The 72,089-nt window shown below is 43.3% G+C and overlaps 1 protein-coding gene across 1 annotated transcript; it reads right to left on the bottom strand.

Moving 5' to 3' along the window:
* Positions 1-24,555: 24,555 nt before the first annotated feature.
* Positions 24,556-50,869, bottom strand: LOC311132678 (actin-binding protein WASF3; the record flags this gene model as incomplete). The annotated part of the gene is made up of 10 exons (XM_084165947.1): positions 24,556-24,716; positions 26,283-26,336; positions 26,529-26,917; positions 27,162-27,461; positions 32,265-32,443; positions 32,990-33,067; positions 33,785-33,902; positions 34,559-34,712; positions 49,493-49,627; positions 50,737-50,869. The coding sequence occupies 10 exons, from the start codon at positions 50,867-50,869 to the stop codon at positions 24,556-24,558; spliced, it is 1,701 nt and encodes a 566-aa protein (XP_084022073.1).
* Between the last annotated feature and the right edge of the window lie 21,220 nt (positions 50,870-72,089).

The raw sequence follows: 72,089 nt of genomic DNA, 5'->3' as shown, positions 1-72,089 counted from the left end.
AAATCAATGCCTTTTGTGGCCAGTGGCCATTGTGCCCTTGGGCTGAATATAAAAATGATAATTCCCTTCTCCCCGCTGCGTGCCGAAGCACCTCTCACTCTCATGGCTCTCAGTCACGTGATCGGGTCTTTCTCACAGGCTACAAGTGAAGAGACACATCTGGGACGCAACTGCGCATGTCCTTATCCAATTCTGAGGCACATATTGAAGATGTTAGAAGAACTGACCACATTTACTTTTCGTCAGCCAACAAGATGAGTAGGCCTGACGAACAGCAAAAGCACTAGCCTATGTCAATTTACTATCCCCCATAGTAGGAAGTTGACCTATTCTATTCTGTGTGAGAAATAAATATTCCAAACATAGTCCGGGACAGTTGTGGGATGCGATAGATCCCATTAATACATCCACTAGCATCAAAAAAAGGTGCATTTCTATGGTGAAAATGATCTTGCCCAAACTTGAAACTCACGCGCTGCGTATGTATGCCAGTTAGGCTCTACACCCATTGTAAAGCGGATTAATGTGCTTCATTTTAAGAAGTTATTTGGCCACTTTAGTTGTGATACAAACCTTATCAAAACATACAGGCCAATTGTCTAGGCTACATGAGGTGTGCGACTTTGATTTGAAAAAACCCAAAGAAAAACATGCGCTGTTTGCCTTCAGCTGGACATCATTCACAAGTGATAATATATAATTCACAAGTGATAGGCTAATATTGTCACCCATCACACTATTCTTGATTTAATCTTGTCTTTACATATATTAAATAATATATGTCATCTATGCACTTAAATAGCGAATAGAGGACGCTTTTCCCGTGGTTCATTTTCATGCCAGCCAGGTAGGCTATACTCCTGTTGTAAAGAGAAGCAATGTGCTTAATATTAGGAAGGTTGAGAAATAAATATAGTAAGCTTGAAAATGGCTGCCTAGCAATGATCAACAACCAACTTGACAGAGCATGAAGAATTTTAAAATGAATAATGTGCTAATATTGTACAATCCAGGTGTGCAAAGCTCTTAGACGCTTACCCAGAAAGAGGGGATTCTAACATGTATTGACTCAGGGGTGTGAATACTTATGTAAATGAGATATTTATGTATTTCATTTTCAATAAATGTGCAAACCTTTCTAAAAACATGTTTTCATTTTGTCATTATGGGATATTGTGTTTAGATGGGTGAGATTTTGGGGGGATTTAATCCATTTTGAATTCAGGCTGTAACACAACAAAATGTGGAAGAAGTCAAGGGGTACTTTCTGAAGGCCCTGTAAATAAATGTGTGTGTGATCGTACGTGCATGTCTATATGTAAGCATGTCCTACGTGTGATTTCAGTTTGTGTGTGTGTGTGTGTGTGTCAGTCTGTGTAAAGGAAATGTATTGAGCATTAAAAGGGCTGGTGATAAATTATAGCAAAACTCTCACTGGTTACGTCCCAAATGGCACCCCACACCCCCCTTGGCATTTTTCCTATTTTGTTGCCTTACAACCTGGAATTAAAATGGATTTTTGGGGGGTTTGTATCATTTGATTTACATAACATGCCTACCACTTGGAAGATGTAAAATATTTTGTTTTGTGAAACAAACAAGAAATAAGACAAAAAAATGGAAAACTTGAGCGCGCAATGTAAATACTTTGTAGAGCCACCTTTTACAGCAATTACAGCTGCAAGTCTCTTGGGGTATGTCTCTATAAGCTTGGCACATCTAGCCACTGGGATTTTTGCCCATTCTTCAAGGCGAAACTGCTCCAGCTCCTTCAAGTTGGATGGGTTCCGCTGGTGTACAGCAATCTTTAAGTCATACCACAGATTCTCAATTGGATTGAGGTCTGGGCTTTGACTAGGCCATTCCAAGACATTTAAATGTTTCCCCTTAAACCACTTGAGTGTTGCTTTAGCAGTATGCTTAGGGTCATTGTCCTGCTGGAAGGTGAACCTCCGTCCCAATCTCAAATCTCTGGAAGACTGAAACAGGTTTCCCTCAAGAGTTTCCCAGTATTTAGCGGCATCCATCATTCCTTCAATTCTGACCATTTTCCCAGTCCCTGACGATGAAAAACATCCCCACAGCATGATGCTGCCACCACCATGCTTCACTGTGGGGATGGTGTTCTTGGGGTGATGAGAGGTGTTGGGTTTGCGCCAGACATAGCGTTTTCCTTGATGGCCAAAAAGCTCAATTTTAGTCTAATCTGACCAGAGTACCTTCTTCCATATGTTTGGGGAGTCTCCCACATGCCTTTTGGCAAACACCAAATGTGTTTGATTATTTTTTTCTTAAAGCAATGGCTTATTTCTGGCCACTCTTCCGTGAAGCCCAGCTCTGTGGTGTGTATGGCTTAAAGTGGTCCTATGGACAGATACTCCAATCTCCGCTGTGGAGCTTTGCAGCTCCTTCAGGGTTATCTTTGGTCTCTTTGTTGCCTCTCTGATTAATGCCCTCCTTGCCTGGTCTGTGAGTTTTTGTGGGCGGCCCTCTCTTGGCAGGTTTGTTGTGGTGCCATATTCTTTCAATTTTTTTATAATGGATTTAATGGGGCTCTGTGGGATGTTCAAAGTTTCGTATATATTTTTTAAATAACCCAACCCTGATCTGTACTTCTCCACAAATTTGTCCCTGACCTGTTTGGAGAGCTCCTTGGTCTTCATGGTGCCGCTTGCTTGGTGGTGCCCCTTGCTTAGCGGTGTTGCAGACTCTGGGGCCTTTCAGAACAGGTGTACATATACTGAGATCATGTGACAGATCATGTGACACTTAGATTGCACACAGGTGGACTTTATTTAACTAATTATGTGACTTCTGAAGGTAATTGGTTGCACCAGATCTTATTTAGGGACTTCATAGCAAAGGGGGTGAATACATATGCACGCACCACTTTTCTGTTATTTATTTTTTAGAATTTCTTGAAACAAGTTCTTTTTTTTATTTCACTTCACCAATTTGGACTATTTTGTGTATGTCCATTACATGAAATCCAAATAAAAATCCATTTAAATTACAGGTTGTAATGCAGCAAAATAGGAAAAGGGGGATGAATACTTTTGCAAGGCACTGTATAGGGTACCTATATATGTTCCTTGTTTTACTATCATTGTGGGGACTTTGGGAATTTCCGGTACCCACGCCACGAGGATAGTAATACAAGCACACATACACACACGTTTGGTTTACTATCCTTGTGGGGACCAAACAATTGATTCCCATTCAAAATCCTGTTTTACCTAACCCTTAACCCTAACCCTAACTATAACCCTAACCCAAAAACACCTATGCCTAAAATTGCCTTTTTCCTTGTGGGGACCGGCGAAATGACTTCTGGTCCCCACAACGATAGTAAAACCAAAAACACACACACACACACTAAATAAGAGATTTGATAGCTAGCTACAGAGTGGTGCAGCTCTGTCTCACCATAAGTTGTGACGCAGTAGTGACGCAGAAGGTTGGGGGAGAGGACAGAGAGACCACTGTCGGCACAAACACCTAAACAAACACGCACGTATGCACACACACACACACACACACACACACACACACACACACACACCTCTACCTAGGCTAGGAGTGAGGCGGAGAGAGAGGAGGGCATGGGGAGATAATTCCTATGCTAGCCAGACTCCTTGACTCACATCTGCAGAGGTCTCCTACAGAGAGAAGCAGGTCCCCACTGTGGCCAGATGAAGGAAGTGCAGGTACAGGCACGAGGACACTGTAGAGCTGGGAAATACTCAGGCAGGCAGGCCCATCCACCCACAGACATTGGCTAAATCCCAAATCACCCCCTTCCCCTCGCCCCTCTGCCCTCCATTTGCATGTTCACTCGCGCCTCCACCATATGCACAAGTGTCCCAAAACTGAGGGAGTGAAAATGATCGAGGGTGTAGGGGCTAATTAGTCTCACTGCAGAATTAGACAATTAATCCACGTTAACAAAGCGTAAGATTGAGAAGTTGCTCCAAACTTCCAGTGTTGTGTATTCATGGATGCCAAGGGAAGCCAGGATTCCCCATTTTTTTTTACAAAAATATAAAATAAAAACAAATACTAATTTATCTTTCGTCTTTCTGTGTATCATAATTTCCCTTCAATTCGCAAGCGGCTGAATTTATCTCACAGGAGATAGCATCCGAGCGAGCGAAATAGCACCCCTCTGTCTCTCTACGTGTAGGCCATCTATCTGCTGCTGTCTGGTCCAAATGAGTATGACATTGTTGCCACCTGTAGCATTCAAGGCAAGGGAAGCCAGCGAGCATTTGGCCTCCCTTGTCAAAAAAAGTATAACAAATTTGCCAATCAGCGTTGAGCTAAACTGAGTGAGCTCAACTGTGAATGGTCCTGGTGCACCAAAAAAAAGGTGTCAAGGGAAGCCAGTTTTGATTTGGCGTCACTCCTATCAAATCCCATTGAGAGCATACGTCATTGACAGAAAAACTTGAATTGTTGCATTTCGTTGTGTTGCTAGACAGCTGGCAAAAATTGTCCCTTTCCTAAATTAGCCATGGATGGAGATAGGGATTTGGACTTGTGGTTTTACTTAATTCTCCGGTAATTCTAACGGCGATTCTGATCCAACCATTAATTCATACATTGTTGTGCCCCTGGCCTGACAAGATGGAAGTTCAATATGTAGCTAAATGTAGAAGGCTAATGTTAACTAGTTAATGTTGCCCATGAATGGAAGTTAGGCTAGCGAGCAAGCATTTTAGCCAGGTAGCCTAGGACAACAAAAAATAAAAGTGTGTACTGTATGACAGACTGATAGTCAGTTTCATCAACATGAACGAGAGGAGGATGGCATTGGCGTTTCTCTACAAGTAGGGTGAGTCAACATGTTTTTCTATTTGCACGAACGCGCACACACACGCACGCAGAAATCAGAACCATGGACAGCCACATCCTATTTAGCTTACGTTGATTGGACTAAATAGTTTTTTGCATCTTTTAGTTGTCACTGTCTTAGACTAAGCAGAGGTGATTTGCTAAAGTTGAAATGGTGCTGGCTTGGCTTCCCCAGTGAATTTACCCACGCACCGCTATTGCAAATTTCAAAGTGTTTTTGTTGTTCCTGCTGCTCTGTATCATTCCATTTCTCCAAACATCAAATTTCTAAATTAAGGGTTAAGTTTAGGCACTTATTCCGAATGGTTAAGGTAAGGGTTAAGGTTTGAGATAGCGTTAAAAAGTGTTCAGAGGTTTATGGGTTTATTGATCCCCTCACCACTCTCTGGAAGTCACCCTCTGAGTTTTTAGCAACATGTGACAATGGCTAATCTCTTGTGGACAGATTACATAAACATAAATGGTACCGTAGATCTGTCATGATACAATGGGATGCGTGAGATAACGAGCAGCATTAGTTCCGGTGCTTTGGACAAATCACAATTTAGCAGTTGTTAGCATCTTTCGAGTTTCTGAAGGGGAGGGGACATTTGGTCCATAGACTTGCCTGTAACTTGCAAAGAGAGAGGGTAAAGCTCTTCGTTCTGGCTCAGATCCTCATTCTATCTCTTCTTCTAACACATATGGACCCAGAATTTAATGGAGCATCTGACCAATTACACAAAACTTTAGTTCTGGGTTAACCGAGATTATTCACAGACTAACTCTACCTCTATTTCTCTCTGTCTGTCCCTCTCTTTCCCCCTCTCTTATATTTACGTCTCTACCTCTCCCTCCCTATCATTCTCTACCCCCCTGTGGTCATATGAGGGAAGTGCAGATACAGGCAGGGAGATGCCAGAGACCTGGGAAATACGCACATTCACCGCCCACACAATCTCCAAACCCCTCCACCCCCACACACTAGCTCTACCTCTATCCCTCTTTTTCTCACTCTCTGACAAACCCAATACACGTTGGTATTCATTTCCTATTTTTCTCTCTTGCAGTCGTCGCCCACACCACCAACACTCTTTCTTTCTTTCTTTCTTTCTTTCTTTCCCACTCTTTCACAGCAGATACCCCATTCTCTTTCCCTCCTCTTTCCCCCTTTTCTTTCTCTCACTCTACTTTCTCGATTGAGTCAGAGAACTAACTCCTCCGTCTGTAGCAGGGTGCTGTGTGTGTTTGAGTGTGTGTGCATGTGTGTGTGTGTGGAGCGCCTCCGTGTGTTAGATAGCACAGGAGGTGATTATATCACTACCTCTGTACCACTGAGTCACGGGCCACACACACACACACACACCTTATGACCCTTCTGTGATCAACTCAATAACCCTGGAAATGAATAATCAGTGACCCCCCTCCTTATCCCTAATCTTAGTATGGACCTGGGTACTTCCAGGAATTTAACCAGAACGAACCACCGTGACACAGACAGGGTTAACACAATGATGCAGACTATTATGACATGACACTAGAGTTAATACAGTGACATCCGAAGAGGGCCCATAGGGTCTGGTCTAAAGTAGTGCACTACGTAGAGAATAGGGTGCCATTTCGGACATATCCAGTGTCATATTTCTATCTCTTCGTGACAAACATTATGAGGAGACTATAAAATATAGTGACTCATTGTTAAAGATGATGTGGCCATTTTGGATGATGAAGCCACTGAACCCTGTTTTAATGATGGAAGGACATGCCTGCCAAATACCATTCATCAAATACTAGAGTAAGTTCAGGAGAGCTATTTTCTGTCTTTTTTCTTTCTCTATTTTCTCTCTCAATAAAAAGGTGGGTTACTGTTTAATGACAGTGTCATATTTCTCACTCTTTGTGATGATGAAGATGTGGCCATGTTTGATGATGAAGCCACTGAACCCTGTTGTAATGCCTGCCAAAAAACATCTATCAATAGGCAGGTTTCCATTGAACCAGGTTTATTCTACAAAAGCAATGTCGCAACAAAAAAACATTGCTACATGTGTAATCAACAACATTTCTATCTGTTCGACAGAAGTTGATTTATTATTTTGTCAAACTATCCTTATTGCGACAAATTATGATGGAAACAGTGTTTTTAAAATAAATTATGATTTTAAAATAATTTTGAAGGTAAGCAGGACATGTGATGTTATCACGTAACTATAAAGCGCCACTCCACATTTAATTCTAAATGCCTACTGCTGGCTAAATCATAAAAAAAAAACTATCAAAATAGTTTCTTTGCAGGACAAGGATTGTCCAGACTTTCAAGTCAAGAATGCCTGAATTGCTTTGCCTTGCTTTTCTGGTTGGCTGGATTCAAGTTTCACCATCAAATTATTTATTTTATAATTGAATAATAATTATTGTATTTTATTATCTACAGGACAGCAAAAAGTTAAGTTTCACCATGGCACGGAAAATTGGCTATATCGTAAAAATCCATGAAAACAAAAATGTAACTTAAGGTTAGGGTTAGGCATAAATGTTTGGAGTGTGGTCAAGGTTAGGGTTAGGGGGGCTTCCCGAGTGGCGCAGCGGTCTAAGGCACTGCATCGCAATGCTTGCTACAGACCCGGGTTCGATCCCAGGCGACCAGGAGACCCATGAAGCGGCGCACAGTTGTCCGGGTTAGGGGAGGGTTTGGCTGGCCAAGATATCGTGCTCTAGTGAGTCCTTGTGGCGGGCCGGGTGCATACACGCTGACTTCGGTCGCTAGTTGTAAGGTGTTTCCTCCGACAAATTGGTGCGGCTGGCTTCCGGGTTAAGCGAGCAGCTGGGTCGTGTTTCAGAGGATGCATGGCTCTCGACCTTCGCCTCTCCCGAGTCCGTACGGGAGCTGCAGCGATGGGACAAGACTGTAACTACCAATTGGGGAGAAAAAGGGGTAAAATAAAAATGTAATGCCAAGAGTGTGCAAAGCTGTCAACAAGGTAAAGGGTGGGTATTTGAAAAATATATTTTGATTTGTTTAACACATGATTCCATATGTGTTATTTCATAGTTTTGAGGTCTTCACTGTTATTCTAAAATGTAAAAAATTGAAAAAATAAAGAAATAGCATTGAATGAGTAGGTGTGTGAGGTGAGGTATGTCTTCTCTAGCGGGAGGTAAGCTTGGCTTCTTATATGGTGTCGAGTAAAGCTTAAACCATATATTTAGATTGTAGGTAGGTATTGTAGTTAGGTATTGTAGGTAGTTTATCTAGGTAGTTATTGTAGGTAAGTATTGTATTCGGCTGAGCCCGGTGAAGCACGAGACTAGCTAACCCACCTGGACCAATAAAGCTAGCTAGCTAGCGGGTAGCTACTGGTAACTATTAGCAACTGTGGATAGTTGTTTCCAATGTTATTTCACGCTTAAGAGTACCTGTAATTATGCCAGCTAGCTACCTACCATTCAGCTGTTTTTCTAACCTCAATATCTGAAGCGTTAACGTTAGGTAGTTAGTAGCTACTGTACTCGAAATATAGCTAGTTTGTTGCTACCTGGATAGCTAACTAAACAATAGCTGGAACGACCTACTAGCTGCAATATTTGGAGACGCTTTCTCTCCGTTGGGACAGACGCGAACTGGCTGAATCGTTTCAGTGGCTAGCTTTACACATAACTGGCTAACAGTAGCTACTAAGGGTAAGTTATAACCTACATTTATTTTTGTTTTGTTTTTACATACTGGTAACAAGAGTCGTTCGAGGGAATTCGGGACATGGGTGACTAGTTAACGTTAGCTTGGCTCTCTCTGTGTGTTTCGTGCCGTCGGAGGAGGAGTGGTTCGTTGGCAGAGAGCAATGGCTAGCTAGTATGCTAACTATTCTAGCTAACTAACTGGCTGAACAAGTTGACGACGTACTCACTCAAACTGTAAAAACTAACCCAAAACTTTACACAACGTTAGACACGGACACGAATGATCTGTTTGGCGTTTTAACACACTGGTTTGTTGTAACCGAGTATTGGTGCTAAACTGTGTTATTGGAGGCTGGCATGCTAGTTGGCTATGGCGTCATAGGATTCGGTTCCCTGGATGGTTTTCATGGAAGAATACTGTATCAAGTTAGCTAGCTGAATAAACTAAGTTAGAGTCTATTCCTAGAAAACATTGAACCGCTGTAGTTTACAACAATTATAATTTCTAGTTGGGAGAGTTATATTTGAGTGTTTCAGTGAAACGTAAGTGAGGGAGGCCCCGCTCTCTTGCTTTCCCAGATGTTTAGTTCATTTCATTCCAATCTCCTTTGCATTATTGTAGCCTTTTTCTGTAGCCTGTCAACTATGTGTCTGTCCATCCCTGTTCTCTCCTCTCTGCACAGGCCATACAAACGCTTCACACCGCATGGCTGCTGCCACTCTAATCTGGTGGTCCAGGTCTCCGGCAGCCTCTGGAACTGCCGTTCTGTGGCCAACAAGGCAGAGTTCATCTCAGCCTATGCTACCCTCCAGTCCCTCGACTTCCTGGCGCTGACAGAAACATGGATTACCACAGAAAACACTGCTACTCCTACTGCTCTTTCCTCGTCTGACCATGTGTTCTCGCATACCCCGAGAGCATCTGGTCAGCGCGGCGGTGGCACAGGAATCCTCATCTCTCCCAAGTGGACATTCTCTCTTTTTCCCCTGACCCATCTGTCTATCTCCTCATTTGAATTCCATGCTGTCACAGTCACTAGCCCATTCAAGCTTAACATCCTTGTCATTTATCGCCCTCCAGGTTCCCTTGGAGAGTTCATCAATGAGCTTGACGCCTTGATCAGTTATTTTCCTGAGGATGGCTCACCCCTCACAGTTCTGGGTGACTTTAACCTCCTTACGTCTGCCTTCGACTCATTTCTCTCTGCCTCCTTCTTTCCACTCCTTTCCTCTTTTGACCTTACCCTCTCACTGTCCCCCCTACTCACAAGGCAGGCTTGACCTCATCTTTACTAGATGCTGTTCTTCTACTAATCTCACTGCAACTCCCCTCCGACCACTAGTCTCCGACCACTACTTTGTATCCTTTTCTCTCTCGCTCTCCTCCAACACTACTCACTCTGATGGTAATGTGCCGTCGCAACCTTCGCTCTCTCTCTCCCCCGCTACTCTCTCCTCTTCCATCCTATCATCTCTTCCCTCTGCTAAATCCTTCTCCCTCCGATCTCCTGATTCTGCCTCCTCAACCCTCCTCTCCTCCCTTTCTGCATCTTTGCCGGCTCGGTCGTCCCCTCCTGCTCCGTGGCTTGACGACTCACTGCGAGCGCACAGAAGAGGGCTCCGGGCAGCCGAGCGGAAATGGAGGAAAACTAGACCTGTCATCTTTTCACTCCCTCCTCTCTACATTCTCTTCCTCTGTTTCCGCTGCTAAAGCCACTTTCTACCACTCTACATTTCAAGCCTCTGCCTCTAACCCTAGGAAGCTCTTTGCCACCTTCTCCTCCCTGCTGAATCCCCCTCCTCATCCCCCTCCCTCAATGTGGACGACTTCGTCAACCATTTTGAAAAGAAGGTTGACGACATCCGATCCTCATTTATTAAGTCAAATGACACCGCTGGTCCTGCTCACACTGCCCTACCCTATGCTTTGATTTCTTTCTCCCCTCTCTCTCCAGATGAAATCTGCGACTTGTGATGGCCGGCCGCCCAACAACCTGCCTGCTTGACCCTATCCCCTCCTCTCTTCTCCAGACCATTTCCGGAAACCTTCTCCCTTACCTCACCTCGCTCATCAACTCATCCTTAACCGCTGGCCATGTCCCTTCCGTCTTCAAGAGAGCGAGAGTTGCACCCCTCCTCAAAAACCTACACTTGATCCCTCCGATGTCAACAACTACAGACCAGTATCCCTTCTTTCTTTTCTCTCCAAAACTCTTGAGCGTGCCGTCTCTAGCCAACTCTCCTGCTCTCTCTCTCAGAATGACCTTCTTGATCCAAACCAGTCAGGTTTCAAGACTGGTCATTCAACTGAGACTGCTCTTCTCTGTGTCACGGAGGCTCTCCATACTGCTAAAGCTAACTCTCTGTCCTCTGCTCTTATCCTTCCAGACCTATCCACTGCCTTTGATACTGTGAACCATCAGATCCTCCTCTCCACCCTCTCTGAGTTGGGCATCTCCGGCGCTGCTCACTCTAGGATTGTGTCCTACCTGACAGGTCGCTCCTACCAGGTGGCGTGGCGAGAATCTGTCTCCGCACCACGTGCTCTCACCACTGGTGTCCCCTAGGGCTCAGTTCTAGGCCCTCTCCTATTCTCTCTATACACCAAGTCACTTGGCTCTGTCATATCCTCACATGGTCTCTCCTATCATTGCTAAGCAGACGACACACAATTAATTTTCTCCTTTCCCCCTTCTGATAACCAGGTGGCGAATCGCATCTCTGTATGTCTGGCAGACATATCAGTGTGGATGTCGGATCACCACCTCAAGCTGAACCTCGGCAAGATGGAGCTGCTCTTCCTCCCGGGGAAGGACTGTCCGCTCCATGATCTGCCCATCACGGTTGACAACTCCATTGTGTCATCCTCCCAGAGTGCAAAGAACCTTGGAGTGACCCTGGACAACACCCTGTCGTTCTCCGCTAACATCAAAGCGGTGACCCAATCCTGCAGGTTCCTGCTCTACAACATTCGCAGAGTACGACCCTACCTTACACAGAAAGTGGAACAGGTCCTAATCCAGGCACTTGTCATCTCCCGGCTGGATTACTGCAACTCGCTGTTGGCTGGGCTCCCTAACTGTGCCATTAAACCCCTTCAACTTATCCAGAACGCTGCAGCCCGTCTGGTGTTCAACCTTCCCAAGTTCTCTCACGTCACCCCGCTCCTCCGCACACTCCACTGGCTTCCAGTTGAGGCTCGCATCTACTACAAGACCATGGTGCTTGCCTACGGAGCTGTGAGGGGAACGGCACTTCCATACCTTCAGGCTCTGATCAGACCCTACACCCAAACGAGGGCACTACGTTCATCCACCTCTGGCCTGCTAGCTCCCCTACCTCTACGGAAGCACAGTTCCCGCTCAGCCCAGTCAAAGCTATTCACTGCTCTGGCACCGCAATGGTGGAACAAGCTCCCCCACGACGCCAGGACAGCGGAGTCACTGACCACCTTCCAGAGACACTTGAAACCCTACCTCTTTAAGGAATACCTGGAATAGTATAAAAGTAATCCTACTTCCCCCACCCCCCTTAAAAAACAAAACAAAAAAAGTGGTTGTCCCACTTGCTATCATAAGTTGAATGCACCAATTTGTAAGTCGCTCTGGATAAGAGCGTCTGCTAAATGATGTAAATGTAATACACACACACACATTTTATTGCATGACATAAGTATTTGATCACCTACAAACCAGTAAGAATTCCGTCTCTCACAGACCTGTTAGTTTTTCTTTAAGAAGCCCTCCTGTTCTCCACTCATTACCTATATCAACTGCACCTGTTTGAACTTGTTACCTGTATAAAAGACACCTGTCCACACACTCAATCAAACAGACTCCAACCTCTCCACAATGGCCAAGACCAGAGAGCTGTGTAAGGACATCAGGGATAAAATTGTAGACCTGCACGAGGCTGGGATGGGCTACAGGACAATAGGCAAGCAGCTTGGTGAGAAGGCAACAACTGTTGGCGCAATTATTAGAAAATGGAAGAAGTTCAAGATGACGGTCAATCACCATCGGTCTGGGGCTCCATGCAAGATCTCACCTCGTGGGGCATCAATGATCATGAGGAAGGTGAGGGATCAGCCCAGAACTACACGGCAGGACCTGGTCAATGACCTGAAGAGAGCTGGGACCACAGTCTCAAAGAAAACCATTAGTAACACACTACGCCGTCATGGATTAAAATCCTGCAGCGCATGCAAGGTCCCCCTTCTCAAGCCAGCGCATGTCCAGGCCCATCTGAAGTTTGCCAATGACCATCTGGATGATCCAGAGGAGGAATGGGAGAAGGTCATGTGGTCAGATGAGACAAAAATAGAGCTTTTTGGTCTAAACTCCAATCGCCGTGTTTGGAGGAAGAAGAAGGATGAGTACAACCCCAAGAACACCATCCCAACTGTGAAGCATGGAGGTGGAACCATCATTCTTTGGGGATGCTTTTCTGCAAAGGGGACAGGACGACTGCACCGTATTGAGGGGAGGATGGATGGGGCCATGTATCGCGAGATCTTGGCCAACAACCTCCTTCCCTCAGTAAGAGCATTGAAGATGGATCGTGGCTGGGTCTTCCAGCATGACAACGACCCGAAATACACAGCCAGGGCAACTAAGGAGTGGCTCCGTAAGAAGCATCTCAAGGTCCTGGAGTGGCCTAGCCAGTCTCCAGACCTGAACCCAATAGAAAATCTTTGGAGGGAGCTGAAAGTCCGTATTGCCCAGCGACAGCCCCGAAACCTGAAGGATCTGGAGAAGGTCTGTATGGAGTGGGCCAAAATCCCTGCTGCAGTGTGTGCAATCCTGGTCAAGACCTACAGGAAACGTATTATCTCTGTAATTGCAAACAAAGGTTTCTGTACCAAATATTAAGTTCTGCTTTTCTGATGTATCAAATACTTCTGTCATGCAATAAAATGCAAATTAATTACTTAAAAATCATACAATGTGTGTCAAGTTCTGCGTGATTTCTGGCTGACCACAGCTCTGCCCAAACTTGAAAACGGCTTTATCCTTGATGAACGCAAAGGACAACTCAAAACTGTTCACTTTATGATTTTTTATTGTCATAAAGATGGAACAGAATAGGTTGATAACCTTCAAAACACACAAACAAAAACCCATGGATTAGTTACAAATAACTCTCAATTCCACTTTCTCAAAAATAAGCATAAACTAATGTTACTGAATCCTCAAACCTAACCAAACAATTATTTCATCATTTAGATTAACCTAGGATCATTGCAAGTTACTAATTAAATATCAATATCATAATTAAACATTTAACAATACACATGATTATAGTAACGTTACTGTCAAGTTCTACGTTCACATAATGAAGTCTTCACTATTTAATTTAATTAATAATTGTATTGTATGTTACAACCAAACAAAAGGGCATATAGAAGCATGAATTCACAACACATTCTGTCCTACCAGTTGCGTCTTTGGATGATCAGGAGCTGTGGTCATTGGTATCTCTTCTCAGGAATGAGTGAGAGCCAAGTAAGCTTTTACCAAACATTTCGATGCCATGCACATGCACTGCTTGTGGGTGCGCAGGTTAATATGGTCCCCAGAGCACTTCCTGGTGGTTGGTTTCAACAGCTCCGGTTGCATGGTTGCCCCCTGCAGGTTGGGAGTGCTTTGAGCACCCTGGGTGGATTTAGGCTTGTAGCTTGTAGTCAGGAATTGACACAACACCTCCCACTTGACCTCCTGGTTCTTCAACCCAAGGAGGTCACACAGAACTGTGATGTGTTGGATTCAGTTACTCTATTTTTGATCCTGTTGCTGCTGCTCTTCAACTGGAAGCAAGACAACTATCCGTCTGACATCCCTGTGAAGAACTGTTGCTGGTATCTTGATTGAATGTTTTTCCATCTTTTTAGTGGGCTTCTTGAGCTAGAAGGGAGGATACCCATGACGTGCAGGGCAAGATTGGTACTGCAGTTTTTTCTTCATTAAAGATTTGGAATCTTCCTCCACAGAGCAAGAGTCCAGTGTTTTCCTCTTTGACCACAGCAAGCCTGCTGAGTGTGGTGTCTGGCCAGGTTACATCCTTTTGGGCTGCAAGGAAGAGATCCCTGAGTGCATCTTCACACTCCATGATGGTAAGTGTAGCTTTCTTGATTCTGGACTTGATCTCAAGAGCTGAAGGAATTTCCTTTTTCTTTGGCTTGCTTGTGGTGGTGGTCTTGGCTAGCATTTCTTTCCACCTTGTGGCAGCTCTCCACACCCAGGCAATGACTCTTGTCAACCTGGTTAAACTGCTGAACTTGCTGATGTTAAGGATATTCCCCACTGAATAACCAGAAGGTGGTCTTTGGACTTGGATTTGGTGCCCTCTTCCATTAGGGCTGCTTTGCAGGTCTTTACCTTTGTCAGAGGTTGGAGATATTGGTATACGTGGAGCATGTTGGATTATTTTCCCCACCTGCGCTCGGGTCAGTGCTGCTGTAAAACATTTCCTTTGGAGCTTGTTTATGCCTTCTTTGGCATCTGCAGCGACTTCTTTGGCTGACTTTGTCGGCCAATCCTCTACAGGTCGTTTCAGAAACTCTGGGCCGTTCTGCCACACAGAGTTCTCTTTGAGGTCCTCTGGGGTTGCTCCTCTTGTCACGAGGTCAGCAATGTTTTGCTCACCTGGAATCCATCTCCAGTCCTCAACTGATGTGGACTTCTGGATCTCTCCCACTCTGTTTGCAAAAAAGGTCTGGTACCCATAACTGTCCCTTTGGATTGCACCCAGCACAGTTTGACTATCTAACAGATGGATCCAACATCCTACTTGCATCCGACTGTGCTTTTCAATGTATTTCCTGAGTCTTGCAGCGAACACAGCACCACAGACTTCAGCCTTCACTGGTTCTCCCTTTTGGTCAAGTGGTGTAAGCTTGGCTTTGGACTCAACAAGTCGGACCAGGATGCCTTGCTCGGTCTCCCACCTGAAGTATGCCACTGCTCCATAACTCTGGTCGCTCCCATCTGAGAATGTTATTCCCCAGGGTTCTCCAATCCTTTTGACTGGAGTCAGGCTTCTATGGAAGGTAATTTGGTTGAGGTGTCTGTATTCCTCAAACAGGCGGATTGCTTCTCCTCTAAGTTTCTCAGACAGAGGTGTGTCCCATGTGTCTCTTGTTAGAGCTTTGCCTCCAGTTTCTTGGAATGCTTTTCTGACTAAAATAGCTCCTTTCTGTTTGGCAGGTGTTGCAAGGCCTATTGGGTCATACAAACTAGCTACTTGGCTAAGCAGTTGCCTTCTGGTCAGTGGGTTTGGAGTTTTCATTCTCACTTCCTCTCCAACGAGATCTTGACTGATCCTCATCTTCTTTTGTCTCTTTGAGAAGTTTATCGAGGTCATGAGGTACAGTTTGTCTGATTCGACTAAATAACCAACTCCAAGGGCTCTGTTGTCTCCTTCTCTCACTTGGTTGGGGAGGATGAAGACTTCATCTGATGATGTTGGATGTTCTGATGTAGATGTTTGCCTCCCACTTTGGCCTGATCGGACCCACGGCTTGAGGAAGAATCCACCTGCCTTTAGGATTTCTTCGACTTTTTTGGTGGTTCCGTCTAGCTTTTCCAGGTCATTATGGGATGTCAGGATGTCATCTACGTAGGAATCCTCTTCAAGGACCCTCCGTTCCTCTTTCAGATGTGTGAACATGGGCAACTTCGCTGTTTCTCTCATGGCTAGTTGTGCGATACACCCTGCTGGTCGATCGCCCATGTTGACCCTGGTGATGGCATATTCCTCAATGTCCCCATCATCACCGTCTCTCCAGAGGAATCTATGGAGGTGCATCTCCAGGTCTTCGAGCCACACAGAATTGTACATCTTTTTGATGTCGCCGAGAGCAGCATGGATTCCTCTCCTGAACCTTAGCAGTACCGCTCGGATAGGATTAAGTACATCAGGCCCTTTCAGAAGAAGGTCATTCATGCTGCTTCCTCTAAACCTCTGGCTGCTGTTCCATACCAGTCGGACAGGTGTAGTTATAGAGTGTGGGTTTGGTGCTATCAAGTGACTGACGTACCATACTGGACCTTTCCAGTCGGCAATGGTCTTTCTAGTGAGTTTCTTTGCTGCCTTCCTTTCCACCATCTCATGAACCTGAGTTGTGTATGCTGCACGCCAATCTGGTTCTCTCTTGAGTTGTTTCTCCGTCCTCAGAAACGTGGCTTCCACTGCGCTTCTGTTGTTGGGCAGGGAACTTGGATCTTCAATCCAAGGGTATTTTGTGTCCCAGTGAGGCTCCTGACTATGCACATCTGACTCCACGTAACTGAGACCTTGCCTGATTATCTCAAGCTCTCTTTCTTCACTAAGAGTCATGTCTTTGCCTCCTGGATGACAGTTACCACAACGACATCCTCCACACATGGGTTCACAGGCCGCACCAATGCTGTCCCACTTCCACCAGTCCAAGACCTCTTTGCCAATAACAGTGGTTTTAGTTTCAGCTCTAGATTCTTGCATCTCAGCAATTTCTTGATACTTTACTGCTGTGATTCTCATAGATCGTGCAAAATGAGTTTCAGAATTGTGCAGGGCCATGTCCACTACTTCACAGAGGTCTGGATGTGCTCCTCCAACGGTCTTTCCTAAAGGGCTCTCCCACAGGACAAGATCTCCTACTACCTTTACTCTCTGTGGAGCAAGTCTTCCTTCCCGGTGGCTTATGAGAAGCTCAACATGTTCTGGTCTGTGAAGGTCTTCCAGGTTGGTATCGGGGAAGAACTTCTTGAGGTGTTGTGCTTTGATTGCTCTGTGAACTTTTGCAATCTCATCCAACCCATAACAGATCAGCTCATGAGCTTTCTCCGTGCCTCTCGGTGTCTTGACTCTCACCTTGAGTAAGTATCTTTTGGTCTTCACCTTCATGGCCATGCCTCCAACTCCATGGACGACTAGTGTGATCCTTTCACTTCGAAGCTTCAGTCTCCTGGCGGCTGTGTGAGTGATGTAGTTGGTGTCTGATGCTAAGTCAATGAGAGTTCCAATTTTCTGCCCTGCGTTAGTAGTTACTTCGAGAAGCATAAGAATAACTGGTAATTCACGTGTGCTTGAGTCCATTACCCCAGGAAGGCTTCCTCCAGTGCAGTGTGATTTTGCCATGTTGGTGAAAGCATTCCTGAATTTTTCTGCCACGTCCGGGGTGAGCTCACGTATTAATCTCTCTTGCTCCTCTGTGAATGTTTGCCTCCTGGTGCTGGGTTTTTCCACTTTCACGTATTCTTTCCTCTTAGCCCCTCCTTTAAGGCAGAGAAAGAAATGGTGATCCGAGGAGCTTCCTCTTTTGCAGTCTCTGTTTCTGCAAAGGTAAGTGTCCGTACATTCCTCATCCTCTCCATGACATCTGAGGCATCTTCTGCATGCTCCCAGTCTTTCGACAGCATTCAGCTTCTCACTAGGCTTTAGTTCTTTGAACTGCTTACAAAAGAAAATCTTCTCACGGTGCTTTTCATCTCCACACACAACGCATCCTCCCTTTCTCGTGGACCTTGTGGAAGCATACCGCTTCTCCGGGTACGTAGCTTTCTTTTCAGGGTTTTCACTTACACCCAACTGGTCTAGTTTCTCCAGTATGTCCTCTTGTGTCTTTAAAAATCTTAGAAGGCTGTCGAAGTGATTGTCAGGTGTGACTCCATTTCTTGGGTTGACCATGAATGTCAGCCAGTCCCTCTTCATGTTATCCGGCAGCTTGCTCTCTATGGATCTGATGACAAGGGGATTCTTTATGGCTCCACTGCTTTCGAGCTCCGTGAGGTCATTCAGGGCCTTTTCCACAGCTTGAATCAGGTCAATAACCTTCCTTGGTTGGTGTGACTTTAAAGGAGGGATCCTCTCCAGGTCCTCAATTATCTCCAAAGCAATTGTTGGCTTGTTTCCATACTGGTTTTGGAGTACTCTAAACATGTCTTCAGCACTGTTATATGATGACAGGCGCAGGTCTCTACATATTCTCTCGTCCACACTGTCAAGAAGTTGAAACTTCTTCACCTCCACTGAACCAGTCGGCTCTCCCTGCTTTTGCAGGCTCTCCCAGTCTTTCCTCCATCTGTGGAAATTCCTCCTAAGCCCAGTGAATTTAGGTAGACTGGTTGGTTTTATTCTCACCACTGGTTGTGGGACTGCTCTTGGTTGAAGCTCTGTAGGTCTTCTGTCCTCTTCTGCAATTCTCTGTGCGATGAGGAATTCTGTTCTTTTGGCCTCGAGGTTACTGCCGAATATTCTCAGATCTTTTACTCTGCCTTTCAGCTCTGCAGTCTCATCGTGTGGGACCCATTTTTCCCAGTCTTTCAGGCTTTCACTTGAATCATGGATTAGCTTCCTCGCTCTTTCCAGCTGTAGTTCATAGCCGTCCCTGTTAATAGCAGTGACGGGGGTTTCTTTGGCTCTGTCACAGGCTTTCTCCGCTTCTTGGATTGCAAAGTCTACCTCCTCTTTACCGTATCTTGGCCAGAGGTTGAATTGGACTGCCTCTCGGATTTCCTCCAATTTCATGTCGCACTCTTCAATCGTCCTTTCAAGATCAGCATGCTGGTCCTTGTCGAGCTTGACCTCCTCATCTCCCTTAGTTCCAGCTTCAGCCAGTAGGCCAGCCGCGTAGTCATCATTTGAATCACCGACACTTCTAGCCAGGGAACTGAGCTTGCTGAACTCCTCTTGTAGTTCATGCTTAATCATACCAGCTCCAGCTTTACTCAGGTAGTTCGCTTGTCTGGTGAAAGCAGATTTGGCTAAGGTCCGCTCTTGCTTCAGTTGCTTGACTGTTTTCCCAAAAGTTTCCTTGGCCATGGTGTAGAGTTTCACAGGCAATTCTTCCTTTGCGTCGACAGCTTGACTTCAGCCCTTTGATCCTCGTCTTCACTGCCGCGCTGGTTATCAACTGTCAAGTTCTGCGTGATTTCTGGCTGACCACAGCTCTGCCCAAACTTGAAAACGGCTTTATCCTTGATGAACGCAAAGGACAACTCAAAACTGTTCACTTTTTTTTTTATTGTCATAAAGATGGAACAGAATAGGTTGATAACCTTCAAAACACACAAACAAAAACCCATGGATTAGTTACAAATAACTCTCAATTCCACTTTCTCAAAAATAAGCATAAACTAATGTTACTGAATCCTCAAACCTAACCAAACAATCATTTCATCATTTAGATTAACCTAGGATCATTGCAAGTTACTAATTAAATATCAATATCATAATTAAACATTTAACAATACACATGATTATAGTAACGTTACTGTCAAGTTCTACGTTCACAAATGAAGTCTTCACTATTTAATTTAATTAATAATTGTATTGTATGTTACAACCAAACAAAAGGGCATATAGAAGCATGAATTCACAACACATTCTGTCCTACCAGTTGCGTCTTTGGATGATCAGGAGCTGTGGTCATTGGTATCTCTTCTCAGGAATGAGTGAGAGCCAAGTAAGCTTTTACCAAACATTTCGATGCCATGCACATGCACTGCTTGTGGGTGCGCAGGTTAATATGGTCCCCAGAGCACTTCCTGGTGGTTGGTTTCAACAGCTCCGGTTGCATGGTTGCCCCCTGCAGGTTGGGAGTGCTTTGAGCACCCTGGGTGGATTTAGGCTTGTAGCTTGTAGTCAGGAATTGACACAACAATGTGATTTTCTGGATTTTTGTTTTAGATTCCGTCTCTCACAGTTGAAGTGTACCTATGATAAAAATTACAGACCTCTACATGCTTTGTAAGTAGGAAAACCTAAAAAATCGGCAGTGTATCAAATACTTGTTCTCCCCACTGTGTGTGTGTATATATATATATATATATATATATATATATATATATATATATATACACACACACACACTGCACATGGAGACAAAGATCGTACTTTTTGGAGAAATGTCCTCTGGTCTGATGAAACAGAAATATCACTGTTTGGCCATAATGACCATCGTTATGTTTGAAGGAAAAGGGAGGTTGTTTGCAAGCCGGCAGCATCATGCTGTTGGGGTGCTTTGCTGCAGGAGGGACTGGTGCACTTCACAAAATAGATGGCATCATGAGGAAGGAAAATTATGTGGATATATTGAAGCAACATCTCAAGACATCAGTCAGGAAGTTAAAGCTTGGTCGCAAATTTTTTTGCTAATCCAAGCTTATCATTTTAAAAGGCTAATTGATCATTAGAAAACCCTTTTGCAATTATGTTAGCACAGCTGAAAACTGTTGTGCTGATTAAAGATGCAATAAAACTGGCCTTCTTGAGACTAGTTGAGTATCTGGAGCATCAGCAATTGTGGGTTCAATTACAGGCTCAAAATGGCCAGAAACAAATAACTTTCTTCTAAAACTCGTCAGTCTATTCTTGTTCTGAGAAATGAAGGCTATTCTATGTGAGAAATTGCCAAGAAACTGAAGATCTTGTACCACACTGTGTACAGTCGTGGTCAAAAGCTTTGAGAATGACACAAGTATTGGTCTTCACAAAGTTTGCTGCTTCAGTGTTTTTAGATATTTTTGTCAGATGTTACTATGGTATACTGAAGTATAATTACAAGCATTCCATAAGTGTCAAAGGCTTTTATTGACAATTACATTAAGTTTATGCAAAGAGTCAATATTTGCAGTGTTGACCCTTCTTTTTCAAGACCTCTGCAATCCGCCCTGGCATGCTATCAATTAACTTCTGGGCCACATCCTGACTGATGGCAGCCCATTGTTGCTTTATCAATGCTTGGAGTTTGTCAGAATTTGTGGGTTTTTGTTTGTCCACCCGCCTCTTGAGGATTGACCACAAGTTCTCAATTGGGTCCTGGCCATGGACCCAAAATTTAAATGTTTTGTTTTGTTTCCGCTGGAAAAGGCATTGTTCGTCACCAAACTGTTCTTGGATGGTTGGGAGAAGTTGCCCTCGGAGGATGTGTTGGTACCATTCTTTATTCCCAACGTCAACAGTGAAGAGGTGACTCCAGGATGCTGACCTTCTAGGCAGAGTTGCAAAGAAAAAGCCATATCTCAGACTGGCCAATAAAAAGAAAAGATTAAGATGGGCAGTCTGAGATATGGCTTTTTCTTTGCAACTTTGCCTAGAAGGTCAGCATCCCGGAGTTGCCTCTTCACTGTTGACGTTGAGACTGGTGTTTTGCGGGTACTATTTAATGAAGCTGCCAGTTGAGGACCTGTGAGGCGCCTGTTTCTCAAACTACACACTAATGTTTTTGTCCTCTTGCTCAGTTGTGCACCGGGGCCTCCCACTCCTCTTTCTATTCTGGTTAGAGCCAGTTTGCGCTGTTCTGTGTTGTCCGAGATCTTCAGTTTGTTGGCAATTTCTCGCATAGAATAGCCTTAATTTCTCAGAACAAGAATAGACTGACGAGTTTCAGAAGAAAGTTATTTGTTTCTGGACATTTTGAGCCTGTAATCGAACCCACAATTGCTGATGCTCCAGATACTCAACTAGTCTCAAGAAGGCCTGTTTTATTGCTTCTTTAAATCAGCACAACAGTTTTCAGCTATGCTAACATAATTGCAAAAGGGTTTTCTAATGATCAATTAGCCTTTTAAAATGATAAACTTGGATTAGCAAACACAACGTGCCATTGGAACACAGGACTGATGGTTGCTGATAATGGGCCTCTGTACACCTATGTAGATATTCCATTAAAAATCAGCCGCTTCCAGCTACAATAGCCATTTACAATATTAACATTGTCTACACTGTATTTCTGATCAATTTGATGTTATTTTAAATGGACAAAAAAAGTGTTTTTCTTTCGAAAACAAGGACATTTCTAAGTGACCCCAAACTTTTGAACGGTAGTGTATATATATATTTTCTTCTTTGTCAGAATGCAGGAAGACTTCTTTCCCCACCACTTCCCTCTTCAAATAATTCAATAAGTAGGCTACACAGTCAGAATTATCTTCACATTTATTATTAGCTATTCATACATGCATACTTTGCCTACAGTTTGTTTCGTGTAATACACAGATGTTTCTTCTCTTTATCTAGATACCCAAATTCGTTACAAGCAGTTTCTTACCAGAATTCTATACAATTTCATTTAAAACACACAATGTTACTCGTAAACCACAGCTTTAGAGATACTGAGTTAAATTGACTTGGTTTGAGATATATTGACTTCGGCTACTAATGACACCCTATTCTCAATATATGCTAGTGCACTACTTTTAGTACAAAGTAGTGCACTATCTAATATTTAGTCAAAAGTAGTGCACTACAGGGAGAATAGGGTATCATTTTAGACTGGGCCTTAGAAGTTGTATATTTATCATGTTGGCACCAATAGTTCCAAGACATTCTAGTTTAGAATGCAAATTAGAACTTTGTTGTCATAAAACTACAATGTTTGATGCTAAAAATTGGATCACATTCCAGTTGTTCTTATGTACTGTATATTGAGGATAGAAGTTTCCCATAGGCAAAGATCTAGGATCAGCTTAGTCTACCCCTTACCTTTACCATTAGGGGTAAAACCACAAAACTGATCAGTGTTTCTGATTCAACTGCATGCCGACTCGTACTGTATTTATGTTCAGTTAGGATGTATTTTAAAAGTGCAATATCCCTTTTTATTTGCTTCATATCCTGTGTCACGTTGAAACAACGCAAAATAAAGTATTTTCAGTGTCTGTGTCTTTTCTCAATGTCTTTCTTTCTTTATTTTGCAACCTGTACTTATTAAAAGCCTTTATGATCAGGGATCAGATCCCTGATTATAGTTTGGTTGCAAACTCATTGTGCCCTGGGGGCCACATTAAATCATTTCGGGGCCGCATTTGGCTCGTGGGCCAGGAGTTTGAGACCCCTGCCCTACAACCACTGAGCAAATATATAATTAACAGACAAATAAAGGTCAGCAGTCTAGTGGTTTGCAGCGTTGTTTAAACGTTGTTGAGACGATGTGAGTAACGTTAGATGATGGAGTTAGCTAGGCATATGTGTGCAGCTGTACAATGCTACTTCATATAGCAAACAAAAAGCTGAGGCTTGAGTATAGATATAATGAACCTTGTCTAATATTGAGACTGATTATTACCCACAATTCATTACCCACAATTCCACATGCCCTGAAAAATGTGCACTTGAAAATACGTCAACCCACTGCATCATACTGAAATAGTATGTTTGTTCACTCCCATACAGAGTAATTGTTGCTGATGCAAACCTATATAGTGTTTTTGTTATTCTCTTAAAACATACATTTTAAAACTTGAGGCATTAGTGTAAAGCCATATTTAAAAGCATTGCATACTGGTATTTTATTTTCTGAGCTGGGTTTTGTTTTATGAGTTTGTTGTTGTCGTTTACAAGTGGAGAGGAGGTGGGTGGTGTGTTGTTAAGAGGGATCCTATGCAGTTTCACACACTATGGCATCCCAGGGTGCATCACACCCACACCCCTCATGTTTTGCAGTGACAATCCCCGGGACCTTGTCTGTTTGTGTTCTAGAATTAGCGTTGTCGAGGGCAACTATCTGAACTTTCTGATGCTTAGTGTTAGTTGCTATGGATACATATTTGCATCTCTTTACTCACAGATTGTGAATGATGTGCCATATGAAATAAATAACTGAATAAAAACATGTATGTGTCACCCACCTTCTATCTCCCTTCCTCACTTGTGCTCCTCTATGTATTTACAAATAATCCCTTCCCTCCATTTCCTCTTCTCCATTTCAGACCATTTCATTTAGTTTACTTCAGCAAAGTGAAGTTGAGTTATAGCTTGTTGTAGTGTTGTACTGTACACTGGCATGTACTGCAGTCCTCTAGTATAGCATTGCTTGATTGGTTGATTGGTTGTGTTACAGTTATAGTGCTTGAGTAGAGGTAATGTAGTGTGTTAGCAATGCTACTTAAGCACAGCAATGTTAGGTGGGTTGGGGGTTGGTCTATCCCTTTAAAGTCTCTATGTGTGTGTGGTGGGAGCGGGGACAGAAATTGAATTTTAATTCAATCATTTTGAATAAAGTTTTGAATACTTTGACCCCTAACCATTGTCCCACCTTAACCCATTGACCCCTGACCCCTCTCAGTCGGACCACTCCCCGTTGTCCTCCCCGCCGGAGTCGGAATCTGATTCGCTGTACTCGACGGCGATGCGACGTGATAGGATGGTGGCCACGTCGTTTCCAACTGGCTCTCTCTTCGCTTCCTGCTCTCTCTGTTCCTGGACCTTCCTCAACTGGATACCTGGAGAGATGGAGGAAGGTATTGAAGGAGGGATGGAGGGAGTGAGGGGTTAGATAGATACATACACTAGGCAGGCACGCAGGCACACACACACACACACACACACACACACAGAGCTTCATATGTATGTAACAGTATTGCTTCTGTCCCTGTCCCTCACTGGGCTCGAACCAGAGACCCTCTGAACACATCGACAGCGTGTCACCCACAGAAGCAGCCTTACCTGTTGCAAAATTCCTGTAACTTCCCCAAAATTCCCAGGTTTTTTCCCCTCCCAATTCCGTGAATCTTTCAACCAGGATTTCTGGAAAACCAGGGAATTTTGGGCAAGTTTACGGAATTTTGCAACCCTACGGACCACCAAAGCCATGCTTCTAAGGGGAATGATCTCCTTATAGGTCTCATCACAGAGGAAAGCTACAAACACACAGCTAACTAGTGTTGTCACGATACCAGAATCTTTACTTCGATACCGATACCAGGTTTAGTATCATGATACTCGATAAGGTTAAACAGATAAACTCAGCTACCGCTCTGTTCAATCGTTGGGCATCTTTTGAGTTCAATATCATTACATTATACATTTTTTATGTCAATATTTCAGACAGCATGTACGCATTAATAAATCAATTATACAATTCTGCAATCAATTTGACTTTGTTTTTATCAATCTTACTACATAACAACATAAATGGTAATCATTTATTTGAATGGTAAATCTCTGTAAATCAAGGGGCTGCAGATGACAAACAATCTGTTTCCCATTCATTTGGGACTTATTTTATTGTACTGATCAACAACATTTTCATAGGAGAAGCAATTTCTTATTTTATAAAAGTATGCGCTGTCTCTTTAAGACCCAGTGTTGACGTCATTTAAGAGGCACATGCACTCACATTCATTTAGAGCGAGAGACGTGATGTGAGGGAGACGATGTGAATGAATCAGCTTTGAAATCAGTATATTTTGCATTATGGTTTGCATATTATGACAAACAAAGCTAGCAAGGGAAGTTGGCCTACAAAGCTGGAAGCTACCGGTATCTTCTTGCATTGTAAAGTGTTCTAGCCTGTATGGTCATTGTTTTCAGTTACAGTAATTAACATTTTCAACATTTCTACATGCCGTGTTGCATTATTCAAGTGTGATTACTTCTGTGCAGCATGAGTGGGGAGCCAAGATGATGCAGCCCAGACTCCCAGTGAGTGCAGTGGTTCCTCAGGACAGGCTAGAGCTAGCTCTAGAAATGAGTAAGTGGAGCAGGCAAGAGGCATGCACAGTGCGCTCGCGCTATAAAGGGGACATCATCTGCGCTGATAGAGAGATTTGATCCTCTAAATAGTTATGACGTGAGACACATTTGACAGAAGTACCGAAAGTAACAGAAATTCTAGTACTGAAACGTTTTTCATGTTCTAGTATCGACAAAGTACTGAAGTTTCGGTATATTGTGCAACACTACCGATAACTAGCTAGCCATTTCACATACGCTAAATGTACTCATTCACAAGTGGATACACATGTATCCATGCACACATGCACACACATTCCCTCTATCTGTCTCACCTCTGCGTATGGCTGCCAGCAGTTCACTGCGAGCATTGCTCATCGGAAGCACACCTAAGCACACACACACGCATGCGCACACACACACACACACACACACACACACACACACACACACACAAACCCACACACGAAAACAAACTTAAACAAGAAAAAAATACACACACGCATACATAAACACACACATACAACCCCCCCACACACACACCCACATCCACACCCCAATTCTCTCCCCCTCTGTCTCACCTCTACGTATGGCGGCCAACAGGTCGCTGCGAGCGTCGCTTATTGGAATCATCGGCATCTGGCCCTTCTTGGTGGCAGGAGCTTCTCCACCAATGGCCTGAGCCGGAGACAGGATGTGGGAGGGGGGCAGGCCGGGCGGGGGAGGAGGGGGGGCAGTGGGAGGGGCACCGGAGGGGGGGTGAGAGGGGGAGGGGACATAGTTGGCAGGGGGGGCGGGGGGAGGAGGGGAGGGACTGTAAGGGCGGGACATGACCGCCACAGCCCCGGGGGGAAGGGAGGGGGGAGGAAGGGGGGAGGTGGAGTCGAAGGCGGTCTGTGCGGAGGGGATGAGTGGGGGGGGGGGAGGGGCAGGGGGGGTGAAGTACTCAGGGATGGTTGATGGCTGGCCGCTAAGGGAGGAGGAAGAGAAAGAAAGAGAGAAAGAACACAATCAGACACTAATTGGCAACAGTGGGCAAATCTGTTGGCTGGATCAATTCTCTTAACTAAAATCAAGTGAAATGTTATATGTCAAATATTAGTGTCAAAGACATTCTTCTAGAATTACAAAGGCTTCGAGAATTAGAATTTCTAGAATGGACATTCACAGTCAATTTAGTGTTTGGTGATTCTATTTCTATGCGGTGTTCTTACCCATATGCCCTGTAGTCCTTGACAGACTGCTGCCGTGGTCCATTGAGTGCTCCCCCCTCAGAGGGGGCGGGGGGTGCGTGGGGGTGCTGGGTGCGCCCCAGAGAGGCGATATGTCTTCCCCCAGCGACTGCACCAGAGGGGAGGTTAGGTCGAGGGTACCCACCTCTGTCTAAGGACTGGGTCTGTGGTGTCTGGGTGAGGTGGGGGGCAACGTCGATAGGGTGGGGGGCGGAGGGGGGCTGGGAGGGGTGGTTAGGGCTGGCCGGGTAGGAGTGCTCACCCATGTCTGATGCCACCGACCTGGGAGGGGAGAGGGAGGGGGAATTGAGGACAAAGAATATTGTTCACAAAAACTTCAGTTAATTAAAGTGATATCCTTCTTATAAAGTCCATACTGGGAATATCAGATTCCTTGGAAATGAGATATAGAAATATTATGGATTTCAGTTAGACTTTTTTTTTTACCCAGCAGAGGGCAGAAGACAGCTAGACTGTGCCTTAGCACACTGAAGACTGGCCAGTCACTGAACAATTCATGACACATGTAATAATAATAATAATAATAATAATATGCCATTTAGCAGACGCTTTTATCCAAAGCGACTTACAGTCATGCGTGCATACATTTTTGTGTATGGGTGGTCCCGGGGATCGAACCCACTACCTTGGCGTTTCAAGCGCCGTGCTCTACCAGCTGAGCTACAGAGGACCACATGTACAGCGCATTCGGAAAGTATTCTGACCCCTTGACTTTTTCCACATCTTGTTATGATACAACCTTATTCTAAAATGATTTAATAGATTTGTTTCCTCATAAATCTACACACAATACCTCATAATGACAAAGCAAAAACTGATTTATAGACATTTTTGCAAATCTATTAAAAACAATTTACTAAAATATCACATTTACATAAGTATTCAGACCCTTTACTCAGTACTTTGTTGAAGCACCTTTGGCAGCTATTACAACCTCGAGTCTTCTTGGGTATGACGCTACAAGCTAGGCACACCTGTATCCAAACACATCAAGACAGTCGTGAAGAGGGCACGACAAAGCCTATTTCCCCTCAGGAGACTGAAAAGATTTGGCATGGGTCCTCAGATCCTCAAAAAGTTATACAGATGCACCATCGAGAGCATCCTGACTGGTTGCATCACCGCCTGGTATGGCAACTGCTTGGCCTCCAACCGCAAGGCACTACAGAGGGTAGTGCGTACGGCCCAGTACATCACTGAGGCCAAGCTTTCTGCCTTCCAGGACCTCTATACCAGGCGGTGTCAGAGGAAGGCCCTAAAAATTGTCAAAGACTCCAGCCACCCTTGTCATCGACTGTTCTCTCTGCTACCGCACGGCAAGCTGTATCGGAGCGCCAAGCCTAGGTCCAAAAGGCTTCTTAACAGCTTCTACCCCCAAGCCATAAGACTCCTGAACAGCTAATCATGGCTACCCAGATTATTTGCTGTCTGTGATTATTACGCTGCTGCTACTCTGTTTATTATTTATGCATAGTCTCTTTAACTCTACCCACATGTACATATTACCTCAATTACCTCGACTAACGGGGCCCCCAAACATTGACTCTGTACCAGTACCCCCTGTATATAGCCTCCCAACTGTTATTTTATTTTACAGCTGCTCTTTAATTGTTTGCTATTTGTTTTTATGATTTTTTACTAAACACTATTTTTTTCCTTTCTTAAAAACTGCATTGTTGGTTAAGGGCATGTAAGTAAGCATTTCACTGTTGTATTCGGCGCATGTGGCAAATAAAATTTGATTTGAGGAGTTTCTCCCATTCTTCTCTGCAGATCCTTTCAACCTCTGTCAGGTTGGATGGGAAGCGTCACCCCACAGCTATTTTCAGGTATCTCCAGAGATGTTTAGATCGGGTTCAAGTCCGGGTTCTGGCTGGGCCACTCAAGGACATTCAGAGATTTGTCCCGAAGTCACTCCTGCGTCGTCTTGGCTGTGTGCTTAGGGTCGTTGTCCTGTTGGAAGGTGAACCTTCGCCCCAGTCTGAGGTCCTGAGCACTCTGGAGCAGGTTTTCATCAAGGATCTTTCTGTACTTTGCTCAGTTTATCTTTCCCTCGATCCTGACTAGTCTCCCAGTCCCTGCCGCTGAAAAACATCCCCACAGCATGATGCTGCCACTACCATACTTCCCCGTAGGGATGGTGCCAGGTTTCCTCCAGACGTGACGCTTGGCATTCAGGCCAAAGAGTTCAATCTTGGTTTCATCAGACCAGAAAATCTTGTTTCTCATGGTCTGAGAGTCCCCTGGAGCTCTGTCAGAGTGACCATCTACACACAATACCCCAATCGACACACAATACCCCATAATGACAAAGCAAAAACAGGTTTATAGAAATTTTTGCTAATTTATTACAAATAAAAAACAGAAATATCACATTTACATACGTTTTCAGACCCTTTACTCAGTACTTTGTTGAAGAACCTTTGGCAGCAATTACAGCTTTGAGTCTTTTTGGGCATGACGCTACAAGCTTGGCACACCTGTATTTGGGGAGTTCCTCCTATTCTTCTCTGCAGATCCTCTCAAGCTCTGTCAGGTTGGATGGGGAGCATTGCAGCACAGCTATTTTCAGGTCTCTCCAGAGATGTTTGATCGGGTTCAAGATCTCTCTGTACTTTGCTCCGTTCATCTTTGCCTCAATCCTGACTGGTCTCCTAGTCCCTGCAGCTGAAAAACATCCCACAGCATAATGCTGCCAACACCATGCTTCACCATAGGGATAGTAACAGGTCCAGATGTGACGCTTGGCATTCAGGCCAAAGAGTTCAATATTGGTTTCATCAGACCAGAGAATCTTGTTTCTCATGGTCTGAGAGTCTTTGGGTGCCTTTTGGCAAACTCCAAGTGGGCTGTCATGTGCCTTTTACTGAGGAGTGGCTTCCGTCTGGTCACTCTACCATAAAGGCCTGATTGGTGGAGTGCTGCAGAGATGGTTGTCCTTCTGGAAGGTTATCCCATCTCCACAGAGGAACTCTAGAACACTGTCAGAGTGACCTTCGGGTTCTTGGTCAGCTCCCTGACCAAGGCCCTTCTCCCCTGATTGCTCAGTTTGGCCGGGCGGCCAGCTCTAGGAAGAGTCTTGGTGGTTCCAAACTTCTTCCATTTAAGAATGATGGAGGCCACTGTGTCAACTCTGGGACCTTATATAGACAGGTGTGTGCCTTTCCAAATCGTGTCCAATCAATTGAATCTACCACAGGTGGATTCCAATCAAGTTGTAGAAACATCTCAAGGATGATCAATGGAAATAAGATGCACCTGAGTCTCATAGCAAAGGGTCTGAATACTTATGTAAATGTGATTATTCAGTTTTATATTTTTTATACATTTGCAAACATTTCTAAAAACCTGTTTTCGCTTTGTCATTATGGGGTATTGTGTGCAGATTGCTAAGGGGTCTGAATACCTTCCGAAGGCACTGTATATACACGACCAGTCAAAAGTTAGGACACACCTACTCATTCAAGGGTTTTTCTATATTTTTACTAGAATAATAGTGAAGACTTCAAAACTATGAAATAACACATATGGAATCATGTAGTAACTAAAAAAGTGTTAAACACATCAACATATATTTTATATTTGAGATTCTTCAAATAGCCACCCCATGCCTTGAAGACCAAGTCCATATTATGGCAAGAAAAGCTCAAATAAGCAAAGAGAAACAACAGTCCATCATTACTTTTAGACATGAAGGTCAGTCAATACGGAAAATGTCAAGAGCTTAGAAAGTTTCTTCAAGTGCAGTCACAAAAACCATCAAGCACTATGATGAAACTGGCTCTCATGAGGACTGCCACAGGAATGGAAGACCCAGAGTTACCTCTGCTGCAGAGGATAAGTTCATTAGAGTTACCAGCCTCAGAAATTGCAGCCCAAATAAATGCTTCACAGTGTTCAAGTAACAGACACATCTCAACATCAACTGTTCAGAGGAGACTGTGTGAATCAGGCCTTCATGGTCGAATTGCTGCAAAGAAACCACTTCTAAAGGACACCAATAAGAAGAAGAGACCTGCTTGGGCCGATAAACATGAGCAATAGAAATTAGACCGGTGGAAATGTGTTCTTTGGTCTGAAGTCCAAATTGGAGGTTTTTGGTTCCAACCGCCGTGTCTTTGTGAGACGCGGTGCGGGTGAACGGATGATCTCTGCATGTGTATTTCCCACCGTAAAGCATGAAGGAGGAGGTGTTATGGTGTGGGGGTGCTTTGCTAGTGACACTGTCTGTGATAGACAGTGTCACTTAACCAGCATGGCTACCACAGCATTCTGCAGCGATACGCCATCCCGTCTGGTTTGGGCTTACTGGGACTATCATTTGTTTTTCAACAGGACAATGACCCAACACACCTCCAGGCTGTGTAAGGGCTATTTTACCAGAAGGAGAGTGATGGAGTGCTGCATCAGATGAACTGGCCTCCACAATCCCCCGACCTCAACCCAATTGAGATGATTTGGGATGAGTCGGACGGCAGTGTGAAGGAAAAGCAGCCAACAAGTGCTTAGCATATGTGGGATCTCCTTCAAGACTGTTGGAAAAGCATTCCAGGTGAAGCTGGTAGAGAGAATGCCAAGAGTGTGCAAAGCTGTCATCAAGGCAAAGGGTGGCTATTTGAAGAATCTCAAATATAAAATATATTTTCATTTGTTTAACACTTTTTTGGTTACTACATGATTCCATATGTGTTATTTCATAGTGTTGATGTCTTCAGTATTATTCTACAATGTAGAAAATAGTAAAAATAAAGAAAAACCCTTGAATGAGTAGGTGTGTCCAAACTTTTGACTGGTACTGTATATATATTTTTCATATTTACAAACATTTCTAAAAACCTGTGTTTGCTTTGTCATTATGTGGTATTGTATGTAGATTGCTGAGGATTATAATTTGTTTAATCCATTTAGAATAAGGCTGTAAGGTAACAAAATGTGGAAAAAGTCAAGGGGTCTGAATACTTTCCGAAAGCACTGTATTTGTAAAAAGCACTACACAAATAGAAATCGGTTGATCGATTGGTTGAGTAATTGATAGATTGACCAATTCATTGACTCTGGGCTCACCTGTTATCGGGTGATAGCGACCCCTCGGAGGACATTCCGTGATAGGGTGAGGGGGTGAGTCTGGTATCGGGGCGGAACTCCTTGTCATAAGCCATCATATTCCACTCCTGTCTGCGATTACGGGCCTTACGAACCTTCTTCACCTCCCTTCCCGGGTCCTCTACCTGTTTGTGCTGCTCCTGATGGAGTGATGGAGGGGAGGGAGGGAGGAAGGAGAGACAAACAAACAAATACAAAGGGCTTTATTTATTATGGATAGTATTCTCTTCACACAGGGACAAACAGAGAGAACAAGAGCCCTCCACCATTATCACACACCTTCAACCAGCAGAATTCACCCAGTCCCACTATAAGCCAAACTTTTAAGCAATGTTAAGCAAGATAAAACATAATCAACACAACATAAAACAGTCCTAAACATAGACGGATGGGTATAAGGGACCAGTTTGGTGGAGGGACAGAGACGGGAGGGTGACACGCAGACGGAGGGGTCTGGGAGGAGACAGGGACGTAGTGGTGGCGTCTTACGGAGCTGGGCGGAGACATGGACAGGGAACATAGGGAACAGGGACGTAGAAGACATTGAACACGCAAGGGACACCGGACAAGGGACAGGGAGACATAGCAGTGGAAGGGGAAGGGGAAACCCAGGGGACACCCAGAGGGCCTGGGAGGAGACAAGGACGGGGGACACGAGAACATAGCGGTGGATGTAGCGGTCTTACGGAGCTGGGTAGTGGGCTGCGAGGTGGAGCCTGTCTGCTGTGGGGTCTACCCTGGTCAGAGTGGGCCGGACAGCTGGTCTGGATGGGAGACGTGGAGATAGAGAGCTCTAACACATTAGATATACTGTGGTTATACAAATGGGAGAGAGTGAGAGTGGGGGAAGAGAGAGGGGGAGAGGAGGAGATAGTCTACTGGTGAAAGTCTGGAGGTTTAGACAGGTGATAACAGGTGATAACAGGGGTAGAGGGGCGATAGTGGGACTGGGGAGTAGAAGCAGAGTGAGGGAGAAGGAGGGACAGAAAGGAGGGATATAGATGTCCGAGAGAGAGGTTATAACTGAAGTTCTCTTTAGACAGCAAGAGGGGTTATGTTTCTAGGGGAATTGGACGTAGAAGGGGCGTGAGGGATGTGATTGAGTTCAAAACACACAGGGAGTGTGTACCAGAACACACACAGCCTGGATTATAACGCAGCAAAGCAAAGGGAATGTGAGATCAAAAGAAGCATGTGGAGATGCAAAGAACATAGCAGTGAAGCAGTAATGGATGATATTCTCTCTTTCCCCATCCAAGCAATACAGTATAGTAAAGTTCAGCACACCCTCACTGGAGTGCCTCTAGTTGACATGTTTGAACACAAGCACTGTCAGCAAGGAGACACAACGACCAGAGGCACAGAGTGAAAGAGGGGAAGGAAAGAGGGGAAGAGAGAGAAAGAGGCAGTGACAGATAGAGAAGGAAGAGATCAAGTACACATGCATCCGCATACTTGCACACACACACACACACACACACCTTCTGTCGTCTCTTTTCCTTCCTCTTGTCCTCTGTGGCCTGAAGCATCTTCTCTTTCCACAGCATGAAGAAGTAGGAGGGGTCTGTGTAGAACTTCAACGCATCCTTCTTATCATCCCTGGAGAGCGAGGGATGGAGAGAGCGAGAGAGAGAGAGAGAGGAGAAGGGAGGAAGAGGGAGAGAAATGGGTCAGGTGCATTGCATCTATTGCATTAGTCATTCACAGAGCATTGGGTCAGTGATGTGCCTTTCTCAGCATCAGACTGGGATTCACAGCAATTGTGAGGATGATCTTACCTGTACGTTTTCAGAGAGGTGGTGGTTTAATTGACCTACAGGCTAACTATAGGGGCTGAGTATACTGAGGTGCTGACCTATAGAGGCTGAGTATGTTGATAGGTGGAGGTTTGTCACAGCGATGGTACATCACTACCACAGGGTTGGGGACAGAGGTTTAACTAACCAATAGCAGATAAGTTGCCTAACGTCAAAATGAGGGGCGGGGTACAAAACAAATTAATCAGCCATTGGATCATCTCTAACCAATCAGAGTATCAAAGCAAATGATGTTAGGCCAGGCCGGCTCTGGCCCAACACATCGGTATCTGGGACCAATTGAAACGGTCGGAATGTGTTTGTATTCTACAAGACGTCAGGGAGGAAAGCAAATCCAGAATCATTGTGGAGAAGAAACGCTGGTGGGTGTGGTGTTTGGCCGGCTCGATGTGGATGGGTAGTCAGGCTAGGAGATAAGTATACTAAAAAGGTACTAACCTATAGGTACTGAGTATGTTGAGAGGTGGAGGTTTGTCACAGCGATGGTACATCTCTACCACAGGGTTGGGGACTGAGGTCCGTGAGACCACCTGTTGGTCCTGGATGGTACTGCTCTTAAACGCCTTACGCATGTTGATGTCCTGCAGAGAGACTGGAGAAGAGAGATAGACACACACAAAACCATCAGCACGTTTATAGCATATATATAGTATATATATATTTATAAACTCAGCAAAAAAAGAAACGTCCTCTCACTGTCAACTGTGTTTATTTTCAGCAAACTTAACATGTGTAAATATTTGTATGAACATAACAAGATTCAACAACTGAGACATAAACTGAACAAGTTCCACAGACATGTGACTAACAGAAATTGAATAATGTGTCCCTGAACAAAGGGGGGGTCAAAATCAAAAGTAACAGTCAGTATCTGGTGTGGCCACCAGCTGCATTAAGTACTGCAGTGCATCTCCCCATCATGGACTGCACCAGATTTGCCAGTTCTTGCTGTGAGATGTTACACTCTTCCACCAAGGCACCTGCAAGTTCCCGGACATTTCTGGGGGGGAATGGCCCTAGCCCTCACCCTCCGATCCAACAGGTCCCAGACGTGGTCAATGGGATTGAGATCCGGCCTCTTCGCTGGCCATGGCAGAACACTGACATTCCTGTCTTGCAGGAAATCAGCCATACTGCTCGTTCTGTGCATGGTGGCATTGTCATGCTGGAGGGTCATGTCAGGATGAGGCTGCAGGAAGGGTACCACATGAGGGAGGAGGATGTCTTTCCTGTAACGCACAGCGTTGAGATTGCCTGCAATGACAACAAGCTCAGTCCGATGATGCTGTGACACACCGGCCCAGACCATGACGGACCCTCCACCTCCAAATTGATCCCGCTCCAGAGTACAGGCCTCGGTGTAACGCTCATTCCTTCGACAATAAACGTGAATCCGACCATCACCCCTGGTGAGACAAAACCGCGACTCGTCAGTGAAGAGCACTTTTTGCCAGTCCTGTCTGGTCCAGCGACGGTGGGTTTGTGCCCATAGGCGACGTTGTTGCCGATGATGTCTGGTGAGGACCTGCCTTACAACAGGCCTACAAGCCCTCAGTCCAGCCTCTCTCAGCCTATTGCGGACAGTCTGAGCACTGATGGAGGGATTGTGCGTTCCTGGTGTAACTCGGGCAGTTGTTGTTGCCATCCTGTACCTGTCCCGCAGGTGTGATGTTCGGATGTACCGATCCTGTGCAGGTGTTGTTACACGTGGTCTGCCACTGCGAGGACGATCAGCTGTCCGTCCTGTCTCCCTGTAGCACTGTCTTAGGCGTCTCACAGTACGGACATTGTAATTTATTGCCCTGGCCACATCTGCAGTCCTCATGCCTCCTTGCAGCATGCCTAAGGCACGTTCATGCAGATAAGCAGGGACCCTGGGCATCTTTCTTTTGGTGTTTTTCAGAGTCAGTAGAAAGGCTTCTTTAGTGTCCTAAGTTTTCATAACTGTGACCTTAATTGCCTACCGTCTGTAAGCTGTTAGTATCTTAACGACCATTCCACAGGTGCATGTTCATTAATTGTTTATGGTTCATTGAACAAGCATGGGAAACGGTGTTTAAACCCTTTACAATGAAGATCTGTGAAGTCTTTTGGATTTTTACAAATTATCTTTGAAAGACAGGGTCCTGAAAAAGGGACATTTCTTTTTTTGCTGAGTTTATACTGAGGAGTGGTTTCCTAGACACAGGTTAAGCCTAGTCCTGGACTAAAAAGCTACTTCAATGGAGCATGCGCTTTAGTCCAGCACTTGGCTTAATCTGTGTCCTGGAAATCGATATTGATTGTATCAGCACAAAAACACACTGGTAACTGACATGGTAACTGAAAAGAGGGATAAAAAAATAATTCAGTTAACAATACATTACAACATATACAGTACAATATAGTGTAAGGTGCAACATATAGCAGCCACAGTAACAGCTGTGTTTAACCTTTAGTGTCAGTTTAGTGTGGCTTAATCACCCCTGGCATGACCCTACCCCTTTAATCAAACAAATCATGCGCAGGGAGGAATGCTCTCCATGGGCTACAGTGTGTGCTGGTGGCCTCCCAGCTCTGAAAGAATGGGTTATGGGGAACCATGTAGGGATCAGCAGTAAGATCACAGCAGATTAAGGGTTACATCTAGCATGTCCTAACATAATCCATATGTTCCTTTTATATCTCCAAGGTAAAGATGTGTTAGTAGCAGATTTTACATTGACACGGCTTTATCTGTTGGACTGGTACAATAGTCATATGTCTGTCAGGGTGTGTGTGTTACAGCACTATCTGGGAGATCCTGGATCGCTGCACAGTGGTGTGAAATCCCCACAGCGTTTAAGGGATTGACAAACATACACACTTACAGATACACTCCCTTACAAACATACTCTCTCTCTCGCAGACATGTGTTTGTGTGCAGTGGTGTAAAGTAACTAAGTAAAAATACTTTGAAGTAATACTTAAGTAGTTTTTTGGGGTATATGTACTTTACTATTTATATTTTTGACAACTTTCACTTTTACTCTACTACATTCCTAAAGGAAATATGTACTTTTTACTCCCATACATTTTCCCTGACACCCAAAAGTACTCCTTACATTTTGAATGCTCATGCAGGACAGCAACATTGTCCAATTCACACACTTACAGTGCCTTCAGAAAGTATTCACACCACTTGACTTTTTCCACATTTTATTGTGTTACAACCTGAATTTTAAATTGATTAATTAAATTGAGATTTTGTGTCACTGGCCTACACATGTCAGAGTGGAATTATGTTTTTAGAAAATATTTTCAAATTCATAAATAATTAAAAGCTGAAATGTCTTGAGTCAATAAGTATTGAACCCCTTTGTTATGGCAAGCCTAAATACGTTCTGGAGTAAAAATGTGCTTTAAAAGTCACATAATAAAATGCATTGACAATAATAGTGTTTAACATGATTTCTGAATGACTGCCTCATCTCTGTACCCCACACATACAATTATCTGTAAGGTCCCTCAGTCGAGCAGCGAATTTCAAACAGATTCAACCACAAAGACCAGTCGAGGTATACCAAAACTTTTTTGATATACTAAGAGGACCGTTATTAGCATGTTTTAACCACTCCTATGTAAATGGTAGATTATCTGACACTCAAGAAGAAGGTCTGATCTCATTATTACTGAAATGGGATACAAGTGGAAAATATAAAGATCCAGTCCATTAAAAAAATTGGAGGCCCCCTTACACTTCAGTGTTGTGATGCAGAAATTCTAGAAAAAAATGTATAGCGCATAGAATTAAAAAGGTATTGTCGGATATTATTCATTCTAATCAGACAGGTTTTTTACATGGAAGATACATTGGAGATAATATAAGGCAAGTATTGGAAACAATAGAACACTATGGAAAATATGGGAAACCAGGCCTGCTATTCATAGCAGACTTCGAAAAAGCATGTGATAAAGTACGACTGGGGTTTATATATAAATACCTGTAGCATTTCGATTTTGGAGAATCTCTTATAAAATGGGTCAAAATCATGTATAGTAACCCTAGGTGTAAAATAGTAAATAATGGCTATTTCTCAGAAAGTTTTAAACTGTCAAGAGGAGTGAAACAAGGTTGTCCACTATCGGCATATCTATTTATTGTGGCCATTGAGATAGCTATTTTAATAGCTATTAAAATCAGATCCAATAATAATAATATCAGAGGATTAGAAATCCAAGGCTTAAAAACAAAGGTGTCATTGTACGCTGATGATTCATGTTTTCTTTTTAAATCCACAACTAGAATCCCTCCACAGCCTCATAGAGGATCTAGATACATTTTCTAACCTCTCTGCATTACAACCAAATTATGATAAATGTACTATATTACGTATTGGATCACAAGAAAATACAATTTTTACATTACCATGTAGTTTACCAATAAAATGGTCTGATGGTGATGTGGATATACTCAGAATACATATCCCAAAGTAAATAAATGATCTCACTTCAATACATTTGAATAGAAAGTTAGCAAAAATAGATAAGATCTTGCTACCATGGAAAGGTAAATACCTGTCAATTTGTGGAAAAATCACCCCGATTAACTCTTTAGTATTATCCCAGTTTACCTATTTGCTTATGGTCTTGCCTAAGCCTAGCGAACAGTTTTTTAAATTATATGAGTAAAAAATATTCAATTTTATTTGGAACGGCAAGCCAGACAAAATTAAAAGGGCCTATTTATATAATGAATATGAATTCGGAGGACAGAAATTATTAAATATTAAAGCATTAGACCTATCACTAAAAGCTTCAGTCATACAAAAGTTACTTAAATCCGAACTGGTTCTCAAGCAAATTAGTAAGATTGTCTCCCCCAATGTTCAAGAATGGCCTTTTTCCCTTTATTCAGATTACAACCACTCATTTTCAGTTATTTGAAAAGGAAATCATCTCCCAAATATCACTATTTCTAAAACAAGCCATAGAAAGTCGGTTGCAATTTCAATTTAATCCTCTAGAAACGACAGAACAAATAATGCAACAAATATTGTGGTTAAATTCAAATATACTAATTGACAAAAAACCTTTATTTTTTGACAGAATGTTTAAAAAGGTATAATCTTCGTAAATGATAACATCGGTAGGACTGGTGGAGTTGTCGCACATGCAGCTAACAAAAACATATGGAAATGTCTGCTCTACCCAAAATTACAACCAAATAATTGCAGCCTTACCGCAAAAATGAAAGAGGAAAGTGGAAGGGGGAGAAAGTAAGGAACTTGTCTGTCTGCCTTGCATTAAAGAATATAATTGGTTAAGGAAAACTGTGATAAATAAAAAAGTATATCAGTTTCACTTCAGGACCAAAGGATTGACAGCCGTCCCATATAGATTGCAAAATAGTTGGGAAGAGATTTTTGACGTACCGATCCCATGGCATAGTGTTTATGAACTGATACGCAAAACGACTCCGGATTCAAAAATTTGAATCTTTCAATTTAAATTATTATATAAAATTCTTGCTACCAATAGAAGGTTATTTATATGGGGGATAAATCTTCCCAGCTCTGCAGATTTTGCTGTGAAGAGACAGAATCATTAGATCATTTGTTTTGGTTCTGTCCATTTGTAGCTTGTTTTTGGACACAGGTCCAGGATTGGCTAAAGGATTGCAATATTTACCTGGAGCTAACCTTGCAGATAGCATTACTGGGTGTTCTGAAAAGTCATAGTCAATCGATCAATAATATAATAATACTTTTAGCAAAAATGTTTATTTTTAATTCACAATCTGTAGAAGCAATGAGAATAGAAAGGTTCAGAACTTTTGTAAAACATCACAGTACGGATGAAATATATATGGCAAATAGAAATCCTATATGGATGGTGTTAAGAGATAGATGGGAGGTGTTGAATGGAGTTGAAGGATGGGACTAATAACAAATAACAACAAATAATAACAAGATAACTAATTATGTAAGCATACTGTGTCCATAATAAGTATATAGGTTGTATGTTGGGAGCTTTTGGGAAAGAGCACAGTTAGAAAGATATGGCATATAGAAGCAAACCGGATGGACATCATGAAAATGATCGGAGAGGTTGAGAGTAGAAGAAGTTCAGGAGCAAAAACAAATAAAATAGAATTATTGTAAAATTGACTGTGTCCATAAGGTGTAGATAGTAAGTATAGGCTGGAAGTAGAGGCCTGGGCATTGTTGTTCACTAATTTACCCCAAGTAGGGAAAGGATGGCGGGGTTGAAAAGTAATAAAGGGGAATAAATATGTAAAAAACATGGGGGATTGGAAGTGATGCAGACAATTACATTGATGGAAGTTACAATCTACAGTGGGGAAAAAAAAGTATTTAGTCAGCCACCAATTGTGCATGTTCTCCCACTTAAAAAGATGAGAGAGGCCTGTAATTTTCATCATAGGTACACGTCAACTATGACAGACAAATTGAGGGAAAAAAATCCAGAAAATCACATTGTAGGATTTTTAATGAATTTATTTGGAAATTATGGTGGAAAATAAGTATTTGGTCACCTACAAACAAGCAAGATTTCTGGCTCTCACAGACCTGTAACTTCTTCTTTAAGAGGCTCCTCTCTCCTCCACTCGTTACCTGTATTAATGGCACCTGTTTGAACTTGTTATCAGTATAAAAGACACCTGTCCACAACCTCAAACAGTCACACTCCAAACTCCACTATGGCCAAGACCAAAGAGCTGTCAAAGGACACCAGAAACAAAATTGTAGACCTGCACCAGGCTGGGAAGACTGAATCTGCAATAGGTAAGCTGCTTGGTTTGAAGAAATCAACTGTGGGAGCAATTATTAGGAAATGGAAGACATACAAAACCACTGATAATCTCCCTCGATCTGGGGCTCCACGCAAGATCGCACCCCGTGGGGTCAAAATGATCACAAGAACGGTGAGCAAAAATCCCAGAACCACACGGGGGGACCTAGTGAATGACCTGCAGAGAGCTGGGACCAAAGTAACAAAGCCTACCATCAGTAACACACTACACCGCCGGGGACTCAAATCCTGCAGTGCCAGACATGTCCCCCTGCTTATGCCAGTACATGTCCAGGCCCGTCTGAAGTTTGCTAGAGTGCATTTGGATGATCCAGAAGAGGATTGGGAGAATGTCATATGGTCAGTTGAAACCAAAATAGAACTTTTTGGTAAAAACTCAACTCGTCGTGTTTGGAGGACAAAGAATGCTGAGTTGCATCCAAAGAACACCATACCTACTGTGAAGCATGGGGGTGGAAACATCATGCTTTGGGGCTGTTTTTCTGCAAAGGGACCAGGACGACTGATCCGTGTAAAGGAAAGAATGAATGGGGCCATGTATCGTGAGATTTTGAGTGAAAACCTCCTTCCATCAGCAAGGGCATTGAAGATGAAACGTGGCTGGGTCTTTCAGCATGATAATGATCCCAAACACACCGCCCGGGCAACGAAGGAGTGGCTTCGTAAGAAGCATTTCAAGGTCCTGGAGTGGCCTAGCCAGTCTCCAGATCTCAACCCCATAGAAAATCTTTGGAGGGAGTTGAAAGTCCGTGTTGCCCAGCGACAGCCCCAAAACATCACTGCTCTAGAGGAGATCTGCATGGAGGAATGGGCCAAAATACCAGCAACAGTGTGTGAAAACCTTGTGAAGACTTACAGAAAACGTTTGACCTGTGTCATTGCCAACAAAGGGTATATAACAAAGTATTGAGAAACTTTTGTTATTGACCAAATACTTATTTTCCACCATAATTTGCAAATAAAATTCCTAAAAAATCCTACAATGTGATTTTCTGGAAAAAAAAATCTCATTTTGTCTGTCATAGTTGACGTGTACCTATGATGAAAATTACAGGCCTCTCTCATCTTTTTAAGTGGGAGAACTTGCACAATTGGTGGCTGACTAAATACTTTTTTCCCCCACTGTATCTGCAATATTAAGCTGATCTACCCACCCCAAAAAAATAAAAAAATAAAAAAAATAAAAAAATGATCAGGCAGGTTTTCCAATACCCCGCAAAGAAAGGCTCCTATTGGTAAATGGGTATAAAAAAGCAGACATTGACTATCCCTTTGAGCATGGGTAAGTTATTAATTACACTTTTGATGGTGAATCAATACACCCAGTCACTACAAAGATACAGGCATCCTTCCTAACTCAGTTGCCGGAGAGGAAGGAAACCGCTCAGGGATTTCCCCATGAGGCCAATCGTAACTTTAAAACGGTTACAGAGTTTAACAGCTGTGATAAGAGAAAACTGAGGATGGATCAACAACATTGTAGTTACTCCACAATACTAACCCTAAATGACAGAGTAAAAAGAAGGAAGCCTGTGTAGAAAAAAATATATTCCAAAACATGCATTTGCAATAAGGCACTAAAGTAAAACTGCAAAAAATGTGGCAAAGAAATGAACTTTATATCCTGAATACAAAGTGTTATGTTTGGGGCAAATCCAACACAACACATCACTGAGTAACACTCTTCATATTTTCAAGCATGGTGGTGGCTGCATCATGTTATGGGTAAACTTGTCATCGGCAAGGACTAGGTTTTTTTTGTTGATAAAAATAAACGGAATAGAGCTAAGCACAAAACCTGTTTCAGTCTGCTTTCCAACAGACACTGGGAGACCTTTCAGCAGGACAATAACATAAAACACAAGGTGAAATATACACTGCAGTAGCAAAGACAACATTAAATGTTCCTGAGTGGCCTAGTTACAGTTTTGACTTAAATCAGCTTGATATATATATAGCAAGACTTGAAAATGGCTGTCTAGCAATGATCAACAACCAACTTGACAGAGTTTGAAGAATTTAAAAAAGAATAATCTGCAAATATTGTACAATCCAGGTGTGGAACGCTCTCAGAGATTTACACAGAAAGACTCACAGCTCTAATCACTGCTAATGGTGATTCTAACATGCATTGACTCAGGGGTGTGAATACTTATGTAAATGAATTATTTCTGTATTTAATTTTCAATACTTTGCAAAAATGTCTAAAATCATGTTTTCACTTTGTCATTATAGGGTATTGTGTGTAGATGGGTGAGAAAAAAATAATATTTAATCAATTTTGAATTCAGGCTGTAACACCAAAATGTGGAATAAGTCAAGGGGTATGAATACTTTCTGAAGGCACTGTATAATATAACGCGTTGTCATCCCTACTGCTTCTGACCTTGCGGACTCACTAAACACAAATACCGGGGTTGTAAATGATGCCTGAGTGTTGGAATGTGACCCTGGCTGCATGTACATAAATAAAAAACAAGACAATTGTGGCGTCTGGTTTGGTTAATATAAGGAATTTGATGTATAGCATTTACTTTTTACATTTACTCAAGTATGACAATTGAGTACTTTTCCCACCACTGTACTTAAGTACATTCAAAACCAGATACTACCTCAAGTAGTATTTTACTGGGTGACTTTCACTTTTACTTGAGTCATTTTCTATTAAGGTATCTTAATTTTTACTGTGTGTGTGTGTGCGAGCCTGCACTGCAAAACCTAACAATGCATCTTACTAAATGAATTAAATATATGTTACTCAAATGTTACACACACAAAAAAAAGGTTAAACACAGTACAATTACAGCGATCATCATTATAATATAATATAATATGCCATTTAGCAGACGCTTTTATCCAAAGCGACTTACAGTCATGTGCGCATACATTGTTACGTATGGGTGGTCCCGGGGATCGAACCCACTACCCTGGCGTTACAAGTGCCATGCTCTACCAATTGAGCTACAAAGGACCGCTATTATAAAAAGTGATGTCCTGTAATTTGTGTGTGTGTGATGTCCAGCTGCATGTTGATAGTGTTTGAGACCATGTGAATTATGGAACCTTAGCTAATGTTACTTTAATCCAAAGCCCCTCTTCAAAGAGCCTGCCCTCTCTCTCTCTCTCTCTCTCTCTCTCTCTTCTTCCCTCCCCCTCTCTCTCAGCTTTTCCTGTCTCCTGTCTGCTCTCTCCTTGCCCCTCTGTCTTCCTCTCTCGTTTCCCCTCTCTCTCCATCTCTTGTCCTTTGTCTTTTTCTCTCACTATCTCTTTCTACCTCCCCACTCCTATGCCAGTCAGCTGATGAGGAAACTGAAAGAGAGTGGTGCATCTCATAAACTATTAATTACCCATCCTCCCTCCCTCCTCCTAGTCTGTCTCTCTCTTTGGAGGGGGGAGGACAAGGCGTGAGGGGATAAGGAGAGAAGGAGGATGAGAAAGTGAGAGGGAGGATGTAGACAATAAGGGAATGAAGGGAGGACAAGGGTTGTTGGGGAAGAGAGGAAATACAAGAAGGAGAGATGTAGTAGCTACCTCCTTTCATCCTTCTCTATGTTGTTGTTGCTACTTCAGAGCAGAGTGACTAAGCCATATCCTCACCGCTCACACTGTTCAAAGCTCACAGAAAGCAGACAGACTGAGCCTCTAGGGCCACAGAAGCAGTGTCTGAAATCCTCTTTTAAGCAGTGAGTGGCTTTTCATTCAGACACACTGACACCACCAAGTCTTCCAAATGGACGAATACTGAGTCTCTCTCACACTCACACACACACACACACACACACACACACACACACACACACACACACACACACACACACACACACACACACACACACACACATCGAAGTATAATTGACCAAATTATGAAAGACAAGCATCGTAATTTCCAATTCCGTAAAGTGAAAAAAAGTATTGTTGTCTATCACCAATGACAAGCCACCGGGGTCTGACAACTTGGATGGAAAATTACTGAAGATAATACTGGACGATATCGCCACTCCTATTTGCCATATCTTCAATTTAAGCCAACTAGAAAGTGTGTGCCCTCAGGCCTAGAGGGAAGCAAAAGTAATTCTGCTACCTAAGAATAGTAAAGCCCCCTTTACTGGCTCAAATAGCCGACCAATCATCCTGTTACCAACTCTTAGTAAACTTTTGGAAAAATTGTGTTGGACCAGATACAATGCTATTTTACAGCAAACAAATTGACAACAGACTTTTAGCATGCTTATAGGGAAGGACATTCAACAAGTACAGCACTTATACAAACGACTGATGATTGGCTGAGAGAAATTGATGATACAAATATTGTGGGGGCTGTTTTGTTAGACTTCAGTGCAGCTTTTGACATTATCGATCATAGTCTGCTGCTGGAAAAACGTATGTGTTATGGCTTTACACCTCATGCTATATTGTGGATAAAGAGTTACCTGTCTAACAGAACACAGAGGGTGTTCTTTAATGGAAGTCTCTCCAACAAAATCCAGGTAGAATCAGGAATTCCCCAGGACAGCTGTCTAGGCCCTTTACTTTTTCAATCTTTACTAACGACATGCCACTGGCTTTGAGTAAAGCCAGTGTGTCTATGTATATGGATGACTCAACACTATACACGTCAGCTACCACAGCGACTGAAATGACTGCAACACTTAACAAAGAGCTGCAGTTAGTTTCAGAATCGGTGGCAAGGAATAAGTTAGTCCTAAATATTTCAAAAACTAAAAGCATTGTATTTGAGACAAATCATTCACTAAACCCTGAACATCAACTAAATATTGTCATTAATAATGTGGAAATTGAGCAAGTTGAGGTGACTAAACTGCTTGGAGTAACCCTGGATTGTAAACTGTCAAGGTCAAAACATGCTGACACAACAGTAGCTAAGCCTTCTTAACAACACTATCATCAAGGCAGGTCCTACAGGCCCTAGCTTTGTCGCACCTGGACTACTGTTCAGTCTTGTGGTCAATTACAATTAGGTCAGAACAGGGCAGCACAGCTGGACTTTAAATGTACACAGAAAGTTAACAATAATATGCATGTCAATCTCTCATGGCTCAAAGTGGAGGAAAGACTGACTTTATCACTATTTGTTTTTGTAAGAAGTTTTGACAAGCTGAATGCACCGAGTCCAGAATAGACTATGGGAGGCGCACAGTACTACATAGAGACATGACTACATGGAACTCTATTCCACATCAGGTAACTGATGCAAGCAGTAGAATCAGATTTAAAAAAAACTGATAAAAATACACCTTATGGAACAGCAGGGACTGTGAAGAGACACACAAACAGGTACAGACACACGCATATGCACACAAACGCTAGCACATGCAATCTACACTCACATACATTGTAATATTGTTGTATGGTGGTATTATACATTTTGTATAATGGCCATTAATATGGAGTTGGTCCCCCCTTTGCTGCTATAACAGCCTCCACTCTTCTGGGAAAGCTTTCCACTAGATGTTGGAACATTGCTGTGGGGACTTGCTTCCATTCAGCCACAAGAGCATTAGTGAGGTCTGGCACTGATGTTGGGCGATTAGGCCTGGCTAGCAGTCGTCATTCCAATTCATCCCAAAGGTGTTCGATGGGGTTGAGGTCAGGGCTCTGTGCAGGCCAGTCAAGTTCTTCCACACCGATCTTGACAAACCATTTTTGTATGGACCTCGTTTTGTGCACAGGGGCATTGTCATGCTGAAACAGGAAAGGGCCTTCCCCAAACTCTTGCCACAAAGTTGGAAGCACAGAAATGTCTAGAATGTCATTGTTTGCTGTAGCGTTAAGATTTACCTTTAGTGGAACTAAGGGGCCTAGCCCGAACCATGAAAAACAGCCCCAGACCATTATACCTCCTCCACCAAACTTTACAGTTGGCACTACGCATTGGGGCAGGTAGCGTTCTCCTGGCATCCACCAAATCCAGATTCGTCCGTTGTACTGCCAGATGGTGAAGCGTGATTCATCACTCCAGAGAACGCATTTCCACTGCTCCAGAGTCCAATGGCGGTGAGCTTTACACCACTCCAGCTTTACACCACTCCATTGCGCATGGTGATCTTAGGCTTGTGTGCGGCCATGGAAACCCATTTCATGAAGCTCCCGATGAACAGTTCTTGTGCTTCCAGAGGCAGTTTGGAACTCGGGTAGTGAGTGTTGCAACCGAAGACAGACGATTCTTACGTGCTTCAGCACTCGGCAGTCCCGTTCTGTGAGCTTGCGTGGCCTATCAATTCAAGGCTGAGCCGTTGTTGCTCCTAGATGTTTCCACTTCACAATAACAGCACTTACAGTTGACCGGGGCAGCTCTAGCAGGGCAGAAATTTGACGAACTGACTTGTTGGAAAGGTGGCATCCTATGACCGTGCCATGTTGAAAGCCACTGAGCTCTTCAGTACGGCCATTCTACTGCCAATGTTTGTCTATGGAGATTGCATGGCGGTGTGCTCAATTTTATACACCTGTCAGCAACGGGTGTGGCTGAAATAGCCGAATCCACTCATTTGAAGGGGTGTCCATATACTTTTGTATATATAGTGTATGTAGTGGTAAAATAATTGTATATGTACTGTTTTATATTTGGTTTTATGTGTGATGTAAGTGCCTTAATGTGTTTGGACCCCAGGAAGAGTAGCTGCTGCCTTGGCAGCAGCTAATGTGGATCCCTAATAAATACAAATACCTCCCTCCCATGTTACCCCATGTATCCTTGCAGACATCTGTCCCTTCGTCTGTCTTTACATCTGTCAGCGGGACTTAGACACACACGCATACACACAGAAACCACACACACATGCGCACACACACCCGCACACACACACACACACACACAGACAGACAAATATGAAAGCACAGCACGAGGCTCATCGATGAGCAAATCAGCCATTAAAGATATACTGAGGCTATTCTGAAGGAGGAAAGCTGCTGACACACACACGCACACAAACACCTGCCAAAACATTCAAGCAGACGAACCACAAAGCCAGAGTCAAAACCCAAATACACACACAGGCACAACAACCACAACTCAAAACACGCACCCATGCACGCATAAACAATCGTACCCACATGTGCGCACACACACTTTAAAAAGCACTCACCCCTATCCCTTGAGTCGAACACCTCTACAGGCTAGAAAAAGGTCAGCAGACACACAAACGCGCGTGGCTGGTTCGTTTGAAGGTCAGACAGTCGTGAGTTCATAACACACACACACACAGAGTGCTTAACCATCACATCCCTATGCGTTGCCAATACAGTGCTTCTCTATGTGGCTGAAGAGACAATGCATTCCTATGGGGACTGGATGGATGGATGGATAGATGGGTGGAATGGGTGAGTAGGAGACAGGAGAGAAGAGGATCAGATGGGGAGAAAAAACTATAAGAGCGAAGAGGAGAATAAATACTATATGAAGAGGAAAGGGGTGAAATATGATATGAAAGAAAAAGGACAAAAGAGGGGGAGCCAGAGAGAAGAGGGGAAAACAGGGAATAGAAAGGTGGAGGACAGGTGTAGGAGAAAAGAGAGGAGGATATGATAGAGGCACAGTTATTATTAGTCGTGTAATACAGTGCTTCTCTCTCAGGTGATCAGCTCATGCCTCCTGAATCCAGTGTGTGTGTGTGTGTGTGTGTGTGTGTGTGTGTGTGTGTCGCGTGCTTGTGCGTGTCTGTGTTTGTGTTTCATCCCTCCTGAATCTCTGTAAGAAAAGCTGGGTCACTTCACTAATCCACTGCAGCTAAGGCACAGTACAGCTCACACCACTGTAGCAGCCCACATGAAAAAATACTATAGTATACTGTAGTATTACTATATTTATATACTATAGTATTCACTATAGTGTTTTTGGGAAAGCTTGGTGATGAGCTTGGCGGGCACTATGGTGCACTAGGTGTTCCTCTTATCCAGGTGGGCGAGGGCATTGTGTAGTATAGTATTCTACAGTATACTAAAAAATACTATAGTAAGCACTACACGATCGAGGGATACTACAGTGTGGAGTATAATATTCTACAGTATACTACAAAATTATGTAGTAAGCACTACATGATTGAGGAATACTGCAGTGTGGGGTATAGTATTCTACAGTATACTACACAATAATATATAATTTTATACTAAGTACTTTAGTATTTTATATTAAACTGTAGTATTTTCTATGTGGGATAGCACAGTACACACTCAATCTAGATCATATGGTGGATGCTAAGTGGGATCCTTGGGACAACCCTACCCTAAATCCTAACCCTGACCTTAACCATAACCCTTACTTAACCCTTACCTTAACCGTTTTAAATTAAATCAACTTCAATGGGGTGACGTCAGAGTTGGGTCGTCACAAGCATGCCATTTAGCATTTACCGATCATATGCACATTCCAAATTCCACCACAGACAGAGTGGCTTCATTCAATCACACCAGCACTGGGGAAAACCTCACCGCTGCAACACAGACAGCTACATTCACTCAGTGAAGCGGGTGCAGGTGATATGTTGCTGCAGCTGCTGCTATGCTTTATCCCATGTACCAACATACTTTGTCAGGTGACAAAGTAAGATGAAAACACACCTTCTTCCACGGTGGAGTCTAGCTGGGTGACTTTGACAGCCAGTAGGTCTACTCTCTCCTGTAGGTTGTTCATTCTCATGTAGAAGCTGTTGGCTTCGTTGAACAGCTCTCCAAAGATGTCCTCCGCATGACGACCTGCAGATTGAAGAGACACATTAGTACACAGGATAACACAAACACACACACACACACACAACTTAATCAATGGGCAGGGATTCTCCATCGTCTCACTGCAGGGTGTTGTGCCCCCTGCAGAGCTACTGTCTGACATCTAGCAGAGAACAATACATTATAGTCTGCCTGCCCCACAGTGTGTGTGTGTGTACCTTGTCAAGGGACCCTGCATATCCCCAGTGGAAGATATAACAATATAAATTAAAACAACAGCACCTACTGTAACATTGCTGGGTGCTATGTCAGGTTATTGTTTAGATATAAGGACTTCTCATTGTTATAGCACTGATACATATAGACATATTGTACCACACATCAATAATGTAGTCTAACACAGAGTGAAGGTGGTTTCAAAGTGCACTTCAGTCATTGTCTCTAGGGTGGATAGGTGGTGGAGGTCTGAGTTGTCTTTTAGTCTAATGAAGCTTCTCTGTCAAAGGAATACCTTTAGACCACAATAACAAGGTGTACTTACTCCACTATGCAAGGGATTCTACACTAAAGAGTACACATTAGCAACCATTTGTGCAGAGGCTACTGGTATGACTAACTGCCACTCTGCCTAACAGCGTGTTTATTCCAATTTAATAAATACATAATATCTCCTTAGACACTAAGTCTTTAGATATTGCTGCTATCCCATAGAAGCCATAGGGCAAAGCTGGGGGAATGTAGAGCCACAAATACTGACAATTAGCATTAGCTTCAAGAGTCAGACTACTGGTAAGTGTCCATTATTATTATCTACAGGTGTCTGGGTCAGAAAGTCAAGTTAATCTATTCCCATCTCTACAGTAGAGAGTCACACTCTGAACCTCTATAGCATACCTGATCAGCATACAGGATAACCCTATAGGAGATCAGGATAACACTAGGAGGCACAGACCAGACCAATAGGAGCACGGAACATGGCCTCACATGTTAAAACCATGCTGCTATCTGTCTCTCTCCTGCCCTTCACTGATGTGTTTATTTCACACACACACACAGTCACACACATAACCCCCCCCACCCCACCCACACACCTCTCTATCCTCCCCTACGCGCGCGCACACACACACACAACTTACTAAGGCTGCCAAGCTGTTTGATGATGGCAGCGAGGGTGCTGTTGGTAACACACTCCAGTTCACTGGTGACTCCATCGGGTACTGCACCTCGACACAGGTGTCTAGGCTCTATACTGCGCTTTACCAACGGCATGGTTTATCTATGGGGAGAGAGAAGTACAAGAAAGAGTGAGAAATGGACAGAGAGAGAGAGAGAGACACAGGTGTCTGTCCTCTATACTGCATTTTACCAATGGCATGGTGATTCACCTCGGGGAGCGAGATGGAGAGGGAGGTGTAAGGAGAGGTAGAGAAAAAGGAAGGAGGGAAGGAGGAAGAGAAGGAGGGAGAGAGAGAGAGAGAGAGAGAAAGCGAGACAGATAGAGGACAAGGTGAGAGGGAGGGAGGGAGGGAGGCATTTGGATTGACAGGATGACAAAAAAGGAAGGGTAGAAGGAGAGTTAGACATAAAGGAAGAAAGATAAGTAGGGAGGGTGAAAAGAAGCACAGGCAAAGGATAAATCAAAGTGAGCATCACAGAAGCCATGATATTGCAAGACACACAAACTAATCAACTCAATCAGACAGCCAGATCTGATATCTACTGTGATTAATTAATACAAACTTACCTCTAATCAGCCTCTAGGCCACAGAGATAACTTTCCCCACTGACTTAGAGACAGTGATCTGATCTGTGATCAGTGTTAGTGTAACTGAACTGAGCTGAGTGACTGGCTCTGTTAACATTGTCGGGCCCCCGCGGCCCAGTTGCCTGTCAAGCTGCTTCGTGTCAGTGCGACTGGGATCCGTGCAGGGTCCAATGGGCCGGAATGGTTGGCACAGTGCTAACTGCCACAGCTTGTGCTGCTACTGCTGGGCTGTCATATCACTGGTGAGAGGACAGAATTTGGAGAGCCCCTGAATGTGTACCAAATGGCACCCTGTTCCCTATAGTGCACTACTTTTGACCAGATCCCTATGGACCCTGGTTGAAAGTAGTGCACTATAAAGGGAATAGTACGCCATTTGGAATGCAACTATCACATGATAGGGGAGCACAATGTCCTTGTGGAAAGAGACGGAAAAACTCTGCTGTGAAGAACTCTCTCTTCTCCCTTTCTTTCTCTGCCTCCCTCTCTCCAAATAAGCTACACATGAGATGGAACTGTAGCTCCTCTCTCTCTCTCTTCTGAGAGCTGTTCTGTATTTGGTCCATGGCCTCTTCTGCCCTGGGATTTTAACTGTGACGGTGTGTGATGTGTGTCAGACCAGTGTGTATGTGTGTGTGTGTGTATATATGTGTGTGTGAGAAGATATCATGCCAGTTATCTATGTGATAGTAATTGTGACGGTGATTATCTTGGAAGTGTGTGAGAGTGTGTGGAATGGCTGACTTCCACAGCACTGACCGGAGAAAACACACAGAGACACATACTGCCTGCCAACTGAGATGGAAAAAGGGAACCAGGGCACAAATGAAACGTGATGATGAGCTCCCTTTATGTGTGTGTGTGCTGGTTGTTTGGTTTGTCCCAATTGAGCCGTGCCTGTCATCCTAACAGATAGAGAGAGGACAGACAGGTCACTAGCCCACTCCATCTTTCTTCCTCTCCCTCTCTTTTTCAACACAGTTGTAATCGAACCTGGCACTCTATTACACAGACCACTTCAATGTCCCGGACAATGTGTGTGTGTGTGTGTGTGTGTGTGTGTGTGTGTGTGTGTGTGTGTGTGAGTGAGTGAGTGAGTGAGAGTAGTGAGTTGTATAAGTACATCAGGTCTCAACAGTAAGCATGTCAGTAATCATTACGCTTTCCCTGTAAACAAAATATTCACACACTCCGGTCTTCCTCTCATCTCATCTCTCTGTCATCTCTCTCTCTCATCTCTCTCGCCCCATTAATAAACCAGTACAACTGAATAACCAACCAACCACCCCACTACCACCCCCACCCCAGGCACTTCTTATTGCCCTTGAGTGGGTATATCCCCATTCCCTAGAGGGTTGTAGCGTGTGTGTGTATGAGATCATCTTTACTCGAGCATGAGTAATGCCGCCGGTGTGTGTGTGTGTTGTAGTGGGAATTTTAATCAATAATGAGGAGCGACAGGGTCAATCACCAATCAGGATATTACTTTATTCAAAACGTATCAATAAGGCAATAAACGAGGCTGGTCGGCTCAACAGTCTTCACTGTTGGCTGAGAGCCCCGACACAAAGAATACAAAGATCTTTTATAGCAAAGATACACCCTCTTAGTCTACATGACAAACAACAGATGTATGGAATGGGTCACAAGGGGAGACTTGATATATGAGAAAGGAGTATCCCCCAGACAGATAGCATTTGCTATGAATACTGTTCTTATTGTACAGAAACCAGAGTTTGGCCCCTAAGACAAGGTTCCTCTCATCATTATCCATACCCGAGCCATCTCTCCCTGGTACCTCATTACACAAACACCAACTAATTCTATGGAATGCCTGCTGTAGGTTTTATCACCTAAGGCATCGTAAATCTACTGTCAGTGTTAACACAGACACATGAGAGTTCTAAGAACCCTATTCTATTGCAGAAAACAACCATTTGATACAATAACAGTATTATAGCATAATCTTGTAATTTCTGTGTGAGTAATGTGTAGAGGCGGTGTCGAGGTCACTCAGAAGAGTAGAGATCACACACACAGCCTCTCTTCATCCCTTTAACCTCGCTCTCTCTCTCTCTCTCTCTCCATTTTAGTCATTTAGCAGACGCTCTTATCCGCGACTTTCTTCCTCTCTCCCTTTATTCCCCCGTCTCTCTTTCTCCCCGGTTTCTCTCTCTCTTCCCTTAACTCATACCCAGCCATCGCCTTTGTTTGGCGACGTCTTGAGACACGCAATGGAGATGTCTCATGACGTCTTGAGACACCTTTGTTCTCAAGACACATTTTGAAGACATGTCTTGAGACACAGCCTGTGTCTCAAGCAGCCTGATCACTAGAAATAGACTTAGATTTCGGACGTTTGAAAAGGTCCTGAGAACGTCGATTAATGCCTTCCTCGACGCTCACCAAAAAAAAAAAAAAACGATTGCCCAGTACTGGGCGCAAACTTGTGATGCTCAGAGCCAAAGCGTGATGCTCAGACCACTGCGCTACAGCAGTTCACAATGCTCTAGCAAGCAGCAAGAATGTTGATGATACAAACCATAGCCCTGACCTTAACCACTCGGAATGAATACCTAAACTGTTAACCTTTGAGTTGTTTCTGTTTTAACGCTTGTAACCACGTGGAATTAATGCGTCAAAAATATACTTTCATCCATAATACGTCAAATTTTGAAGGGAAAGTATGAGTTCCCTTTCAGGCAGTCAACTTTGTTACAATATACTATGGGGAGTCACACCCTCGTGACTTCAGTTGAAGGATCTACAATCACGCCTGACACGGCCATTGAAATCCGTGCCTCGCTGGAAGCACCGGCTTCCACAGGTGATAAGCGTGAAGCTCGGATTCGCTCCTTTAATTATTCCGCTCTTCACCTCGGTGTGAACAGGAACGATTCATGCTACTAAAACAACCAATTGGAACAAGGGACTGTCTTACGTTGTACCAACTAAACTGTCTGATAGTGGTAGAGCATGCTCACCTGCTGGGCGTTGTGTGCTGAAGTTTCTAGGGTTTTCATAAGCTTCCTAATAATTTACATTTTAGTCATTTAGCAGACGCTCTTATCCAGAGCGACTTACAGTTAGTGAGTGCATACATTTTTTCATACTGGCTCCCCGTGGGAATCGAACCCACAACCCTGGCGTTGCAAGCGCCATGCTCTACCAACTGAGCTACATTAGTTATTCTTCAAGTTGCTTGGCCTGGCTATAGCAATAAGTAACCAAAACGACAAAGGCGAGCAAGCCAGGGTCAGGTTCGACAACCATGCCCCAATGAATTAAAAGATACTCACGTTTGTTGTCTTGTATGTCTTGGCTCGGTGCATGCTCAGGCTGCCGTCACTCGAATCAGTTCATGTGGGAGACTAGCGGACCCCTGTTCCCCTACTAGTCCGTGGCGCAGGTTCTGTTGACAATCGTGTAGCATTCTTCAGGGGGCTTGGTGTTTCCGATAGTGACTTTCTCTCCCGGGGTTCTGACCTCGGCTGAGTCTGACGTGTAGATGGATTGGGTCTTTGGTCAGGTCGAATGTCTCCTGGCTCCTGTGCACTCTGTCGCCGGTTACGGGAGGCTCCTCGAAGAAGAGCGAACAGGTTCTGTGGGTATCCCCTGCCGCCTGTGTTTGCCTTTGTTAAGCACCGCTTGCCTCTCTTCCCAGAAGGGTCAGGGCCCCACCTCGGTGATCCGGTCCGATGTAGACTTTCCGAGACCAGGCTAGCTAACAAGCACTGCATAGTGTTCTAGCCAGGTTAGATAACTCGAAGAGGCAAGCTAGCTACTGCTAGCTATTCCAGCTTCCTAACAGTTGAATTGCTTAGGTAGCTCTCTTGTTTAGTATACGTAGCTAGCATTAAGTCGATTCGTTATTCTAAAATGGACCATGCTGCGGTCAAAGAGGCTAGCTAGCCTGGCTTAGACTAGAAGCCTCATCACGTCAGCTAGCATGCATAACTTCCGGCAAATGAAGATTACTAGCTTTCCCCCGGCGTGATGGCAATCACATTCCTATTTCCAATTCCTGGAGTTGGAGAGTGAAGGAAGCGGGTTTTGCGGGCACCTCCGATGAGGAAGTAGCCTCTGAGCATTGGACTCGGGTAACCCCTGGAGCGAGGGGCCATAGCATTACTGTGACGTCAGTGGCCCCACATTTGGTTACAGCCAAACGGGGTGCTACGTCAGCCATTACCAGAGACCCCTGTGTCCATTAGGGGCCGGGCTTCTTCCAGGCTATTCAGTCTCACGGAAGCACAACTTAGTTTGGAAACTTGTCCATGTTTAAAGCCCCTCTGTTACCCCACGTTCCATGGTGTTCACGGGGTTCAAGGGGTATATCAATCTTATGGACCGGGCTTCAGGCAAACCTTGGCACATAAACACAGTTGCATCAACCCAAAGTTCCACTGTGTTCATGGGTATCAAAAGTGTTGCGTCTCCCACGTGGGTGCAATGAAAAGTGTCCCTTCTCCACATTCAGACACATGGTGGTCGAGAATGCTGGAAAGGGAAAAATAACAATTCTCTCCCAGTCCACAAGGTGGCGTCCCACCCCTTCAGATGGCACTTTATGGGAGGCTCGCTGTCTGCTCCAACCAATGGCGTGCATGCACAATGTTGCTCTGGATCATGCGAACAGTGACATCGGTGTACAGGTTACAATTTGCTGCGCGTCCCCCATGCTTCTGCGGCGTCATCACTTCAACTGTTCCTGAGGACTCAGTGCCCATTTTGAGGTAGGGAATATCCTCTTTACGCCCCGTTCTAGACTTGTGTCCTTAGCAAGCATCTCAGAGTTCGCATATCCAAAATGTTCACAATCCAACGGCTGTTACGGTTTGTGCGTCCCGGCGGTTGGTTCATCACCATCAACTTAAAGGATGCGTACTTTCATGTGCCCATGTACCCCAGTTACAGAAAGTTTCTGGGGGGCCAGGGGCTGAGGGTGTTGGCTGATAGCAGCAGAGTAATGGGAACAAGCAGTGTTACACACATCCAGGCTGGTGTCCCATTTCCAGTCTCTAGGTTTTACTGTAAACCAGAAAAAGAGCTGTCTAACCCCATTGCTGTATATTCCATTCCTGGGTCTCGAGGTAGGCTCATGCGTAAATTGCGCTTTTCTATCCCCGGAGAGGGTTTCTGGGTTCCAGCTCAACTTGGCCCAATTTCAGTTGGGGACCACAGTACGTTTTTGCATGTTCCTGCACCTACTGGGGATGATGGCGTCTATGATAGTGGTCATTCCCCTGGGACTATTATTTATGCGGCTGTTCCAGCGCTGTGTGCTAGCCACACGCTTGGATTCATCTCGCCACCGAAACCGGTCATTCAGGTGTCCCCGACATGCCTTTGAGCACTGGCCAAGTGGAGGGGTCCCTGGCTACTGTCGCAAGGGGTACTCATGGGCCAGGTGTTGTTCCACAATATGGTCACGACAGGGTGGGGCGAACTGTGCGAGGGTTACTCAATTCGGGGAGTATGGACGGTGTCACAGAGTGCCTGGCATATCAATTACCTGGAACTTCTGACAATGTACATGGCGCTCAGGCGCCTCCTCCTGTGTTTGTCGGGCCGGCATGTGCTGGTCAGATCCGACAACATGACGATGGTGGCATACATCAACAAGCAGGGGGGGACACGGTCGCTCCCCCTCCTCACCTTGGCTCACTTCCTGTTGCTGTGAAGCAGTGCGCATTTGCTCTCACTTTGGGCAATGCATGTTCCCGGTTGGACTGTTGCAAGGTATACCGGTACCAATAATATCACAGTACCAAAACATCATGATACTTATGATACCAACATTTTAGAGTACCGTTTCATATGATACTACCAACTTTTCCGGCCCCACCGATCTAAAGAACCCCCTGGCGCCTGTTATAAAAATATAAAAAAAGTTTATAAAGTCTGTTTTTGATATATTCACGTAAATTTTTGAAGCAACAGGAACTAGTCTCTTGTATGCACCGGTCCAATAATGTAATTAAATATAATTTAGCTGTGATGGTGAGCGGGGATGGAGACCCTGATCAGTCTTCTGTTGTTACATTGGCGCAGAGCAAGCAAAGTTGATACATTGTATATAAATTAATCCCTGGTATAACCAAGAGCACAGGCCAGTCTGAGTAGGCTTTTCAAGTTCGCTGTCATGCAGCAGTGCCAGACAGGAAAAACAGCTTCGCGACAGGCATGCTTGCAGCATTATAGCATAGAAAACGGCATGTCTCTAGCTCAAAAAAATAATCATAAAAAAGGCTATAATCAGAGCAATCTTTTTTTCTTCCTGCGAGATTTCACGCGCATTTGATACAATTTCACAAACCACGTTGGGGGCCATTTTAAACTAATCCCGACCCGCTAATTATTGGTTTGATAACAAACAACGTTGTTCAGTCATGTTACCTAGCTAGCTAACAACCTAGTAACTTGACAGTAGGTCTAGGCATATTTGGTTAGCTCAGGAAGAAAAGAAAAGGGTCTGCTACTCATGAGATGTGTTTCAAAGGTAGCATTCATATACAGTGCCTCCAGAAAGTATTCATACCTATTGACTAATTCCACATTTTGTTGTGTTAGAGCATGAATTCAAAATGGAGTAAATATATATTTTTTCTCACCTATCTACACACAATACCCCATAATGACAAAGTGAAAACATGTTAAAAAATGTTTTTGCAAATGTATTTCTAATAAAATATTGAAATATTTAATTTACACAAGTATTCACAACCCTGAGTCAATAGATGTTAGAATCACCCTTGGCAGTGATTACAGCTGTGAGTCTTTCTGGGTAAGTCTCTAAGAGCTTTGCACACCTAGATCGTACAATATTTGCCATTATTATTTTCTAAATTATTCAAGCTCTGTCAAAATGGTTGTTGACCATTGATAGACAACCATTTTCAAGTCTTGCCATAGATTTTCAAGCAGATTTAAGTCAAAACTTTAACTTGGCCACTCAGGAACATTTACTGTCTTCTTGGTAAGCAACTCCAGTGTATATTTGGCCATGTGTTTTAGGTTATTATCCTGCTGAATGGTGAATTTATCTCCCGGTGTCTGGTGGAAAGCAGACTGAACCAGGTTTTCCTCTAGGATTTTGACTGTGCTTAGCGCCATTCTGTTTCTTTTTTATCCTGAAAAACTCCCCAGTCCTTATCAATTACAAGCATACCCATAACATAATGCAGCCACCACTATGCTTGAAAATATGGAGAGCGGTACTCAGTAATGTGTTGTATTGGATTTACCCCAAACATAACACTTTGTATTCAGGACAAAAAGTTAATTGCTTTGCCACATTTTTTGCATTATTACTTTAGTGCCTTGTTGCAAACAGGATGCATGTTTGGGAATATTTGTATTCTGTACAGGCTTCCTTCTTTTCACTCTGTCAATTAGGGTTAGTATTGTGGAGTAACTACAATGTTGTTGATCCATCCTCAGTCTTCTCCTATCACAGCCATTAAACTATGTAAATATTTTCTCTCACCATTGACCTCATGGTGAAATCCATGAGTGGTTTCTTTCCTCTCCGGCAACTGAGTTAGGAAGGACGCCTGTATCTTTGTAGTGACTGGGTGTATTGATACACCATCCAAAGTGTTACTAATAACTTTACCATGCTCAAAGGGATATTCAATGTTCTTTTTTATTTTTATTTATTTTTGTATCTACCAATAGGTGCCCTTCTTTGCGAGGCATTGGACAACCTCCCTTGTCTTTGTGGTTGAATTGGTGTTTGAAATTCACTGCTCGACTGAAGGACCTTACAGATAATTGTATGTGTGGGGTACAGAGATGAGGAAGTCATTAAAAAATCTGGTTAGAAATCTGGTTAAACACTATTATTGCACAGAGTGAGTCCATGCAACTTATTATGTGACTTGTTAAGTAAATTCTTACTCCTGAACTTATTTAGGCTTGCCATAACAAAGGGGTTGAAAACTTATTGACTCAAGACATTTAAGCTTTTCATTTTTAGTTAATTAGTAAAACTTTAGAAAAACAGAATTCCACTTTGACATTATCGGGTATTGTGTGTAGGCCAACGACAACCATTTTTTATTCAGGCTGTAAACACAACAAAATATGGAAAAAGTTAAGGGGTGTGAATACTTTGATGGCACTGTAGGCCTAACTATATATATAAAAATATATATATTTCTGGTGCTCCTTACATTCTGTTCAGTGCCTAATGTTTTTAAAGTTGGGAGCAGTCTGTGTATCTTTGTGAGAGAGAGTGGATTTGTGTGTGTGTTTATGAAAGAGAGGGAGACAGAGAGAGAGTGTGTGAGGGAGGAGAGTGTGTGTGTTAACTGAACAGTAGAAGGTTTCATGCAGTGTTTTCCCCATACTGCCACAATGACATTTTTTTTTGGACATGCAGATCATTATGCATGTACTGTATATTCCTTCCTCCACATTCATCCAGCAAAATCACAGGCAGGCCTTTGTAAATATGAGCAAATTAGCCACTCTATGCATTATTCTATAATATTGAACACCGAGTATACAAAACATTAAGGACTCCTGCTCTTTCCATTACATAGACTAAGCAGGTGAATCCAGGTGAAAGCTATGATCCCTTATTGATGTCACCTGTTAAATCCACTTTAAAATCAGCGTAGATGAAGGGGAGGAGACAGATTAAAGAAAGATTTTTAAGCCTTGAGACTATTGAGACATGGGTTGTGTATCTTAAGACATCTTGAGACATACAGTGGCTTGCGAAAGTATTCACCACCCTTGGCATTTTACAACCTGGAATTAAAATTGATTTTTGGGGGGTTTGTATCATTTGATTTACACAACATGCCTACCACTTTGAAGATGCAAAATAAGAAAGAACAAGAAATAAGACAAAAAAAACAGAAAACTTGAGCGTGCATAACTATTCATCCCCCCAAAGTCAATACTTTTTAGAGCCATCTTTTGCAGCAATTACAACTGCAAGTCTCTTGGGGTATGTCTCTATAAGTTTGGCATATCTAGCCACTGGGATTGTTGCCCATTCTTCAAGGCAAAACTGCTCCAGCTCCTTCAAGTTGGATGGGTTCCGCTGGTGTACAGCAATCTTTAAGTCATACCACAGATTCTCAATTGGATTGAGGTCTGGGCTTTGACTAGGCCATTCCAAGACATTTAAATGTTTCCCCTTAAACCACTTCAGTGTTGCTTTAGCAGTATGCTTAGGGTCATTGTCCTACTGGAAGGTGAACCTCTGTCCCAGTCTCAAATCTTTGGAAGACTGAAACAGGTTTCCCCTCAAGAATTTCCCTGTATTTAGCGCCATCCATCATTCCTTCAATTCTGACCAGTTTCCCAGTCCCTGCCGATGAAAAACATGATGGTGTTCTCGGGGTGATGAGAGGTGTTGGGTTTGCGCCAGACATAGCATTTTCCTTGATGGCCAAAAAGCTAAATTTTAGTCTCATCTGACCAGAGTACCTTCTTCCATATATTTGGGGAGTCTCCCACATGCCTATTGGCGAACACCAAACGTGTTTGCTTATTTTTTTCTTTAAGCAATGGCTCTTCCATAAAGCCCAGCTCGGTGGAGTGTACGGCTTAAAGTGGTCCTATGGACAGATACTCCAATCTCCGCTGTGGAGCTTTGCAGCTCCTTCAGGGTTATCTTTGGTCTCTTTGCTGCCTCTCTGATTAATGCCCTCCTTGCCTGGTCTGTGAGTTTTGGTGGGCGGCCCTCTCTTGGCAGGTTTGTTGTGGTGCCATATTCTTTCAATTTTTTAATAATGGATTTAATGATGCTCCGTGGGATGTTCAAAGTTTCTGATATTTTTTTATAACCCAACCCTGATCTGTACTTCTGCCCAACTTTGTCCCTGACCTGTTTGGAGAGCTCCTTGGTCTTCATGGTGCCACTTGCTTGGTGGTGGCCCTTGCCTAGTGGTGTTGCAGACTCTGGGGCCTTTCAGAACAGGTGTATATATACTGAGATCATGTGACAGATCATGCGACACTTAGATTTTATTTAACTAATTATGTGACTTCTGAAGGTAATTGGTTGCACCATATCTTATTTAGGGGCTTCATAGCAAAGGGGGTGAATACATATGCACGCACCACTTTTCCGTTATTTATTTTTTAGATTTTTTTTCTCTTTTTTTTCACTTCACCAATTTGGACTATTTTGTGTATGTCCATTACATGAAATCCAAATATATATATTTTTAAATATAGGTTGAAATGCAACAAAATAGGAAAAACGCCAAGCGGGATGAATACTTTTGCAATGCACTGTAATGTTGAGTACTAACCGGTGACTGCAATTCTGTGCAGTTTTATTAGAGAATACATCTAAATGTTACAACAAGTATATCCCCAAAATAAATTATAGATAAATGGCCGGTGTATGGCTGGTGCATTTATTGGTTGTTTTGTTTTATTGATCAGGGATGCCAATCTCACAGAGGTTGAGGGCTGACCTCTATGCATGGATAGGCTGATGAGGGAAGTTATGACTGGATGCTTGTATCTGCTTTTTGTTTTTACATGTGCTTTGATAGTTATTGTGTAATGAACATGGCCTATTTCTCTTTTGTCAGGATATGAGGATGGTGGACATGTCAGCAACTCAACTCAATCAAGGTAAGCTGTCACCCAGCAAATATAAGTGAGAATGTTAATTTCTTCCCATGAAAACAGAGTCATTAACTGATTTGTTCTATTTTCAGACTGGACATACAATAAAGCTTGGATCCAATCTGGTGTCAAACATTAAGCCCTTATGGACAGTAGGGACAGTGAGCTAATCATAATTAAAGTACAAGAAAATAGTAGGGTAGATGTGGTATTGTTATTGATGTTGCTGTATATTACATTTTATTTTCCTGAAGATTTAGGAAGAGCAGCTCTGAGATCTGAGATCCCCAAACAAGAGATGACTATCTGTCTGTAAAGACTTGAAGATCGGCGTTGCTTGGAGCTCTATATCGCCTTTACCAAAAGTTATTTTGTTGCATCTGAAATTGTTATTTTGGTCAATAAATCTTAATTACTTTGATTTGGTGTGCAGTACAATTTGTGCTATGGAGGTGCATAAGAGTTCTAGAGTGGGTGATTGGTATCAATAACTAATAAAACCTGAAAACAACAATTAATTATTAGAGAGACTGATGTCTCAAGACATTGGTATTTCCAAGACGTGTCTATTGACAGTCTTAAAGACGTCTTCATTTATATGTCTTAAGACGTCTCAAGACATGTCTCGACATGGTGATGGCTGGGTATGGCTCATTCCCTCTCACTCTCTCTACACTGCCTCTGTCTTCCTCCTTCACTCTATCTTGCTGATTTATTTATTTATCCATCCCTTATTTTACCAGGTAAGTTGACTGAGAACCCATTCTCATTTACAGCAACAACCTGGGGAATAGTTACAGGGGAGAGGAAGGGGGATGAATGAGCCAATTGGAAGCTGGGGATGATTATGTGGCCATGACGGTATGAGGCCAGATTGGGAATTTAGCCAGGACACCGCCACCCTTTCCCTACTTGGAGTAAACTAGTGAACAACAATGCTTAGGCCTCTACTTCCAGCTTATACCTATCATCTACATTTTATGGACACAGTCAATTTTACAATAATTATATTTTGTTTGTTTTTTCTCCTGAACTTCTTCTACTCTCAACCTCTCCGATCATTTTCATGATGTCCATCCGTTTAGCTTCTTATGCCATATCTTTCTAACTGTGCTCTTTCACAAAAGCTCACAACCTACAACCTATATACTTATTATGGACACAGTATGCTTACATAATTAGTTATCTTGTTATTATTGTTGTTAGTTGTTATTAGTCCCATCCTTCAATTCCATTCAACAACTCCCATCTATCTTTTAACACCATACATATAGGATTTCTATTTGCCATATATATTTCAACTGTACTGTCTTACAAAAGTTCTGAACCTTTCTATTCATTGTTTCTACAGATTGTGAATTGAAAATAAATATTTTTGCTAAAAGTATTATTATATTATTGATTGATTGACTATGACTTTTCAGATCACCCAGTAATGCTATCTGCAAGGTTAGCTCCAGGTAAATATTGCAATCCTTTAGCCATTCTTGGACCCGTGTCCAAAAACAAGCTACAAATGGACAGTACCAAAACAAATGATCTAATGATTCTGTCTCTTCGCAGCAAAATCTGCAGAGCTGGGAAGATTGTATCCCCCATATAAATAACATTCTATTGGTAGCAAGAATTGTATATAATAATTTAAATTGAAAGATTCTACGTTTTGAATCCGGTGTTGTTTTGCGTATCAGTTCATAAACACTATGCCATGGGATCGGTACATCAAAAATCTCTTCCCAACTATTTTGCAATCTATATGGGACGGCTGTCAATCCTTTGGTCCTTAAATGAAACTGATATGCTTTTTTATTTATCACAGTTTTCCTTAACCAATTATGTTATTTAATGCAAGGCAGACAGACAAGTTCCTTACTTTCTCCCCCTTCCACTTTCCTCTTTCATTTTTGCGGTAAGGCTGCAATTATTTGGTTGTAATTTTGGGTAGAGCAGACATTTCCATATGTTTTTGTTAGCTGCATGTGCGACATAACTCCACCAGTCCTACCGATGATATCATTTACGAAGATTATACCTTTTTTAAACATTCTGTCAAAAAAAAAAAGGTTTTTTGTCAATTAGTATTTTTGAGTTTAACCACAATATTGGTTTCATTATTTGTTCTGTCGTTTCAAGAGGATAAAATTGAAATTGCAACCAACTTTCTATGACTTGTTTTAGAAATAGTGATATTTGGGAGATTATTTCCTTTTCAAATAACTGAAAGTGAGTGGTTGTAATCTGAATAAAGGGAAAAAGGCCATTCTTGAACATTGGGTGAGACAATCTTACTAATTTGCTAGAGAAGCAGTTCGGATTTAAGTATAACTTTTGTATGACTAAAGCTTTTAGTGATAGGTCTAATGCTTTAATATTTAATAATTTCTGTCCTCTGAATTCATATTCATTATATAAATAGGCCCGTTTAATTTTGTCTGGCTTGCCGTTCCAAATAAAATTGAATATTTTTTTCTCATATAATTTAAAAAACTGTTTGCTAGGCGTAGGCAAGACCATAAGCAATAGGTAAACTGGGATAATACTAAAGAGTTAATCAGGGTGATTTTTCCACAAATTGACAGGTATTTACCTTTCCATGATAGCAAGATCTTATCTATTTTTGCTTACTTTCTATTAAAATGTATTGAAGTGAGATCATTTATTTCCTTTGAGATATGTGGGTCATTCTACAGATTCGGTGCCTTTTGTGATTGAGGAGGATGAAACAATGAACATTAAAATCTTAAGCTTTTTTTTATTTGATGTGACAAAGTAATGTGTGTACTTGATAAAAAATACCTTTTCCCATCTCAATGTAGAGTATTAAGTTATTATTCTGTATTATTTTCTCAAACAAGTCCCAATTTAATTCAACCCCGTCACAGTCATTTTGTTATTCAACTATTCATTTTTCCAATAAGCTTGAGATCAGCTTCTGGCATAATCTCACAGTTTAGATGTCCCTTGTAAATAATGGCATATTGTAATTAAAGAGAAAATCAAGAAAAACTGACCAGCACCATCCTTTCCAGTTTACGATGAAGAAATTTCTAATCTAACTCCACATTTTCGCAAGAAATGTGCAAGAATGCTGCGTAATTCCTGACAAAATTGAAATAGCCTTATTTACCCTGATTTAATACACACAATAAAAACACTATTGATGTTATATTTTGTGTATTTAATACAAAAATGTAAAAAAATAATCTCGTAACAGGGATGAATGCACCGCAACAGGGTTGAAAATCATGTAACAGGGTTGAGTGAAAAGCATCACGTGTCATATGTTTTATCTTTTGAGATCACTAACATGTTGCCATTTTTTAAACATTTTAAACATTTTTAAACCTACTGTCAACATAGCTTTTAAAATCTAAAGAATCTAGATGAAAGCTAGACAGAGTAAAACACATTAATGAACTAATAACAGTAACAACATTTCATTGATTTCATAAAAATATCCATCTGATAATGGCAGGAGTCTGTTTGAACATTGAGCAAACATCTTAACATTGATAACCTATATAGGTCACATGTTGCCATTTTTTAACATTTTAAACTACTGTCAACATAGCTTTTAAAGTTTAAACAATCAAGATGAAATCTAGACAGATTAAAACACATTAATAAACTAACAACAGTTACAACATTTCATTGATTTCATAGAAATATCCAGAGTAATGGCAGGAATGTCTGTGTTGTTTGAATGTTTGAACATTAAGCAAACATCTTAACATTAATAACTATAGGTAAGCCTACAGTTTGTTCACCATTTTTACTGAGAGAGCCTAGCCCACACTTCCTTCTGTATTTCCATGTGCCTAGAAGTCACCGGTTTAGGGGGATCAATGTGTTCCAAGATGTCCTCAAATGGATACCACAGGATATCATCAAGAAGTGGCCAGAAGTACCTATTTGGTCCAGCACAGCACATGCATTTGACCTGCACATGGGATTCATCTGTGGCTAGAATTATTCCGGGATAGAAATCGTCATCATATTTGGCCACGCACCATTTCCCGCATATGTCTGGATTTGCCCAATCAACCTCCCTCTGTGACACGACTGATGTAACTTTAGGGGTAAATGTGAAATGTTGTGTATTGAAACACTGGCATTCCAGTTTCTTGTTGTGGACTGTGCACATACAGCTTACATCACGGTAGGCAATTTGCCTTGCAGCCACACAAACTTGGTGGATCCGCATTGTGGATGGAACTACTGGCAAATCTTTGCCTTTCTGCTGCTGTTTTTGCCATTGTTGAATCTGAAATTGTAGGTCAAGGTCAAGTCAATGACCAGTTTACTCTCCAAAACTAATTACTGTATCCTTTTAATCACTATGTAGTAAAATGAACGTGAACTTGCAGATAATACTCCTAAATATGTCAGTACAAACCAGTCGGCTAGTGAACATGAACCCCTCACGCACCAGTTGCCAAGGCAGTATACTGTATGTCTTTTTAGACTAGTCTTCATTTACATTCTCTAGTCTTTTTATGCATTACCAAATTATGCTTTAAAGCAACAAAACTTTATTTTCTGTTGATTGTGTGTCCATGACCACCACCACCTCGTGTCTTAAAGATCTTACATTTCCAGGAGAATTACCTGACCACCGGCGCGCGGATGTCCCTCACCTTCCTCTCTATGTGTGTTTCCTTTCTGCTGCTGTTTTTTCCATTGTTGAATCTGAAATTGTAGGTCAAGGTCAAGTCAATGACCTGCTTACTCTTCAAGACTAAATATTGTATCCTTTTAATCACTATGTAGTAAAATGAACATGAACTTGCAGATAATACTCCTAAATATGTCAATGTATATAGGAGAGAGAACAAATTAATTGTCACTTTTTTTAAGTTATTATTTTCAAAAATTCCTCGTACTTTTAGTTGATACTGTAAAACCGTAAACAACAAACATTCAACAAGAAAATATGATTGGTATTAAGCAATATACATTAAATATTGCTAAGATTTAACAGCTATTCAACCCTGTAACAGCCATTCAACCCCGTAACATTGAAAAATGTGATGGGGTTGAATGTGACAGGGTTGAAGATTTTGTGCTAATCTGTTGCTAATTCGGGATGCTAGCAGCTAGCAGTGTGCCACATGGCCTTATTCAACAAAAGACATTGTTATACTTCATAGCTATAAAAACAATTATTGGTAAAATCTTAACTATGAATTCCCCCCCCCAACAGAGTTGAATACCTGAGATTGACAAAGCCCATATGTGCTTAAAAAACATGAAATATTTATAAAAAGTGAGAGAGCAGCTTACCACTTGTCACACCAGGCTTCTCTGAAGACTTGTATGATGCCACTTCCTCATAAATGATGTCCACAGGATCAAACCATTATTTAATTGTGAGTGGGGGTATTGTTGCGTTACGGGGTTGAAAGAAATACAAGGACAGGGGTAAAAGCCTGAATTTCTCAGAAAATAAAATGTCTTATGCTGAGAAAATGGATTATGCATAATAAGGGGGCATATACAATTAATTTAACAAAAAAAAAGCATTATTATTTAACACTGTGTACTCTAAATGAGTCACGCCATTTGCATGATGGTCAATAGGGACAGGCGAAATTCTTAATACTCCTAAGAAAAGCAAACATATAAGTATTGAAATTAATCTCTGTTTAAAATCATATTCTCTACTCCATATTAAAAACATGTAAAACTTTGAAATGTTGTAATTTAAGTGTAGTTTGATAAATGTTCTGACAAGTTATAACACTAGTACATCTTGGGACACTGACAATACTGAAATGTCACCGAATCTGTAGAATGACCCATGTATTCCGAGTATATCCACAATCACCATCAGACCATTTTATTGGTAAACTACATGGTAATGTAAAATTTGTATTTTTTAGTGATCCAATACGTAATATAGTACATTTGTCATAATTTGGTTGTAATCCAGAGAGGTTAGAAAATGTATCTAGATCCTCTATGAGGCTGTGGAGGGATTCTAGTTGTGGATTTAAAAGAAAACATGAATCATCAGCGTACAATGACACCTTTGTTTTTAAGCGCTGGATTTCTAATCCCCTGATATTATTGTTGGATCTGATTTTAATAGCTAACATCTCGATGGTCACAATAAATAGATATGCCGATAGTGGACAACCTTGTTTCACTCCTCTTGACTGTTTAAAACTTTCTGAGAAATAGCCATTATTTACTATTTTACACCTAGAGTTACTATACATGATTTTGACCCATTTTATAATGAGATTCTCTTCTTACGATAAGTGCCATGGGATCTTTAGTGACCACAGAGAGTCAGGTCACCCATTTAACGTCCCATCCAAAAGACAACACCCTACACAGGGCAATGTCCCCAATCACTGCCCTGGGGTATTGGGATATATTTTAGACCAGAGGAAAGAGTGCCTCCTACTGGCCCTCCAACACCACTTCTAGCAGCATCTGGTCTCCCATCCAGGGACCGACCAGGACCAACCCTGCTTAGCTTCAGAGGCAAGCCAGCAGTGGGATGCATAGCTTGTATTGCTACAGTAGTGGTTGTTGTTTAAAGCTAGTAGGACAGAGCAGCAGGTCAAATAGTGCAGTAGAGGATAGCAGAAGGGAGGAGAGAGGTGCCAAGGGGCTGTTGCTATAGCAACATGCAGAGGAACCTGCTCTAGACATGTGCAACAGTGGCACCTGATGCGACATCGCAGTGGTGATGGAGAGAGAGAGAGAGGGAGAGAAAGAGAGAGAGACAGAGAGATTGTCTAAGCTACCTCTAGATCTAACGCACTAATACAATACATAATGCCTATGCTGTGTCCCTTGGGTAGGTTTTGTGTCACCCAGTGCGCAATTAACAAACGTGACCAACACATATCCACTCTTCCTGGAGTCAGCAGTGTGATTCTAACCTGGATAACTTCCAGACAGGTGAGTGTGATTGTCATCTGGTCATAATACAGTAACTGCCCTGGAAGGCTTTCCTTAACTAAATTCCCTGGCTGCCCTGGATGGCTCGCTGGCCTAACTAAGCACTATTATCCTTATCTCACTTGACCTACAGACACCGCCACTCTCCAGATGGAAAAAGGTGGAAAGGGGGAGGGTGAGACAAGAGCAGGGTCAACAGGGATGGGGTGGAGTGAAGAGAGGGAGAAGGGTGAGGACGAGGGAAAGCAGGGAGGGGGAGGAGGGAGGGATGAACAGAAGGCTGACTAAGTGGCATCTCAGTCCCTGCCTGGCCTCCCTGTAGGAATGTGTGTTCAAGTCCCAGAGCTAATGCTATCAACATAATCATCCCTTAACCACCCACTGTGACACCAGTCTGCTACAGTCTAGAGGTCGCTAGGCTAACATTATGGCTAATTAGCTAGCTGTGACACCAGTCTGCTACAGCTATGTCATATGGATACACATTGAGAGAGACAGGAAGTAAGTCTGTTATACCCTAACCTCCTACTGTGAGAGACATTGGCTAGCAGTCTGCTACAGTCTAGAGGTCGCTAGGCTAACACAAGCTTAGCTCCATGCTAAATAGCTAGCTAGCCTATATGTATACAGCTAGCTGCTAATACAGAGAGAGATAAGGCAAAAGTCTGCTAACTATATGCTAACTACCCACTGTACTACAGAGAGCATTTCCCCCTTCTACCCCCCTCCCCCCTCCCCCCTCAACTCTTTGATGCGTGTGTTTGTTGATGCTCATGAGAAGAGTTCCATTGTACGAGTCATTACGACCGCACTTCAAGCCGCTAATGCTAAACCAAAATTATGGAAAATACTATCCCTCCCCCCATTGACTCGTACAAGTTCCATGGTACGAGTCATTACACAGAAATGGAATTACGACTGCACTTCAAACCGCTAATCCTAAACCCAAATGACTGTATGCACACTACTATCTCCCCCTTATTGGAAGACAGGCTTGGTGGAGGCATTGCCATGGTTTCCTTTGAAGTCTTCCAATTCTGGCTTCATATAAAAAGGGAGGGGCAGCAGAGAGGGAGAGAACAGAAAGAGGAGGGTGGGAGAGAGAAAGAGGGTAGAATGAGATACAGTACAGAATGACAGAGAGAAATACAGAATGAGACCGAAGGGGAGAGAGAGACAGATAGAGACAGAGGTAGAGTGTCACACCCTGGCCTTAGTTATCTTTGTTTTCATTAATATTTTAGTTAGGTCAGGGTGTGACATGGTGAAGTATGTGTTTTGGTTTGTCTAGGGGTTTGTAGGTTTATGGGGTAATGTCTTGTCTAGGTGTTTGTATGTTGATGGCTGCCTAGATTGGTTCTCAATTGGAGACAGCTGTGGTTTATTGTCTCTAATTGGGAGCCATATTTAAGGCAGCCATGGGCATCATGTGTTGGTGGGTAATTGTCTAAGTTGAACGTTTGTTGCTTGTCTGTGCACTTACGTTATTTAGCTTCACGGTCGTTTGTTGTTTTGGTAAGTTTTGGATAGTGTTCGGTTTCGTGTTTTTCTCTCTTCCATAATAAAGAGATGTTTATTTCACACGCTGCGCCTTGGTCCACCTCTATGCTTGACGATCGTGACAGAATTACGCACCAATCTAGGACCAAGCGGCGTGTCAAGCGGCAACAGGACCCACCTACACAGGATTCATGGACATGGGAGGAGATACTGGATGGAAAGGGTCCTTGGGCACAACCGGGAGAAGTTCGCCTCCCTCGTGAAGAGCTGGAGGCAGCTAAAGCCGAGAGGAGGCGATATGAGGAGGCAGCACGGAGGCAAGGCTGGAAGCCCGTGAGCACTAGCCAAAAATTTCTTGGGGGGGGCCTTAAAGGGAGTGTGGCGAAGTCAGGTAGGAGACCTGCGCCTACTCCCTGTACTTACCGTGGAGAGCGAGAGTACGGGCAGACACCGTGTTACGCAGTAGAGCGCATGGTGTCTCCTGTACGCGTGCATAGCCCGGTTCGGTACATTCCAGCTCCACGTATCGGCCGGGCTAGATTGAGCGTTGAGCCGGATGTCATGAAGCCGGCCCAACGCATCTGGCCACCAGTGCGTCTCCTCGGGCCGGCTTACATGGCACCAGCCTTACGCATGGTGTCCCCGGTTCGCCTACATAGGCCGGTGCGGGTTATTCCACCTTCCCGTACTGGTCGGGCGACGGGGAGCATACAACCAGGTAAGGTTGGGCAGGCTCAGTGCTCAAGGGAGCCAGTAAGCCTGCACGGTCCGGTATTTCCGGCGCCACCTCCCCGCTCCAGCCCAGTACCACCAGTGCCTATACCACGCACCAAGCCTCCTGTGTGTCCCCAGAGTCCTGTGCGTCCTGTTGCTGCTCCCCGCACTAGCCCTGAGATGCGTGTCCTCAGCCCGGGACCACCAGTTCCGGCACCACGCACTAGGCCTTATGTGCGTCCCCAGGGTCCAGCATGCCCTGTTCCTTCTCCCCGCACTAGACCTGAGATGCGTGTCCTCAGCCCGGTACCTCCAGTTCCGGCACCACGCACCAGGCCTATAGGGCGTCTCGGCCGGCCAGAGTCTGCCGTCTGCCTAACGGCGCCTGAACTGCCCGTCTGCCCAACGCCGTCTGAACTGTCCGTCTGCCAAGCGCTGCATAAGCCGCCCGTCTGCCATGAGCCTTCAGAGCCGTCCGCCAGACCGGAGCCGCTAAAGCCTTCCGCCAGACAGGAGCCGCTAGAGCCTTCCGCCAGACAGGATCAGCCAGAGCCTTCCGCCAGACAGGATCAGCCAGAGCCTTCCGCCAGACAGGATCAGCCAGAGCCTTCCGCCAGCCATGAGCAGCCAGATCCGTCAGCCAGCCATGAGCAGCCAGATCCGTCAGCCAGCCATGAGCAGCCAGATCCTTCAGCCAGCCATGAGCAGCCAGATCCGTCAGCCAGCCATGAGCAGCCAGATCCGTCAGCCAGCCATGAGCAGCCAGATCCGTCAGCCAGCCATGAGCAGCCAGATCCGTCAGCCAGCCATGAGCCGTCCAGCCAGGATCCGCCAGAGCCGTCCAGCCGGGATCCGCCAGAGCCGTCCAGCCAGGATCCGCCAGCCAGCCAGGATCCGCCAGAGCCAGCCAGCCAGGATCCGCCATTCAGTCCGGTGCTGCCCCTTAGTCCGGTGCTGCCCCTTAGCCCGGTGCTGCCCCTTATCCTGGTGCTG

This window comes from Coregonus lavaretus, assembly GCF_964263955.1.
Source record: "Coregonus lavaretus genome assembly, chromosome: 7".
In the NCBI taxonomy this organism is placed as follows: domain Eukaryota; kingdom Metazoa; phylum Chordata; class Actinopteri; order Salmoniformes; family Salmonidae; genus Coregonus; species Coregonus lavaretus.
The sequence above is the reverse complement of the archived record's forward strand: the minus strand, read 5'-3'. Positions and strand labels throughout refer to the sequence as shown.